At 50.0% G+C, this 71,037-nt stretch overlaps 1 protein-coding gene across 1 annotated transcript; it reads right to left on the bottom strand.

Annotated features, from left to right (window-relative positions):
* Nucleotides 1–32,686: 32,686 nt before the first annotated feature.
* Nucleotides 32,687–53,320, bottom strand: HRH2 (histamine receptor H2). The gene is made up of 2 exons (XM_040972477.1): nt 52,236–53,320; nt 32,687–34,536 (listed from the first exon to the last, which is right to left on the bottom strand). Exons 1-2 carry the CDS (start codon nt 53,318–53,320, stop codon nt 34,344–34,346), a joined length of 1,278 nt encoding a protein of 425 aa, XP_040828411.1. The 3' UTR covers nt 32,687–34,343.
* Between the last annotated feature and the right edge of the window lie 17,717 nt (nt 53,321–71,037).

Genomic DNA, 71,037 nt, shown 5'->3' with positions numbered 1-71,037 from the left:
TGGATGACCAGGACATGGAGACTGGCTGAGCAGCACCATTTCACAGAGCCGGGTAGAGTGGAGAAGGTCCCACCTCACCCGGGTCTCCCAAGAACCAAGTGGTCAGAGATGTTTTCATGTCTGACACGGCTCTTCAAGTCTGCTAATAACTCTTTTCTCTCTCTCTCTGAATCCATAATCAGTGAATGAGTTAATCTGCTACAGAGAGAAGCTTCAAACAAGCCAAGCTTTTAAACATTCATTACTCCTTCAGCTTTAAGGTTTTTGAAAAAAAAAATATTTTTTGCTTCTTTTAAAATTCATCAGCTTGGGGCAGGCTGCCTGCCTTAATAACAGCAGTAAGAAAATGTTGATAAGGTTCTGCCAATAATGGATACCCCTCCAGCAGGCTTCCAAAAAGTCTTTTTTTTAGGGGGTCATCATGCAAGCCCAGTTAGAGCCTCTCCTGTGACTGCATCAACCACCTTGCTGCCATACGGCTCCCACCTTTCCTACAGTAGTTGGGGAGGCAGGCCAGCAAAACCTCCCAAAGAAGGAGGGAAGTAGGCTACTGCCTTAATCCATTTTGTTCTGCTACAACAGAATAGCTGAGGCTGGGTCATTTAGAAGGGACAGAGATTTTATTTCCTACAGCTCTTGAGCCTGAGACATCCAAGGTCAAGGGACCAGCCTTTGGCCAAAGCCTTCCTGCTGCATCAGCCATGGCAGAAGGGCAAGTGAGGATGGACACATCCTGGAGGGACGGAGAGAGGCCCTGAGCCATTCCCCTCACATCAGGAGCTGACTCTTGTGCTAATGGCAGGAGTCGGTTCAGGAGGGCAGAGTCCCTCATGGCAGCGTTGAGGATTAAGTTCCCAACACGTGAACTTGGGGAATGCCTTGCAATGCTAGCAGTCACGTTGCTTGTGTTGCAGGTTCTGGGTAGAGCTTGGGGACTTGGACTGCTTCCTTTCCTCACCTCTGTCCTCATTTCCATTATGCATTCATTTGCATTATGTATTCTACAGAGGAGCTGTTCATCTGAGCTGGCTGCCCGTCAGAAGCCCATCACTGCAAGCGGAGTGCAGCCATGTAGGAAGCCCTGAACCCTTCTTCTGGGGGACTTTATCACCATGCAGAGAAAGAGGGGGTGCTCAGCATAGGGTGAATTCTAGACTTGCCGACACGGCGAAGTGATTGCCCAAGGCCCTTCTCTCTTCCTGGGCTTCCACTTGCCCATCATCAGCCAGAACAAAGTTGTCTGGCCACAGCTGGCTGCAAGGGGAGCATGAAGGATGCCATCCTTTACTGCGCACCACTCTCCAGAATAAAGTGTTATTCTTCAGGAAGATGCGGGAAGGAAATTCAGGCTCCCACACGGGTGTCCTGCCTACTGCAGACACCTGTATCCAGAGTGCGGTCTATGGAGTGATAGCCATTTTGAGCATCTGTCGCCGGAGTACGAGTAGCTACTTGAGCTAGAACATAAAGGATCAATGTCAATATCACTTAGGATTCTTGGGCTGCGCATAACAGAAACTCCACCTCCAAGTGGCTAAAATGATCAGAACTCTGCCTGGCCCACAAGAGGCCCTTGCGGGCAGAGCTACTTGGGGAGTTGGGGAATTTAGCAGCTCAGCATCCACCCCCTGTTGTCTTGCACTTGAGATTGGTCTCAGCCTCAAGCTGGAGGTCAGTGGCTATACTGGTTTTATTTATTTACTTAAACAATATGCATTTCTTTTATTATTATTTATTTTCTTGGAAACGCAGACATACAGAGAGGAGAAGAGACAAAGAGGAAGATCTTCCATCCGCTGACACACTCCCCAAGTGGTCGCAATGGCCAGAGCTGAGCCGATCTGAAGCCAGGAGCCTGGAGCTTCCCCTAGGTCCCCCACATGGGCACAGGGTACCAAGGCCCTGGGCCGTCCTTGACTGCTTTCCTAGGCCACAAACAGGGAGCTGGATGGGAAGGGTGCCACCGGGACACAAACCAGAGCCTACATGGGATCCTGGCACAGGCAAGGGGAGGACCCCGGCCACTAGGCTACCGTGTTGGGCCCTACATTGGTTTTAGAAGTCACATCTACACCCAGGCAAAGAATTCCCAGTGGACCTCTTAGGAACTTTGGAAGTGTCTTGAACTTTTCCCACGCCTCAGTGGGCAGCTTTTGTAACCCGCTTATTTCCTGCTCAGGCTTCTGAGAAGATGCAAGGGGGCCCAACTGAAGGGCTGGGACCAGTGTCCCTGATGGTGGCGGCCACACAGAGGAGTAAGAGGAGGATGGAGGAAGCAGGCTGGCAGGCAGCCGGCAGGGTCCCTGAAGCCTGGGAGGTGAGGGCTGTGGCACCCATTCTGCAGCAAAGGGAATGGGGCCCGCAGAAGCAAAGCCACTTATTGAAGATTACACGGCAGAGACAGATGCCGATTCAGATGTGACATGCTTGATGTTACGTTCTGCAGTCATGGGTGGAAGGGATGTGGACATGGTCTCTATCAATGTTTCCTAAATGTCAGTCTTTGGTGTACTAAAAAAAAAAAAAAAAACCCTGTATTTGAAAGGCAAGAGTTATGAAGAGAAGAGGTGAGACAGAAGCATACACAGATACACAGAGATCTTTCATCCACTGGTTTATTCCTCCAATGGCCTGAATGGTGAACAGTTGGGATTCATGATGCCATCTCCTGCCAAGCCTGTGAGCGCATGCCAGTCCCTCCAGTTGTTGGGACAAGTCCAGTCTCCATGCACTTGTTCCCTGGTGCTTATCACCTGGTACCTGCTTGCAGCTTTAGCAGTTCTCCATTTCCTCAGGCCAGGCAGAGGCAAACGCAAAAGCCCGTGGGTTGGCTTTGGAGGTGGGAGGGCTGGGGGTGCTGTCTAGTTACACGAGCGGTCTGTGGGCTCACCCAGTGGATCGGCACAGGACGAACTGCTCCCGTTCAGACGCAGGGAACGCTGGCATGTCCAGGGCCTGAGCCAGCCTGCCAATCTCCTCCCACAGGACTCAGCTAGCTCCCTTTCCTGGAAGAGGCCTCTGGGGAGCTCAGTACCTTGGATAGCACCGTCGTGCTGCAAAGCTGGAGAAGAAATGCCGCCTGGCTCTCACTCTGCCTGGACTTCTTTCTAGACTTCAAACACATTCTGAATAAACAGAATGAGTCCACACACACAGACATGAGGACACCACTGCCTATTTCAAACCCTTCCCCGGCTCCCCCGGGCCCTGCTCATTTTACATCCGACTCTGACGACCTGGCCATGTTATGCCTCTGCAGCTCTGTCTCCTGACACAGCCTGCTCAGTGTGAGCAGCTTGCCCTTCCCATACACACAGCCCAACTTCCAGATATAGATCTTTGTACCCTGTGTGGCAGCCCTGGAGGTCACAAGTGTCATAAGGCAGCTCAAATACTTTTAAATAAAAGGGGAAAATTGCAGGCTTATGTAACTAAATGCTCAGTGGCAAAGAGAGGGGTAGACATGCAGAGGCGCTGAAACAGTGCTTTGGCTGGCGTTGTGGCACGGTGAGCAAAGCTGCCGCTTGCAACAACTGACATCCCGTATAGCCCCGGTTTCAAGTCCTGGCTGCTCCACTTCTGAAATGGTTTTTTTGTTACTGCGCCTGGGTAAACAGCAGAGGACGGCTGGAGTGCTTAGGCCCCTGCAACCATCTGGGAGACCTGGAAGAAGCTCTTGGCTTCTGACTTTGGCTTGGCCCAGCCCAGCCCCAGTCACTGTGGCTATTTGGAACATCAACTAGTGAATGGAAGATTCACTCTCTGAAATTCTGCCTTTCAAATTCAATAAGTCTCTCTCTTTCTCTCTCTCTCTCTCTTAAGGGAAGAAGAAAGCTTTTAAATATATTCCCTGTTCTGCTGGATGCAGGCACCCGCTCATGCTGGCTGCCCCCAGGCATTCCCATAAGGGAAGACTCTCATTGGTTGATTCAGGTCACACATCCATCATGAAGCCAATGATTGTGTGGTTGGAGTGGGTTCGCTGGCCTGGTCTGCAGCCCCAACTTACTGGTGCATGAAGGAGCATGGGATCAACTCCACAGAAAACCCAGCGTCTGAGTGGAGACTTCCCAGGGGAAAACCAGGGTATGATGACCACACGAAGCAGGGGACAGAGGCTGGGAAGCCAGGAGAGTAGGTGCTCCCTGCTCTCAGTCCTGCCGTCTGCACTGCTCCCTTCTTCTCTATGTGACAAACTCCCACCCTACAGCCAAGTTCCAACTTTAGAGCCATCTTCATGCCTCATACCCTCCCTCGCTGCAGAGGAAGTCACCTACTCCTTTCTCTTTGTGCCCCCCACCCTATCGCACTATGTACCAGGTGTCTCTTGGGGCCAGCTGCCTCTCCAAGATGCTGATGAGGTTGGCTAATCTCCCCAAGATCACAGCCTGAGCCAGCCTAGCACCTTCCCTAACTCCAAGTGCCACCCCTGTCTTGCCTCCTGCCTCTGTGCCCGTCTGCACACATACACACACACACACACACACACACACACACACACACACACGAGTGTCACACTGCTGACTTTATTTAGTGCGTTTGCAAGGGTGAGGAGTGTCAGGCCCTGCCAAGGCAACAGCAGGCTGGGCTGGAAAATCAATCAATCAATAGCAAACTGATTTTGAAGTTGATCCTTTTGCATGACCCACTGCTGATGCTGTAAATATCCAAATGGCGCCTGGCAGAATCCAAGTTCCTCCTGATGGAGGAACTACACAGCTCACACATAACAAACGAGTGCAACGAGGCTGCTTCCCGTCTTGTCCTCATTCCGTTCTCGGGGCAGCCTTGCAGGGAAGCCCCCCCAACTTAGGGAAGCAGAGTTCAGCTGCCTGATTCCTGTCCCTTGCAAAGCCCAGCCCAATCCATACTGATCCTTCCGCTCTCTCCTGTGCCTTCCTCTGCACTCCGGGTGAGTCATTTACAACATGAGGATGATTCCAAATGTTCAACTCAAAGACCCTCTCCCCCTTTTCAGGGGTCTTGAACTCCTGGAAAGCAGGCCAACTCCAGGTCTCCAACCACGAAGATGGGCACATGGCATGGGATCAGTGCTTTTTAGATGCTGAACTTAAAAATAAGCTTCTGTACAAGGTCGTCTTCCAAACACACAGGCCCCAGGTCCTTGGGCTCTGCAGGGAGGACAGAGTGCGGGTGAGGGATGAACGTGGCAGGATGCCACAGGACACAGGGGTCTCCCTCATGGACGAGCTAAGCAGTGGCTTCCAGAGCCTTGCGGTCCACCCCCAGGGACATGCACACTGAGTGTGAGTCACTGCCCCTTGGAGCTTCTGCAGCCCTTCCCTGCAGAACCACACAGAGGGCCTCTCTCAACAGCAGTGGGAACTGCACAGGAGCTCTTTCAATGTGTTGGTGAGCTGGGCTAGAGGACAACCTTGGAAGGCAGAAGTCCTGGGCTCAAGGCTCTCTCTGCTCAGGGCCCTCCGTCCTTTCTCTGAGCTGTCCTTTCCCCCCTCCCATTCCACAGAGGAAAGCAGAGAGCCCGACAGGGGTGCACACAGTAGGTGCTCCCTGGAACATTGCTGTGTCCTACCTGGGCCGAACTGGATGTCTCTCTTGATTTCCTTGGGCATCCTACCAGGTGCGGAGTCTCTAAAGTGGAGTTGTATAGTTTTTGCAAAGGATTTGCTTTCACTTGAACCAGTGGGTAGAGGTTGTCTAATTATCTGCCAGGGATTTCATCTTGTTTATGTAAGGAGGAACTGAAGGGTTCCCAGGCAAGACCATTAGTGTTTTTTTTTCAAGAGCGGAGGCTGTGTCAGACGCAGGGACAGTGGGTGTGCTGGCCCTGCAGAAAGAGCGTGTGTTGGAGACAGAGGATGCTCTGGCTCTGGGCTCAGAGTCTGTGCTGGCACACGCAGGCTCTCTAATGAGATTGTTCTGGACTTTCATCCTGTGCTCCGAGACCCCAGAAACGGAGGAAGAAGCAGCCTGTGGAGCCTGGTCCCCGGTGGTGCTGGTCCCGATATTCCCTGCAGGTTTTCTCAATGAGAAACCTTCTGTGTTGTTGTTCTTCTAGGATGATCACATTAACCATCCCAGGGTCTGGTGGGCTGCGGGTGCTTAATGAATGCTTGTTGAATGAATTGGGTGATGAGGAATCAGCCTTGGACTTGGGGGAGTGGGGAAGGAGTTCCATGCAGATCTCCTGCGTGCTTGGCCAAGTGTCTGTTTTCCATCCCCTGCTTCATTTGCGAATATGTGTATCCTGCCCCTGACTGGGGGTGTGTGAGGGTGGAGTGCGATTCCCACAGGAAGGCACGTGACCTACAGGCTGTTCCAGCCATCATGTGGCTCTCTGCACTGCCCCTCGGCTTTGTAAATGGCTCCAGTTCCCTCCTTACCCTCTTTTGCGCTCTCAAAATTTATTTTATGATTTAGCTGAAAGGGAGTGTACCACACAGAGGAGGAGATGGAGAGAGACTCCCACGTACTCGGGTTGCCCCTCGGATGCTGGCAATAGCTGCAGCTGAGGGCTGGGGACGCTCTGTGTCGCCCTCCTGGGTGACAGGGACCCAGCCACCTGGGTCAGCACTGCCTCTCCGAGCCTGCTTTAGCAGAAAGCTGGAGTCAGACATTGGAGCCGGTTGATCCAATACAGGCACAGGTGTCCCAGCTGCTGATCTAGCAGCTAGACTAAAAGCCTGTCCTGATGAAAACAAATGCCTTTTGTTTATTTTTGTTTGTTTGTTTCATTTAAAAGACAGAGGGACAAAGAAAGAGCTTCCATCCACTGGTTCACACTCCAAATACCTTTAACAACCGTGTGGAAGCCAGGAGCCTGGAAGGCACTTAGGCCACGGAGCAGCGGCTCCCCGGTGTCCGCTCCCCCAGCCCCCAGCAACCAGCATTCTGCTCGTTTACTTTGATGACTTCGACAATCCTTCCTTATTCTCCCCTAAATAAATAATTTTCCCCTTAAGTGCTGCCTTCCAGATAAGCAAAACACTCATTTAATTTGATTGTGTTCCTGTTTGTTTAATTACTACCATTACAACGTTAATGCTTCTTGTATTTTTTTTTTTTCGGGACGCACGTGATCATCAAGCTCCCTTTGGGGTTCCGGGGTTTGCCAAGGCTTCTGCGGCTGCAGGGAACAGAAAGCTGAACCACGCCAGCTTATAGAAAAGAGGAGAGCCTCAGTCGGTTCCTGGAACTCGGTGATCCAGGGGTTGGCTCTGCCAAGAAGGGGTTGCACGCAGACAGGCTCAGGGTGGCTCAGGAGTCTGCGTGGCCCTGGCTGCAGAGTGTGACACTCTCTCTGCTCCCCTGGAGGACCTGTGCCTTCTCATGACACATACTGAGTCTTGGGACTTGGTCTAAGGGCCAGTGAGACGCTGGCCAGCTCTGCAGACCTGGAGCTAGGATAGGGACTCATTTCCACCCCAGCCTCCTCAGCGACCCGGGAAAGGCAGAAGCAGGTGCCAGAATGGCTGTGCTATCTGAGTATGGCAAGGAGACAGAGGGCTTATTGTCATTTTCATGTTGCAAAGAAATGACCTGTGTCCACAACTGGGCCAGCAACTGCTGCCTACAGCGCTGTCTGACAAGTGGGCCATGGGCATCAGGTCACCAGATTGCAAAGCCCTCTTGGGACCATCTCATCTCTGGGTCCGTCCAGGAGGCGTGTCAAGGAGCTGGCGGCATTGGTGCTTGGATGGAAATGGAAGGGAACTGTCGAGGTCTGCCTTTGCCTGGGCCTTGCCAAGGGGACACTTGATGACCTCCTGTGGATTAAGTCCAGTCTTGATTCTTCATTCCCTTGCAAACCCCCTGGTCCTGTCTGAGATGCCTCCGGATCAGATGGGGTCGGGAGTGGGAGTGGGGATGGGCATCCAGCAGGTGTTCAGTGGATGCAGAGCTGACTCAAGGCCCTTCAGCTCTCTGGGCTTGAGCATTCGCATCTGTAAAATGGGTCAGTGGGAATCCAGTATCCTTGGCAGGTGGTGTTAAGGATGCTTCTATGAACAGAGGAGAGAGGGAGTCGTCCACTGGCAGTGCGTCCCAGGTGACAGGCACGCTCCGCAGCATGCTCCCCACCCCAGTCCTTGCTGCTCCTGAGTGTCTTCCTGCTGAGACGGGGACACAGATGCTCGGAGAGGCATGCTAGCTTCTCCGGGAGCACAGCCGAGGAGCAGAGCCAGGCTTGCTGCCCATCCTCCCGAGCTTGCAGCTGCTTCCTCAGAAATGGGGAGGCTGCTTCTTAAAGAGCCCTCACCCCTCAAGGGCTGGCTCAGAGGTCCCATCTCCTGAGATACCCCACCTTGAAGCCCTCGGATTGCTGAGCCAGGGCCTGCCCTGGTCTGTTTGCTAAACTTATTTTTTTTAATTTATTTTTATTTGAAAGGCAGAGGGATAACAAAGAGGAAGAGACATGCAGAAATTTTCCATTCACTGGCTTGATCCCCAAATGGCTGCAACAGCCAGAGCTGGACTTGTCTGAAGCCAGGAACCAGGAGTTTCTTTTGGGTCTCTCATGTGGGTGCAGGGGCCCAGGCACTTGGGTCAGGTGCCACTTTCCCAGGCACATTAGCAGAGAGTTGAATGGGAAGTGCAGCAGCCTGATACACCATGATACTGGCCCCCCACTCATTTTATTTTTAAAAATCCTGGAGATTGGGCAACTGCCAAGGGTTAGAAGTTTATGGTTCTGGGGCAGAGCAGGAAGCTGCAGAGCAGTACAGTGTTGATTTCCTGAAGGCTGCGATGGTCAAGGGCACCTGCTTGGCACCTGGCAAGGGCCTTCCTGCTGTGTCAGGGTATCCCACGGGGAGACGGAGCTAGCTGCCATGAATGTCCTAATGGGTCTCCTTCCCTCATGACGTCATCTGACTCTTACTACCTGCCGAGGGCCTCACCTCTAATAAAGTTAGGGATTAAGTATTTTTTTTTAAAAGATTACTTATTTCTTGGAAAGTCAGAGTTTCAAAAACAGAAGGAGAGACAGAGAGAAATCTCCCATGCACTGCTTCACTTCCCAGGTCGGTCGGCTGCTATGGCCTGGGTCAGGCTGAAGTCAGGAGCCAGGAGCTTCCTTTAGGTCTCCTATATGGATGCAGCGGCTCAACCACTTGAGCCGTCCTCCACTGCTTTTCCAGGCCACACACAGGGAGCTGGATGCGAAGAGGAGCAGCCAGGAGTCGAACCAGCACCCAGAAAGAATGTCGGTATTATTGGTGGCGATTTAACCTGCTATATACCATGGTGCTGGACCCTTGGGTAAATTTCTAAAACATGAACTTTTGTGGGACAATCAAACCACAGCAGGCCCTTCCTCTGTTCTCCCTCAGCTCCCCTTAATTCTCCCACACCACTCTTCTCCCTGGGAATGGTGACTGTCCCGGGTGGCTCTGCCTTCGCCCTACTGGAGGATTGGGGCTGGGTGTGTCTCTGAGTCCCCATGAAGCTCCCCAACAGCACAGAGAGCTGCGTGTATCACACTCAGATCCCCCGGCCCCGGGACCCCCGCACAAGGCTCCGAGTAGCAGTGCCTTGTCAGCTGTAGGTCAGCAGGATCTTCAGCGGTGGCATCCCTTCATCCGAGGGCTGCTTCGCGTCTCTGATCTCCTCAACCATCTTTCAAGGCAGACCTTAGAAGCACCCACCTTTGTAGATGAGAAACTAAGGTGGCACAGTGGGGGGGGGGGACCCACATCACACACAGCGGGAGCTGGTGAGCAGCATAGAACATGAGTATTTGCAGGATAACGGGACTGAGGGCTCCTACCTGTGCAGCCATCCTGGCCATCCCAGTGCCCGTGGCCTGAGTGTCCCCAGGCGGCTGGCTGGGGTGGTGAACACGGGTGTCGGGGGTACGTGTGCCAGCTCGGATGGCGGCTTCTGGAAGGAGTGAAAGAACAGAGACCTCCCCTCAGCCTGGCCGGGGGAGCAGCTGGGCTCACCAAGCCTGGTGTCTGGATCGTGAGAAATCACTGCTCCTCCAGCCCCAGCCGGTATTCTCCTTGCATGCTCTTAGCAGCAGCTTGTCCCCCTTGGAGAAGCAGCTGCTGTGGTCCCAGGAGCAGCTTGGGCAGCAGCAGTGCAGGGACATTCACACACCACATGGAGGAAGGAAGGGCTGAGGGAGGCGCCGCCTGGGGTGACTCAAGTCCTGGCTCGGCTTTTCCAGGTCACGCTCACTCTGGGAAGATCACAGCAGCCGCGTTGTCTCTGGGGTCAGGATGGGAGCGATGTGTGTGGGTCAAACACCCTGAACTCAATGGGATTCAGGGCTAAGAGGTATCTGTCCCACAGATCGCGTAAGGCCTGTGTACTTCTTTGGTCTGGCCCTGCCAAGGCAACCACAAGCGGGACTTAAAATTCAATAGACAAGTTAATGTATACGTTGATCCTTCTGTGTGCTCTACAATTGGTGTTATAAATATTCAAATGGCCGCTGGCAGGATCAGGGGCCCCTCCCCACCCCTGTGAGTAAGTGCTTTGTCCCTCCTTCCATCCCTCCCTCCTCAGGCAGTTGCTGAGCACCTGCTAGGAGCCAGGGTGGGCTCATGGACTTGGACACAAAGACTGCCACTGGTTTCACATCGAAGTCGTCTCCCCCAGACTCTCTGTCCTTGTTTGGCTATCATAGTGAGTCTTGTGTCAGGGAACCCCGTCCTGGCCTTGGCTGGCTCAGAGATGCCAGTGGGAGACACCTGTGAGAACAGGAATTTTTCTTCTGGCCCCTTCTGCCAGGCTAAGCCCAGTGCCCTGGGCTAAGGGAGAGGGCACTCCTTTGTCTGGCTTGGCCGAAACGAGGGAGAGAAGTCCGGAACCTCATTTCCTATCCCCAGACCTGGATGCTCGCAGCAGGTGACCTGTTCATCTGAGGACAGGAGGAGACGCTTGGAGTAAGAGGCTGGGGCCTGAGAAAATGGGGGTGGAGCACCCCAAGAGCATGCTGGGGTTGGAGGCAGCACTGGGGAGCTCTTTTGGAGAGATTCCTTGGGAAGCTTTCCTGGGAGGAATGGAGGAAATACACTTTAAGGGGGACAGAGCTATGTATCCTGTTCTGCAATGGAATGACTCATCGGAGAGGTGATGAGTGCCCTGTTCTGGGAGGCATTCAGTTAAACGAGTTTGTTCATGCAGAGATGTGCAAGGGCTAAGGCACGGAGCTTCCTAATTCTCTGAGCCAGGCTGTTGTACCTCGGGAGGTTGACCTTGGCCTTGCAGAGCAGATCCCAGGGTGGGAAGCATCAGGCTGGCCTTGGGGGCCCTGCCAAGCAGAGGGCACAGCAACCTTTGGTCGGTAGCTTCCTCATCTCCATCTAGGGTGGTAGCTGTGTGCTCCCCTGTGGCTTAGCATCTGGTCCCCACATACTCCTTGAAGAGCACATTCCTGGAGCTGCAAGTGGTCCAGAAGGGGCAGGCAGTTCATTAACTAAGGAGTGAGAGGATGGGGAAGTCAGGGTGATGGGGAGGGGCGAAGGGAGGTGACCCCTCCGATAGGCTAACAGCCCAAGGTGGGACCAGGTGAAGCTGGGAGGGTGGGGAAGCCAGAGCCAGGGATGGCTTTCTTGAAGGGGGCAGGGGCAAGTGCTGTGCCCCACCCCCAAGTTCCCAAGCTGGGAGTTAGGGCCCCAGTGTGAAGAAGTGATGGGACCTTTAAGAGGTGGATGGGGTGGGAAGAGGCTGGGTCCCTGGGGCACTGCCTCCAGCATTAATGTGGTTCTCATGGGAACCCAGTTAGTTCTTAAAACAGTGTGTTGTAATCCAAGGCGAAAGCTGGCTCCCCCAACCCCACCCCCAAATCTTCTTGGTTCTCATCTCAGCATGCAATGTCTCCATGAATGACATTGTCTGCTGTGCTGCTTGTCATCAGAAGGTCTTCCTTATCAGAGGAGCCTTACCAGGCAGGTGCCAGCACCAGGTCCCTGAGTCCCCTGAGCCACAAGCGAAACAAATTTATTTTCCTCAAAAAAAAAAAAACCAAAACAAAACAAAACAAAAAAACACTGGCTTCCAGCATTTTGTTCTGGCCATGGAAAATGAAATACCCATGAGGAAGGTGAGAAAGAAAACAGGGGACACTGCAGGTGGTCTTGAAACCCAGTGTAGTGGCAGGTACTGGATCCATCCACGCTCATCAGAAACGAGTTGAGGCCCCATGTACTGTGGTCCACCCCATGAGATGTCTGGATGGCTGTGGGCGTGGCTGATGCCGAGTCTCAGCATCACCTTCTCACGACCCAAGTCTGCCTCTGCCATCCGGCCTCCCAGGGGCTCTGCCAAGGCGGGCCGTGAACACATCTTCCCCCACATGGCTCCAGCTGCGGCATGCTGAAGAGCAGCCCCCCGCACGCCCCCCCCCCCCGGCTCCAATGTTCTCAACCTGAACCCTGGGACCTGGGAACTCATTGCCTACATGGCAAGGGGACTTTCTGAGGGTGATTTTGTTAAGGATTTTGCGCTGGATCAGCCTCTAGCTGAGGGCTTAATGTAACCACACTGGCCTTGCTGCATCCCACTGGGGTCCTGCGGGATCAGAGCTACAGGAAGCCTTCCATGACCTGGTGACATGGTCCCGTGAGTGACATCACAGCCATTGCTGCGTGTGCGTGGTGATGCTGGTATAAGCGTTTGGCCGCACTGCCAGTTAGTGCAAGCATTCTGCACCTGCTGGTGGGCGTGACAAAGAACACTTCGTCACTGGAGGAGCCATTTGTTCTACGTTGTATAGAGTGTCGTGTTCCTCTATGATGTTTGCATGGCCTTTAACTGCCCATTGACACAATCGAGGAATCTGCCTCCTGTGCTTGGTGATACAGGACCGCCACGAGGGAGGCGTGGACCCACACAGCTCAGGTCCCAGCTGCAGCAATTGCTGCCCTGCATTTGGCTGGTCTTTGGCCACTCAGCTTGCACATACCTCCTGTCTTCCCTGCTGGGCCTTGTCCCCCTGCACGGCAGGTGTCATTGTCCTGGGTTCCCGTGCTCCTTGGGCCCTGTAGGGGCTGGCCTGATGCAGAGTCAGAGAGATGATTCCCCTTAGGGGCACGAGGCAGTAACAAGTGCTGTCCACACCCCGGCAGGCAGAACTTGCATCTTTCTGAGCCACTCAACATCTCCCCAACAGGTGAGTTCCACTCAAGTCGATCTTTAGGGCTGAAAGCCAAAGACTCCCGATGCAGGGACCAGAAATGCAAATCAACAATGTGGGAGACAGTGCTCCCCCTCCCTCCCGGCCTTCCTCGCGTGCACATTGATAGCTATTTGCTTACTTGGAAAGAAGAGAGAGAAAGAGAGATTTGTCTTCTATCTGCTGGTTCTCTCCCCAGATGGCTGCAATGGGCTGAATGTAGGAGGCAGGAACTCCATATAGGTCTCCCACGTTGGTAGCAGAGGCCCAAGGATCTGGGCAATCTTCCGTTGCCTTCCTGCATGCATTAGCAGGGAGCTGGGTTGGAGCTAGAGCACCTGGGGCTTGAACCAGTGTCGCCCAGCTGTACCACAGCACTGGCCCAGCCCCCAAGTACATATTTCCTTTCCTTTAAAAAAAAAGATTTCTTTCTTTCTATTGGAATGGGAGAATTACAGAGAGAAGGAAAGACAGAAAAGTCTTTCATCTGCTGGTTTACTCCCCAAATGACCGCAATGGCTGGAGCTGAGCCAATCTGAAGCCAGGAGCCAGGGACCTCTTCTGGGTCTCCCAGATGGGTGCAGGGTCCCAAGGTTTTTGGCCATCCTCAATTGCCCTTACAGGCCATAAGCAGAGAGCTGGATGGGAAGTGGAGCAGCTGGGACATGAACTAGTGCGCGTATGGGATCCTAGTGCTTGTAAAGCAAGGACTTAGCCATTGAGCCATTGCACAGGGCCCACAAGTACATATTTCTTGAGCCCTGACTAGGTGCTCGCTCTGTGCTAGCCACTGGGGCTGCAGGCAGGACTGTACATCACAGCCTGTGGTACTGGGAGATGGCCAAGGGACAGGCAGTGGTGCCCAGCAACCCTAGCCAGTGCGCTGCCATCCCTGCCCCTCCTGTGCAATAAACGCTCGACTGATAATCCAATCAGCACCCAGGAGGCTTCATCCCAGCTTCACTCATCTCCCTTACAAATGAAATCTGCAAACTGTTCAGCCTGTCTTTAATTGAGACAAAAATCCCAGCTTTTCATCACCTTGTTATGAGTTGGCATTTTCAATGTTTTTTTTTTTTTCCTAAAGTTAATACGGCATGGCTTGGAAGTCAAACAGTGGATGATGGGTGAGTGATGAACTAACCAGAGGCAAGCTGTGATTAGCAGTTTATCATTTTCAGAGAATCTCCTGCAGGCTTGGAAAGCAAACCCGGAGTTTTGAGAACCTTAGCTCAGAGAGGAGAGGGAACTTGTCTCAAGTCACAGAAGCCAAGATGGACCGAACAAGTCTGGGTCTGCTCTAGGATCTACTCAAGTCTCTTCCTGGGACCGAAAACCCAGGCCTCGGGATAGTGAATTTGGACAGAGATGATTCCCACACGGTTTCCGGTAGGGCAGATTCTGGCAGATGCTGGCCAAACAGACATTCCCAGTCCTGCACTGCCCCCTGGTGGACTCTCCGCGCTGCACCGGGAGAGGCAGCCTGCGGCCGCCTGTGGGGTCTGGTGGGGTCAGGGAGACCTTGCTTTTGAACAGATAATGTTGACGCCTGCCGGGGCACACAGCAGGTGTGTCCTTAAGCTGGCTTACTGGGAGGAACAGCGCCCATTGCTTTGCTGTCAGACCCACAGACAGACGCCTTATCTGTGGGGAGGTCAGACCACCTTACGCAGGGCCAGGGACATCACGGGAGTCCTAGTTCTGTGTGTTTTGAGATGGGTGCGGGTGAGAAAGATGCAGAAGGGAGGTGAGAGGGAGGAGGAGCTGGGACCAAACTGGGCCGGAAGCTAATAGGACCGGGGATAGTAATGTAAAGAAGTGAGGCTCAGCCATACATCACCTGCTTGGTCTTACTTGTGGGAGTTGAGAGCGAGAGCGAGCCGATTGTGTGGACCTTGTATCACTTGATCCTGAGTCGGACCCACGGCTTCACGGTGTCATCCCCACATCCCTCTTTCCCCTGAGATGATACTTCTCCCAAGTCTCTCCCTCGCGTATATCTTCATTTTCAAGAAAAGCAGAGTATGAGCGTGTATGTATATGTCTACATTTGAAGCGGATGTGGCAAAATGTCTAAAAATGGTTCACTTTTAAAGTGAAAAATAAAATCTACTTACTTAAAAAATTTTTTTTTCATGTCCCTGCCCCTCCCCTCCCCTCCCGCCACACACCCCACCCCAAGGCTCTGGGCACTGGCCTGCAGCCATCATTCCATCTCCTGCCCCTGTGGGACGTCACACCCAGGTCTGTAGAGGCTTCACCTGGACGGAGGAGGGGCCCAGGTGCAGGTGGAGGTGGCTGAGAACATAGAGCCCCTGGGAAGGGGTGCTGGGTATGGGAAGATGGTGGCAGATACAAGACAGCAGGAGGTGGATCCTGCCGGAACGGAGGGCTTACCCCTAGGGTCGTGGCCTAGGCCAGGCTGAATGGAAGCTGGGAGGCCTGCCTGATGGATCAACATTTCTACTGAAGGAGATGGGGTCCAGGACAATCCTCAGGTCCAGGTGAGAGGGACCTGTCTCCCTGCTGTTTGGCTCTCCATGGGGCAAGGTGTCCCTGGGGCCAGGAGGAGGTGGCCTTGCACACCGGGGACCCTATATGTCTAGGCCTGATTCCAGGGTGCGCAGGCCTTGCTCCAGCCCCAGACTCTGGAAGGTGGGCCATGCTTAGATGGTGTATAGAGCGAGCTGCGACATCTCACAGAAGGCAAAGGAGGAGATGAGCTGTCATCAGGCAGTGGAGGATAGTGGCTTCAGGGGCCTCCCTTAAGTGGAGGCCTCATTCTTGAGCTTCTCCACTATGCTGGCCAGGCATGTGCCCAGGGGCTTGATGAGGCTGTGAGTGTCCTGGGCTACTACTGGCAGGAAGAGCTGGTAATCGGCTGGTCCTACAGGCAGTGGTGTAATCTGGGGGCTGGGGTACCTGGCAGAGAGAGGAGAAGGAAGTAGGGAGGCAGGCAGGTGATCCAGCCCCCCACATGGACTGACAATGTCTTGGGCAGAGAGACGTTTGGGGAGCAGAAGATGGGTGGGGAGAGAGTTAAGACCAAGACCGAGAACCGAGAAGCCACTGCTCCTAAATCTAGGGTCTTGGTGGCAAAAAGAGGGGGTCCCATGGTTTGAGAGTCCAGGATGAGAATGGGGATGTGAAGGGAGAGACCCCTTGCAGGACGGGGGGAGCCCCAACAATTGACAAGAGGACTTGGCTGTCTCTGCTTCCCAAGACACAGGCCAGCCCTCCTGATCCCTCAGGAATGGGATTTGCAGCCCCCAGGAGGCTCCCCAAAGTCAGTCAGGAAATAAATGCTCCCCGGACCCAGTCTGGTAATTAGAGCCTTCAATTGCAATTACTTTTGCAATTAGCTGAGCTGGTAATTGGAGCAGGAGGTGGTAATTTCTGCCCTTCATGGCAATGCTGTCTGAGTTGGGCCTTAGTCATCTGGCCAGAATGCGCGGTGGCAGTGCCCTGGGTGACAGTCCATGTGGGCACAGCTCTGGGTCAGGGAGAAGCACTGGGGTTCCCCCAGGAGCGCCTGAGGTGGGACATGTTGGGGCTCAGAAAGAAGATACTCTGATAGCTTCCCTGGGAAGAGCAGGCCCTGCTTTGTAGATTTGTGGAGCTTCGTGCCGATGTTGGCAGAGGATCTCTGCGATGGTCCCTGATGAGCCCTATCCACGTTGCTTTTGAAGGAGACTCCATCAAAGGTGTCTCCTTCTCAGCTGGCAGTGTTTATGTAGAAGGCAACTTCCTTCAATTACGGGACTACCACAGGGCTCAAACCAGGGCTAAGACCCCACATGATGGCCTCTCAGATCACCACTCCAGGCCAGTCTGGTCTGAGAGCTTAGAGAGCTGCCAGCCCCTTGTTACACAAAGTGGTGCCCACTCCATTCCTAGAAACAATAGCTGGGAGCCCGTCCTTGCCATTCTGAAGGCAGCAGCACGGTTCCAAGCCAAGGAAGGCCACGTGCACTGGGGACCAGCCAGAGGGCCACACACATGTGGTTGTTAGTGTGACCCCAACTTTGAGTTGGAAGCCTCTCTTCCTTCAGCCTTGTAGGGAGCCTGGAAATTGAGCCTCCTGCTCTGGGCATTGCAAATAAGATCCTACTTTCTTGGGCCCGGCACAACAGCTCAATGGCTAAATACTTGCTTGTCATGCCTGGGGTTCCCACATGGGTGCTGGCTCATGTCCTGGTACCCTGCTTGTGGCCTGGAAGGGCAACTGAGGATGGCCCAAAGCCTTGGGACCCTGCACCTGAGTGGGAGACTTGGAAGAAGCTCCTGGCTTCTTGGTTTCAGATCAGCCCAGCTCCAGCTGTTGTATTCATCTGGGGAGTGAACCAGCAGATGGAAGACCTTTCTCTCTGTCTCTTCTCTCTTTGTAAATTTGCCTTTCCAATGAAAATAAATGAATCTTCAAAAAGAAAAATATGATCCTACTTTCTCCCTCCCACCCCAGTGTTAAGGATCAGCTTACCGGGCTCTAGGTGACTGGATCCAGTTGCAGGAATAGGAGGTTGTACCAATTCCTCCAGCCAGTTTTGGATGTGTTCTATCACAGTAGTCTAATCCTGCCCGCTGGCATCCAGGCTGGCCAAGTGTCTCACTTGTAACTGATGACAAAGGCTTCTGTGGCTTGGATCTTCCCAATCCTCACATTCCTAGGTCAATGGCGTTTGGAGCTGGGGCTCGTGGAAGGTTGTTCAGACCAGATGAAGTCCTGAAATTGGGGTCCCTGTGGTGGGATCAGTGATTTGTTAAGGGGAGGAAGAGAGCCCTGAGCCAGCAGCTGGCTCCGTGTCACGCAGGAAGTCAGATGTCCCTCACACCAGATGCCAGGGCTGTACCCCGAGACTGCTCAGCGTCCCCAAACCACAAGCCAAACCAACTTCCATCTGGTGTAAATTCCCCAGTCTGTGGTATTCGATGAGAGCAGAAAAATGGCCCGAGACCAAGGTGATGGGCCGTGTAGGAAAACAAACAAAAAAATCAACATCTTTTCCAGGCTGTTCTTTACTCTCTCTGCATCACAAAATGCTTCTGTGGTGTCCCTCTGCTCATCCGCATGCGTGCTGGCTTCTCCCCACTTCCTGAGCCAGCCAGCCTTCCCGCAGCCGTCCTTACCCTAGACGGGGGCCCTCCAAAGTCACCCCTGACACCACCTACCTGCAGACAGCCTTGGATCCTGCACAATGAGGACTCAGTCCCTCCAGACGGCCCTGTTCCCAGCGCCAGTCACAGGTGCAGGCTGCCGCCCGTGCTGGGCAATCAGAGTCTCCATGACCATCAGTGGGGCTTGGGTTAATGCGCCAGAGTGGCTTCCAGGGCTCAGGGGGCACACTTCCTCCTTTTCACTGGGTTATTACCAAAGATATCACGAAGGAGGCAGCTGATGGTTTGATCACGAGAGGCATGGCATGCGGGCTGGGGAAAGCAGTCAGGGCTTCCTAGGAACCCGTGGAGTTTGCAGAGATGTCATAGAGCAGGCGTGACTGCTGGCATACTCGGCCACTGGGGATGAACTTAAACTCCAGTCCTCCTCTCCGTCTCCCTGAAGTTGGGGGCTGGGCCCCAGCTCTGTAATCGTGCCTTGCTCTGCCCGATGACCAGCTCCCATCCTGAAGCTCCCTAGGGGCTGCCAGGCAGCCATCAGCCAGCTCGCTCTTAACTGCAAACATCTCAAGGGTTAGGACTTGTTGTCAACGAGCCACCATGTGGGAGGGCAGAGAAGGTCAACTGCCTGTCTCACAAGATTGCAGTGTGTGCATTGCCAGGGAAGGTTGTGAAAGATGGTAACTTCTGTAGTGCTGGCAGACTCTCTCACCCTGCACACATGGATGGATGCGTGACCTGCCTTGTGGAGACTCCTGCCTGGCCAGGAACTAAGGATGGCTGCTAGCCAAGAGCCGTGGAGGAACTTCAAGGCACAGGGTGCTGATGGCACCTGCTGCGCAAGCTTGGTCATCCATAGATCCTGGACCAAGATTTGATCGTAGTTCTTGGGCAACCGTGAAGAGAAAACCCAGTGAGGTCATTCTTGGATTCCTGAGTACAAAAATCTATGAGATCAGTGAGTTTTATTCTCAGCTGCCAACTTTGGGGGAGATTTGTTATGCAATAGTAGGTCACTAAGACACGAGCTACTAAGTAAATACCTTTTATCCTTTGACCTTGAGGAAATACGCTTTCTAAGTTAGCTTTGAGATTACGTTCAAATGCAGAATCTTGGCCTCCTTTGGGATTCTGAGCCAGGACCTGGTACCTTCTTTTTTTTATCTTCACAGAGTCCCGGCATCAGAAGGTGTGGCTGATGAGAACAGTCCACATTAAAAGTCACTTTTACAGACCTGCAGGGAGCCGGGCTGCGGTCGACAAGTTCTACTTTGTAGATATGGAAAATACTGCCTTGGGTAGACGCTGTGCAAAGCATTGGTTCACTTGCCAGTGCATACTTACCTCTCCATATTTTGGAGGTTGATTTGTTCCTCCACATTACCTGGTTCTCCCCCCAGGCTGCTTCCCATCACTTTTGGGAATCTGGGACAACATGTCCCTTCCAGCAGGGGGCACCCTTGCTTCCTTGTTGAAGTTAGAACCCAAGACTTGGTCCGTGCTTGATATTCAAGATTCAGCACCCACTCCATGGAAAGAAAGGTGCAGTCAACACGCACCACAGTTGAATTTACTTCATTCGTTTGGGAATGAGCAGGACGGCTCAGTTGATTCAAATAATTGCTAAAAGGCGTTCTGGAAATAGGATTGTGAAGTCATCATCCTACGGGACAATCAACTGTAACTTTAGGCATTATCTTTCTGCCCGGACCGAAATTGTTTGCGTCTTTATTGGGCCAAAAGGAAAATATTTGCTACTTATCAAATGTCCACAAGTTAAACTTATCTTGGCGGAGTGTGGGTTCTAACCAACGGCGACTCTCAGAAAACAACTTTCTTGCAGAAACTGATAATGCCAGGCAGCCCTGCTAGCTTCGACCCTGCAATGACACTCGGAGGACGTGCCATTGCCCTTCAGCCTCATTCTCAAGTTTCAGGCATAACAAGAAGAGGGGGGAAAGACAGGAGCATTTGGGCAGGGGCAAGTCTCAGCTGGGATCAGGCCAAAAGGCACAGGTGGCTCAGGCACATAAACAGCCCCCCACCATCTGTGTCCTTCCATCTTTGTTAAACATTGATTTATCGGGGTCAGAAGAAAGGTGACTTTTCTGTTAATCATTAAGCAATAATCCCCTGCATCCATGACTTGTTCATCATGGATTCAAGCAAACATCCGAGAAGATGTTGTGTTGGCATTGGACTGGGTAGCTGGTTTTTTGTTTTTGTCATTACTCTCCCAGCAGCTTGGTAAACAACTGTTGGCCCAGCACTTGCGCCGTGTTAGGTGTGATAAGTCATTCAGAGATGACATCGAGTGAAGGGCCTGGGGTTGCAGGGGTTCCATGCCAAAATGCTGTGACTTTTCAAGAAGTAACTGGAGTATCTGTGGACATGGAAGTCCACAGGGGTCTTGGAACCAGTCCCCAAAGGATGGCTGGATTCATTAACTGTCACTCATTTCCTTCTGTAGGACCAGTAGAGTCATTTTTCTGAGAGTAGCAAAGTTTCTTACTGTGAGAAGAGGGGTAGTCATTGTGCATGCCCTTCAAGGAGTTGCCAAGTCAAATGACTTCACGGACATGAAAAAGTTGCAGATCAAGAATTCGTGGGTTCTTGGTTTTCGGAATTCAAGCAGAGGAGCTTGTGAACTCCACACTGCTTGTGCATGTGGCTACAGACCCAGCACAAGCTGGCAAAAACATAAGAAGAAGGTAGACTGGTGGCTGCCAGGAGGAGTGACTGCTAATGTGTAGGACATTTCTTTTGGGGATGATGAGAATATTCTGGAATGAGGGTTATGGCTGAACAGCTCTGTGAATATAATAAATACACTGAATTGTCTTTCAAATGATTATTTATTTATTTGACAGACACGCACACACACACACACACACACACGCAGAGCTTATGGCTGGGGCTGGTGCAGGCTGAAGTCAGAAGCTGGGCAACTCCATCTGGATCTCCCTAGGGGTGGCAGGGGCCCAAATATTTGGACCATTGTCTTACTGCTTTCCCAGGTGCATTAGCAGGGAGCTGGGTCAGAAACAGAGCAGCTGGGATGTCAATCTATGTTTCCGTTTGTGAAGCTGGCCTTGCAGACAGTATCGACCAACTGCATGGAAACACTGACCCCGGACTGCGTGATTTACATGGTAACCACAACAAAACTCTGCAGATCTTGTATGTTCCATAGGTACAGTTCCAAGATGGCCATACTTCCCTCACTCCCCAGCTTCCTCCAATGTCTCTCACTTCCTTCTCGTCACCATTCTTTGCAAGCATGTACTTTTAATCCACTTTATGTTCATAATCTTAATATACTATTAACATTAATATTCAACAGGTTAAAAGTCCCACAAGAGTATATGGCTAAAATTGACAGTCATATCCCAAAGTGATCATTATACATTTTTGTTTTGTTTTGTATATTTGCTGCTGCATGTCAGAGAAACCATGACATCTGTCTTTTTGAATCAGGCTTATTTTGCTAAGCATAATGATTTCCCAGTTGCATCTGTTTTGCTGCAAAAGACAGGATCCCTGTCTTTGGAGTAGTATTCCATAGTGTGTATATATATATACCACATTTTAAAAATCTAGTTATGCATTGATGGAAATCTGGGTCGATTTTATATCTTAGCTATTGTGAACTGAGCTGCTCTGAGGAATCTCTATACTGTCTTCCATAATGAATTAACTCATTTGCATTCCCACCAACAGTCAGTCAGCGTATTTTCCCCCCTTTATCCCCACAAGCCTTTAATTTTTTTTTAAAGATTTATTTTTATTATTTTTTCATTGGAAAGGCGGATATACAGAGAGGAGAGATCTTCCGTCCGATGATTCACTCCCCAAGTGAGCGCAACGGACCGATACTATGCCGATCCGAAGCCAGGAGCCTCTTCCGGGTCTCCCAGGTGGGTGCAGGGTCCCAAAGCTTTGGGCCGTCCTCGGCTGCTTTCCCGGGCCACAGGCAGGGAGCTGGAAGGGAAGCGGGGCTGCCGGGATTAGAACCGGCGCCCATGTGAAATCCCGGGCGTGCAAGGCGAGGACCTTTAACCACTTGCGCCACCGCGCCGGGCCCAAGCCTTTAATTTTTTAAAAAATTTTTTTACTTTTTGGATGATGGCCATTTTAACTGGGATTAGGTCAAACCTCATTGTGGTTTTTATTTGCGTTTCCTCACTGGCTAGTGTCCTAAGTATTTTTCCATATGCCTCTTGGCCATTTGAAGTTTATCCTTTGAAAATTGCCCATTTATGTCCTGGGCCTATTTTTTAACTGGTTTGCTTTGTTGTTGGGTTTATTGAGATCTTTATAGATCTTTATAGATCTCTATCAGTTGCATAATTTGAAAACATCCCCTCCTATCCTGGTGGTTGCGCCTTCGCTTTGTTGAAAGTTTCCTTTGTGGTGCAGAAATTTCTTAGATTGATGCAGTCCCATTTGTTCAGTTTTGTTGTAATTGCCTGTGCTCCGGGGATTTTTTTTCCAAGAATCCTTTGCCTCATTGGTTATTCAGTGGCATGTTTTTCAACTCCATGGTACTGTAAAATTTTTAACTTCATACCTGTTGTTGACTTTGCTCCATGGCTTTTCATGTAAGGGAATGTATAGTAATGGTGTAGTATAGACTATCCTATCCAGATGTGAAGATACAATGCAGTATGTATCTCTACTTCCAAATCAAAGATGGACTCCCAATGAAACTGTTGGACATGTCTAGACAATAGGATGCTGGACTGCCTGACATTGTCTGTATCAGCCATGTCAGGGAATACTTAAATAGCAGTCTGATGTACTTATGACTGCTTATGTAAGATTATACTATTGTAATAATATGAGGAAAATCAGGTACTGGTGGGAATTTGGGGAGAGGACAGGGAAATCCCAGATCCTATGGAATTGTGCCATAAAATTCAAAATAAAAAACAAATGCGCTGATTAAAACAAGAAGAATCTTAGCCTGTGCCCACTTGCTGCATAGGTTCCCTAATGTCTACCTGTAGGGCTCTGATGGCGTAAGGTCACGGTTTAGATCCTGGACACACTTGGAGTTGGTTTCTGTCTATGGTGTGAGGTAGGAATCTTGTCTCAATCATTTGCACATGCAGATCCCATTTTTCCGGCACCATTTGTTTAAGAGACTGCTCCTTATCCAGGGATTGATTTCAGCTTATCTATTAAAGATTAGCCGGTTGTAGATGTGTACATTGATTTCGGGAGTTTATATTCTGTTCCGTTGACTTACATGTCATGCTACTGTGCCAGTAGCAGGCTGTCTCAATTACCAATGCTCTGTGGTATGTCTTGAAGCCTGGTATTATGATGCCTCCGGCTTTGTTTTTGTTGTTGAAGATCGCTTTGACTCTTTGGGGTCTCTTGTGTTTCCATGTGAATTTTAGGATACTTGTTCTAGATCTAAGAGTACCATTCCTATTTTTATTGGGGGTTGCATTGAATCTGTAAGTTGTTTTTTCACAAGTATGAACATTTTGATGTTGTTAATTCTAATAATCCATGAACAAGGTTTACTATACTATAACTTTATTGTAAGATGTTTAAATGTTTTTGTAGCTACTGTGAATGGGATTAGTCTTGCAAGTTCTTTCTCACCCATGGCATTGTTTGTGTATACAAAGGCTGTTGATTTTTTTTGTGTGTTGATTTTACACCCTGAAACTTGAATAAGTATAACGGATTTTCACAAGTTCCCCAAGAGGACTCTAGCGACTTGGTTGCCGGTGTGGAGATTGGTGCACATTTTCTTCCGTATCTCAAACATAATACGAGTCTAAATGATTTAAAACCCCTGAGACACCTGCCTGTGTCTTAGCTGTGCTTTGACATCCGTATTACATGAAACCTGAGTCCTCAAGCTGGGCAGTTCCATCCTGCTGTGCCTGGATGGACTTCAGCTACTCCTTGTTGCGACCCTGAAGGGAGCATTTCCCATGCATTTGACAGGTGCTTTTCTCCTTCATCTCTTCATCTTCACTGTGACGCACAAGGTAGATTTTATTGAGCCTGTGTGATTGAAATGGCATTGGTGGGCTCCTGATCCCACGAGATCTGGATAAAGTTGGTTTGATGCCACTGCCCTGCAGGAAGCCGCAGCCTTCCAGGAGAGTTTAATGCTGTTTTCAGGGGCTCTCATTCTCTGATCTCACACTCTCCTCCACCTCCTCACCTGCTTCTGTGTTTTCTACCATAGGTAAGGTAGAGAACTCCACCCTTATACCAGATGCCCCTCAAAAGTCGCTTGCACAGAGCAGGCCTGATCGTAACGGCTCTTCCCAGGGAAGGAGGTGGAGCGGTATTTTTATCTCTCAGAGCTCATGACTATAGAATGAACAACGACAGGAGCATTTTGGGATTGTGCGTGGTGAACATCTTTCTTTTCTCAACCCTTCACCAGGAACCACACCACACTGTGTTTCTTCTGCTACAAGTAGGCAGATTCCAAAGCACTTTCTGATTCATTCAGAAAAGTTTGAGTTTGGGGTAGAACAAAGGGCTTCAGTTAGCAATACAGGGGCCTTTCTCATGGGGCTGTCAGTAGCACCATTGGTGCTCAGAAAGCAAAGCTCCAAAGCGTGATCCACAGGCTTTGAAATCAAGAAGGTTGGGAAGTCTGGGAGAAGCCTCAGAACTCCTTCTACTGCTCTGTTTCTGTTCTGAAGTATAGAGAAGGATTTTCTCTGAGTTTGTTTGCAGAGAGCATCCACAAGGGAGCCCAAGTGCTGGCAACTTCATCAACCAGAAAAGATTTGGTCTAGGGAGAGGAGATACCTAGCTTGGTTCCTGCAAGGCAATTTTTACCACCTGAAAGAATTTTAATCTGTACAAACCAAGGACTTTGATTGAGCAAGTAGTTCCTCCCAAGCCATGCCAGTTTGCCAGTCTTTCCGTGGACTCCACAGCACAAGGAGCTACTTAAACGCCAATCATCTGGCTCTTATAGTTTGAGGACTCCATGTCCATGTACATAATTCAGTAGGGTTTTTCTCCTGTGAGTCTGCCTACCAGCCAGTTTCATTTCACATAAAGAGAAGAGTTTCCTCTTTAATATTCCCAGCATCAGCATTTCCTGCACAAGGAATTAAAACCCAGAGGGGCCCTGCCCCTCTGCTCAGTCTCTAGGTCATACTGTTGTGGGCTGGTTCGGCTCTAAAATTCCTTCTTCTATGTTCTTGCCTCTTATGCAGAGAAGCATTTTATGTACAGGCGTAGATATGACTTTCAAAATGATACGATTCATTTAAATGGTGAGGAAATCATAGACACATGTGGGCCTTGAACAAAAATAGAAGGGACTAGGAAGGGCAAAGATGAAAGAGAGTGAAAGATGACAGAGTGAGGGGGGGCGGGTATTTCAGTACCTTTCTCTTCCCTGTTAAGGGGCAGAGTGAGATTGGGCCAAAGCAACCCTCCCTGTTGCTGGGCTTGGAGAAGGAAGTGATCTCATGGTACTCTGGGGAAGGGGTCATTTTACTGACAGGTAGGTGGCTAGGATTACAGGAGGCAAGCGAGCTGGTGGCCTGATTAGACATCTGCTTTATCCCTTATCAATAGCAACGCTAGGTCTCTGGCAGAGCACGTGGGCTCTGGCTTTCATGGAGGTGGAGTGGCCAAAGTAGCCTGGGTTTTTTTTTTTTTTTAAGTGGGTAATACCATTGTTTCCACACTAATGTCATCATTTTTTTTCTTTGTGTCTGGGGGTCAGGGGAAAAACAAAGGGAGGAGCCCCACCCAGCCTCCCACCCGTCCCAGATCCTCGATATGAGGCACGCTCCGAGGGTCCTGCTCAAGCAATTTTGATAGTTCACCAGTTCTGAATTGCTGCCAATCTTGCCATTTCAATCGTGATGAAATCTATTCAGGATCCACTGGCTGACATAGTCTCTTCATGGTTGGGGTTCTGAGATCAGCAGTTCAGTTGGAGGAATCTCCAAAGAAACTTCATCTGAGGTGATCCCAGACCTGATTCTTGTGTGTGCTTGCCAGTACAGTGTCCGGCACAGTCCATCGCCCCAAGCAGCTTACGCACATGCTGGTTGTTGCAGTTGCTGGGTCAGTTCTGTTTCCAGCCCTGTCTTCCACGCAAGCCAATTGTTGTTGCAGTCCAGCCTGATCCTGCCCGCTTCATACTCGGAACCAGGACAGGGGCAGGGGTGGCTAGATAGAAAGGCACCCACCAATATGTGTGTGCGCTGGATGGTAGGATTGGTTGGGTTGAACTAGGTTTCAATGCCCATTGACACGTACGAGAGCTAATCGGGATGTGGGACAGACTGAACAAGTATGTGGTACATACTGGCATGCATGGGAAGTGGGGTAGGGGTAGGCCTGGAGGGATTTATGGGGAGTCACCCCAACTAGGTTGCGGCTCCCACTGGTTTGCATGAGGGCCGAGTATGAAGTAGCCTGGATTTGATGTTCATGTTTGGATTGAGTTTCAAGGGCACCTGTGGAAGGATTTCTCCAGCTTAGGGGAAGGGGTTGCTTGGCATTTAGGAAACTTGGAAATGACAAGGCAGTAGTGCACCCTTTTAAAGTTACATGTGTTCATCTTGTGGTTGACACCTATATGCATGTGGGCACATGGAGGGGTACCTCTGGCTTCATCAGGTTGGTGATGAGAGTTGCAAGGGTGTTGAAGCAGAAAACTTCTTACAATGACTGGCACTGAGCAGCACACTTGGTGGCTGTGGAGTGTGTCCCATCGTGCAAGCCCTGTCGCTATGTGGCTCTCAGTGCTCGGCAGATGAGGTCTCATGTGTGGTCGCACGGAGCCTGTGGGATGCTTTGAGCTGTCCTAATCTCACTGAGGAGGATGCTGATGCACCTGTTCTCCCTGGAAGGCCTTGAGGACCTGAGTGATGTGGCTAAGCATCCTGGAGCCAAGAGGATTTGGGGACTGAAAGGTTATCTATGAGTCCAAGACAGTCACACCTTGAGGCCTGGATCATGGAGGAGGGCGGAGAGGCACAAAGAGGAACCTAATGAAGGTCTAAGTGGCTCCCTGGGTCTCCCCTAAGTGCTGCATGAAAGCTCTGCTGGGGCAGAAGCTGTTCTAGTCTCCTGTGGTTCTTCTCCACACTTGCCAACTCTCTCCAGCTTGCATAGAGTTGCCCAGGGAAGCATAGTAGGGCTGGCAGGGGGCTGTGTGGTGTGGGGTGACTGCTTTGGATGGGAGGACCCAGGCCATGCTCCCACCTCCTCCTCTAGGGCCAATTCTCCTCTAGGTAGCAGGCAAGTTCTCTATCCAAGACCAGGAACTGACCACCTTCATTCAGATGAGCTTTGATTTAAAGGCCTGGTTTGGTCTGCGTGGAATTGTTTTTGTAATGGCCAATTTGGCAAGAATGATCATCTATCTATTCATCTATCATCTTTGTGTCTACTTGTCACTATCTAAATAATTTGACACTTGTGCACATGTGCAAGGAGAAACTATTAGATGATTAACATATCACTGTTTAAACAGCCAAAAAGAATAAAAGTAAAAAAAAAATGACTCAAATATCCCTGGCTAGAAAGAAAACTCAATAAACTGGGACTGAGGCACCACGGGACACCTTTCAGCAGTTCAAAACAGTGAGGGAAACCTTTATGTGCTGTCAAGGTTGAAGCTCAAAGACATACAGTGGAGTTCAGTTGCCAGGGACAGCGTAGCTTTTATATGAAAAGTCAAAGCACGGAAAATAGAACCAAATGCCTATAGCATTGGAAGTAACAGCTTCCTTGGGGGAAACGGTTTAGCTAGCGGAAGAAATGGTGGAAGAGCTGGTCAGGTGCACTCCAGTGGTTTTACCTGTTTCCATGTGTTTCTTTAGTTTTCAAGTTTTTACTTAGTTGTTTGAGAAAGAGGGGAGAGGGAGAGAGAGCCATTGTCTCTTGGCCATTAGCAGGAAGTTGGAAAGGAAGCAGAGTAGCCAGGACTTAATCCTGGCACTCCTGAATAGGATGGGGGTGTGCCTAGGCCAGGAGGTGCCACTGGGCACAGGAGAACTTGGGCAGTGCCCCGTAGGACAGGGCTGTGAACCGGGTGCACCTGTGCTCTGCTTGCGTGCTGATGTGGCAGGGTGTGAGAGACACATAGTGCTCTGTGACCTTGAGTCAGGAGGTCAGGGATGGGGCGCCTCCCAAGTGCCAAGTGATGAGCTCCTGGAAATGACATGTGAGCAGGGTGAGGGATTTTTCCTAGTCCCCCTGAAGGCTGTGAGTGACCATGGAGGGCTCCTGGCTTACAGTAATGCTCAGGGACCTTGGGAGAGCCGGTGGAACTGGGCAAGCTCCCGATACCACAACTTCATGACGAGGATGATGAACTCATGTTCAAACACTAGACCGCAGGACCCCGTGGGTCCTCCAGGAACCTGCAGGGCTGCAGTTGGATTCTCTGTCTCCTGAGCTCAGCTGACACTGGTCCTGTCTTCCCAGAGTGTTTCCCCTGGAGCTTCCTGTCTGCTGGGTGCACATCCTCCACACCCTGCACACGGCATCTCCCTGCCTTAGGGACTATCTTCCCTCTGGCTTTTGCCCCCACTTCCCATTCACTCCCCAAGTTCCCCCGTGGTACTTAGATACAAGCCCATCTTTTGGAGGGCAGGGAGAGTCTGACTCCTTTGGGTTCTCAACCTGCAGCCAGGCATCTATGGTAACAGATCCTTGCAAGATGTGATGATTAAGGCTGGCACTGCCGGCTTGAGGATTAAGCTATTGTCTACAGTGCCAACATCCAACATGTGGTCTGGCTTGAGTCATGGATACTCTGCTTTCAATTCTGGTCCCTGCTGCTACATCTGGGAGAGCAGTAGCAGATGGCCCAAGTATCCTGGCTCTTGCAATCATGTTGGAGATCTGGAAGAAACTCCTGGTTTAAGGTTGCCTCATCTTCTCTCTGTTTCTACCACTTGATCCCCGCAGTCTATTTTCTGGGGAAATCGATTGGTACTGAGTGCTCTTTCCAGGCATCCTGTGCTGTGAGAGTTTGAGCGAACTCCTAACGCACCTGCCATAACCCTGACCTACTCCTTGGCCTGATCTAGTGCTGAACTCGCTGTAGGCTTTTCTACCAAACTCTGATCTCCTTTCCCTCTCCTGAATTAGCAGGGATGACTTTTGATTCTCTTCCCATCCCCGCTGGTGGCATCCCCAACTGGCTGCTGGTATAGGATTCTGGAAATTATAGCTCCCAGACTTGGTGGCCTATCCAGTGGCCAAGCATTCATCACAGCCCAGTTACAGTCAGTCACCATGGTGTACCACACTGTGGATGCTCAACAAGTCCCTTATATAAAGTACACATCTGCCTGTGTGTTTGGAATACTTTCCATTTGAGCTGAAAGGGAGAGAGAGAGAGAGAGAGAGAGAGAGAGACACGTCGTCCATCCACTGGTTCATTCCCCGAATGCCCACAGCAGCCAAGACTGTGGCAGACTGCAGCTGGAGTCCGCACACTCTCCTGGGTCACCACACATGGGTGTTAGGGGTCCAAAGACTGAACTACCATCTGCTGCCTCTTAGGGTGTGCTCTAACAGGAAGTTGGAAAGGAAGCAGAGTAGCCAGGACTTAATCCTGGCGCTCCTGAATGGCATGGGGGTGTGCCAAGCAGGGACTGAACTGCTACGCCACATGCCCATCCCCTCTGAATACCTTACCTAGTTTTTGTTTTCTGCAGTTAACAAAGCAGGCTTCATTTAAGCCAGGAGCCTCCTACTGCAGCAGCCACCCTGCTGGACACCTTAAATCAACTCTACCATCTTGTCAATCTTACATAAATACTTGTTCTACTCTATTCTTTAGGGAATAGATACAAGAAGTAAAAAAAAAAGTACTTGTTCAGTACAGACTCAATTCTCATGTTTTTCTAAAATATCTGCAGCTGGATAAACCTTCACATAAAGGATTCATAGGCACGGGGTGGGGGTGTGGGGACGGATTTATTCAGGACATAATAGTCCAGTTAAGAATCATTTTCATGGGGCCTGGTGTGATAGCGTAGTGGTTAAAGTCCTCGCCTTGAACATGCCTGGATCCCATATGGGCGCCGGTTCTAATCCCAATGGCCCTGCTTCCCATCCAGCTCTCTGCTTGTGACCTGGGAAAGCAGTCAAAGATGGCCCAAAGCCTTGGGACCCTGCACCTGCGTGGGAGACCCAGAGGAAGCTCCTGGCTTCGGATTGGCTCAGCTCCAGCCATGTGGCCGCTCGGATGGAAGACCTTCCTCTCTGCTCTCCTCCTCCTCTCTGTATATCTGACTTTGCAATAAAAATAACTAAAACTTTTTTTAAAAAAAGAATTATTTTCAACTCACTGGGGTTGGCTACCTTTACTTTCCCTAAGTCTGCCATTATTCAAGTGGCTTTGGCCTCCCCCAAGCCCTAAAATTTATATGGAGCAGAGCATTTCCGGTATGCTGTGGTCCTATTGTCCATCTCTGCTCTACTTTTTGTGCAAATACGTCAAGGTTATCTTTACGATTTCCCCAGAGGGTCTCAAGCTCAGAATTGTAAATGGCTCACAGCCAGAATTTTGGTTTTCAGGTGGTTACTTGCCTTCTTTTGTTTTTAATTTTTTAAAAGCTTTAAAAGGTTTATTTATTGGAGAGATAGATTTACAGAAAGGAGAAGAGCCAGAGAGAAAGATCTTCCATTAGCTGATTCACTCCTGAAATGGCTACAACAGCTGGAGATAAGCTGATCTGAAGCCAGGAGCCAGGAACATCTTCTGGCATCTTCCAAGTCTTCCACATGGGTGTAGGGTCTCAAAGCTTTGGGCCATCCTCTGCTGCTTTTCCAGGCCACTATCAGGGAGCTGGATGGGAAGTGGAGCAGCCAGCACATGAACCAGTGCCCATATGGGATCCTGGGGCTTGTAACAAAGAGGAAATGAGCCAATTGGGCCATTCCTTTTCAGAAACCTTCCTTCAGAAACCTGCCTTCCTTTTCAGAAACCTCTCATTGGATTCTCTCCTTGTGCAGAGTTCGGTGCATTTTTCTCTAGGCCTGTTTTGTTTTCCCCCCTCTTTTGTCTTTGTCTTTGCACCTCACACACTTGCTGAGTATGATATTCAAGGTCTGTATCTTAAAGGTGCCTTTCTTTTTGGATGAACACAGGTGTCTATGCAGCTGACCAACTCAGAAATATGCCAGTCCCTCTGCGGGCTCAGCTAGCCGGGGGAGCAGCTTCCAGAGGGACTGCAGCCAAGAGACCAGGCATGGGCGCTGCTTGGAGTACCAGCTTTCTCGACTCACTCTGCTCTTTACTTTTCCTGCTCATTCGTTTGACAAATATTTATTAAGCTCCTACTCTCCCTTCAGACCGGCACTTCCCTCATTTCCAATGTAGGTTTTTAAGACGAAATCCAGCTTACTTTTTCAGGCAATTTTCAATTTGGCCTTTTCCCGAGTGTTTCATTACGACTCTTTCTAAATCAAGATACCACATGATGAAATTTGGGAAGTATTTCCTTGCCAGGAAGTAAAAAAATAAAACTGTGAGGCAGTGCATGTTTCCAAAGCTTTATTGGAACCTGATGGTGATGTAGAATGCGGATTTGGGGTGTCACCACAGATGTTCCTCCTCCAGGCAGCATGCGCTCCACTTCTGCAGCCTGCAGAGAGACTCCAGGAGGTCTTCGGAAAGATAGCGGGGTTCAGAGACAGACCTGCAGGTGCAGGTGGCGTGCGGGCATGTGAATTGGAGCTCTGACCGTCTGAGCCCTTGATCAGGCACACAGGGCAGGTGTGGTGTTTCCAACTACTTGACCATGACATTGATAGCCACCTGCCTCGGAATCCTTGGAAAATCTTGGAGGACGGTATTCTGAGGGCTTCCCAAAGGGATTCAATCAAAGGATTAAACATCTCTGGGGGGAAATCATCCGTACCTGCTGATTTCTTGGAAGGTCAATGTTGAAAACTATCGGCTTTCACTGCTCTCTGTTGCACTTGAGCTTTTCTGCTCATTCAGACAATATTAAAACCCCACTGCGTGTAAACCCCGTTCTAAGGCTGAACAGATCATACCCAACAGCATCAGACAGGCCCTACGAACAGGTGATTACATGACATTCAAGGAGTCACAAAAAACGACTCTCACTTCAGCAACCTTACCAGACTTCCATCAAAATGTGTGTGTGTGATAGGCAACGCAGGGACAAAGTAGACTCCCTCCAGGAGGTGACACTGTATCTAAGACCTCGTGGACCTGAGCAGCCTAGAGTTCAAGGAGGAATATTTCAAGTCCTGAAAACAGCACTGTGCATGGTTTGGGAGCTGGAAAGAGTGGAATAAATGAAACAGAAAAAGGTCATTTGGGCTGGAAGGAAGTATGGGATGGAAGATGATGGAGGGAGGAGGAGGGGTCAGCCATATGCGGCCTGAACTTCATGCGGAGCAGGATTTTCTGTGTGTGTGGTGTGGTCACAGCTCACTTTGGGTGGATAACGGGCAGGAGGAATGCAAGTGGAGAAAGTAGAGAAGAGGGCTCAGAAGTTGTTTCAGTTCTCCCTGAAGGAGACCATGAGAGTTGAGTGACAACGGGGAAGGTGGAGCCACTTGAGCAGATAGTGGGCTCCGGAGGGTTGGCCATGAGGGCAGGGGCAAAGCAAGGTGCCAGAGCTGACCTTTGGCACGGTGGGGCTTTTGTCTGAGCGAGGGAACCCTGGAAGAGGAGCGGGTACAGAGAGATGTGAACAGTATAGTGACGGATGATGCTGCAGGTGCAGGGTCTTCTAAACCTGCAGGTGGAGGCATCGCGGAGGCAAGAATGACTCGGAAACCAACAGTGGCGAACCTCTGAGCTTATCTCCACGTGCCTGCTGGCTGCAGAGAGCACACCAGAGGGATGTGAAGGCTCAGGACTGAGCCTGGGAGAGGGCCCTATCTAACTGTTGGACAGAGGGATGGTGAATTACAACCTTTTGGCCTGGGAAGTAGGCGGGAAGGGGACTTAAAGAAAGAGTACTTGGAGGGGTGGTGGCCTTGGGGAGATGCTCTCATCTCTCCCGGGGCTCTCACCTCCTTCAGCTCCTTGGGAGCTCTCCAACAGTCCTGTGTCTAGGAAAGTCGATCTTGCCTGTTTGACCAAAAGAGTGAAAAGCCCTTTGAAGGGAGCAGGCGATGCAGCCTCAGGTCACCCAGCCAGCAGAAGGCACAGGTGGGACAACCTCATCCAGCCCCAATCCTTGTGTTTTCCCAAAATTTCCAGACAAGACAGACAGGCTTTTCCTGGAAAATCTACTGCAAAGCACTTCTTGTTGTTGATAAACACCAGAGAGGGGCAGAACCTAGCACGAGGGGGATTCCCAGGCTCAGGGAGTTCTAACCTTGCTAGGCAAAAGGTAGGCTGAGTCCGAGAAACATCTGGTCTTCTCTCTGGAGAGGCAGTGCAGTGTAGAGTAGTGGTGTTGAGAGAATGGGCTTGAGGTCTGGCTAACCCCCCCATTCTCCCACTCCTTGACTCACTCATTCACTCAACTACCATCTGTGAGTGACTCCTCTGTGCTAAGAACACTCTTCTGATTGAGTGGCCTTTGACGGTCCCCTTAGGTCTCCAAGCTTGTAGTGTTGGGACGGTGATCCTGACTCCAAGTACATGGAGTTCTAAGGATGATGGGACCTCAGACAGGTGAAGGACCTGGTGCATAGTAGGTACTTGTTATAGGCTAAGTCCCCTTGCCTGCCCTTTCATTTCCTTGTCATGCCTTTGTTCTGCAGCTCCCATGAGGGAGAGAGGCCAATATCTGATAGCAACACCAACCACCTGGTCCAGAGGACACGTGTGTTCCCACATGCACATGCGTGCACACGTCCCCGTACACCCTGCTGCCTCTGTTCACGACTCCTAGGGTCAGCACCGATGTTGAGTTTGCAATCCATTGGATTCTGCACATCCAGGCCCAGAGGCATCCCGAGCATCCGTCTGGAAGGCTGGGAATGGAACTTGTGGCTCTGTGCAAGGTCGCAGGGTCCCAGCACTCTGCTGTGTGTTCCAGGATCCCCCACACTTGTGTGAGGCTGTATCCTCGGTGGCTCTGGGAGCTAGGTCCTGAGAGGTTCAGGGAGTCAGATCTTGGAGACGGGGAGCAGCATCCCCGCCTCCTCAGGCCGGGTCTTAGACAACCTCCGAGGGCGGTGTCCTCACCGCTTCATGGGGCGGTGTCCTTAGTGGCCCCTCAGATGGTGGCTCTCCCGGCTGCTCCTCTGCGGGGCCTCCCGTGTGTCTCTGAAGAAAGCTCAGCCCCCACAGGCTCTTGCAGCAGCTCAGGAGGTCGCTGGAGCACACGGGGCGAGACAGCGCTGGCTTCCTGAGGAGACAGGAACACAGGTCAGGGCTTTGGCGGCCATGAGCAAGGTCCTTCTGTGAAGCCCAGCCCCAGAGAGGGGAGGGTGGTGGTGGTGGTGGGATGCACCCCAGGGGTCCTCTCTTCGCTAACCACTGCAGCCCAGTGCCCAACAGAAATGTCTTCTCTCAACCAGAAAGAAGGAACATTGCAGAAACTTTGTTTCAAACCCCGACTCTGCCTCTAATACGCTGTGTGTCTTGGGTCAAGTGACTTAGCTTCTCTGAATCTCACATGGAGGTCTCAGAGTAGCCATCCTTATCATTTTAATAAATTATTATTGGAAAGTTATATTTACAGAGAAAAGGAAAGACTAGGGAGGGGGGAAGAGAGAAAGAGAGAGAGATATTTCATCCTCTGGTTCACTCTCCAAACAGCTTGGAGCTGAGTTGATCCAAAATCAGGAGCCCAAAAGTTTCCTTTGGGCTTCCCATGTGGATGCAAGGGCCCAGGAACTTAGGCCAGCCTCTGTTGCTTTCTCAGACCGTAAAGAGGAGGCTGGCTTGGAAGTGGAGTAGTCGGGACACAAACTGGTATCCATATGGGATGCTGGTCCCGCAGGTGGAGGATTGGCCTGCATGATGTCAGCTTCACCTTTCCCACTCTTGAAAGAATGGAAACTCCACTTAGAAGCGTGCCACACCATAGGCCAGCCCACACAAAGCGTGTGAGTTCTGAGCACATGGAGTTAGAAATTGTTCTGTACCCAAACACACTCATCTTGCAATTCCATGTTGCCATAAATGTGTTTTGAAGTCCCTTCATGGCACACACATAGGCTGGCTCATAGCAGGAGCCCCATTCGTGGTTGCCTTTTCTGAATCTTACAGAAATGACTCCTGATCACCCTCTATAATAATACAGAGTTATTTTGCCTGGCATTGAAATCAGTGGTGAGCAGGTAGGCCTCTGGGGATCAAGTTAGTGCACCCTGTCCTGCGCAGAGAGGAAGAGAGAGGGGGTGGGGGGCTTCCGCCAGAGTCCGTCAGACTGCAGCTGTGGTCTGCTGGCTGACTTCGTTAGGCTCCATGAGCAAGGACACCCCATGTCCTTCCGTGCGTGGACACGTTCCAGCACAGCCAGTGTTGGCAGCCTGGGTGCAACCCCAGCTCTCCCCACGAGTCTGGCCACCTTCCACCCTCAGACACTCCACTTTCACCGGGACATCAAGGTCACACCTGTGGCGGTTCAGGGCTGCCCCTTTCTATGTTATCAGCGTTCTTATTAACCAAGCACACAGGTGCCTGCCCTTGGAGTTAACATTCTTGAAGCAATTCTTGGCTCTTAGAAAGCAATTGCTACTGAAATGAACAAGCTCTCTGTCTGTAGGCTAGAAAATGATCACGTTTTCTCTTGAAAAAAAAAAATGCTAGGGACTCTTCTGGACATAAACGTTCATCAAAGAACAGCAGAAAACAGAGGTGAACAAAAAGAAGACAAACATCTCGGTCTCTGTATTCAGACACATCTTTGGTCACATGCAGAATTCTGGTGTTGGCAATCGTTCTGAATCCACAAACAATACATTATATTGTTCTCCGTTGTGTCCAAGTTTTGCACAAATGGAAGCGTGCGTTAGCACTTTTTTATAGTAGACTTTTTGTCATTTTTTTTTAGCATATCTTTAAGATTAAACTGGGTTGCGGGTGCACCTCTGATTGATTTTCACTGCTGTTAAATGTTTCAATGTATGAATATGTTTCAGTTTATTTATCCATCCACCTACTGATACATCTCTGGTTGTTTCAAAGTTTGACCCTCACACAAGAACACCTCTGGACCTGCCCCCCAGCGCCCACGTGTCAGGATTCCTTCAGAGGAGCCACCTGAAGTTGAAGTTCTGGGACATGACTGTAGGGGCTGTCCATGTGTTTTCCAAGGTGCTGACCCCACACCGTTCCCTAGCAGGTCCCGAGGTGCACGGCTCCACCTCCTCACCAGAGTCTGGTCTTAGAGTCTGAAGATGCTGGTGGGCACGCAGTGGGATCTTGTGCTCTTTACGCCGGAGGTTGGAGTCCTCTGTGTTCTCATGACCTATTCTCATCTTCTGTGAAAAGCCCATTCAGGTCTTCCATCCATTGCCTTCTCTTTCCTTCCCTCCTTCTCTCCTTTCTGTCTCTGTTCCTTCTTCCCTCCTACTATATCTCTTTTATTTTTAATTTGCTTGAGGGGCAGAGGGACAGGGAGAAGCAGAGAGAGAGAGAGAATGCTCCCATCTGCTGTTTCATTCCCCAGATGCCCACAATGGCAGTGGCTGCGTTAGGCTGAAGATGCAGTCAGAATGTAATCCAGGGGTTCCAGGTGGGAGGCGAGGGCCCAACTACTAAAGCCATCACCAGCTGCCTCCCAGGGCTTGCAGTGGCAGGAACCGAACTCAGGAAAGGAGCCAGCTCTAGAAGCCAGGCACTGGGATATGGAAGCAGGGGTCTTACCCTCAATGGCTGCCTCTCTCTTCCTCTCTCTTCCTCTCTCTCTCTCTCTCTTTTCTTGTCTTCTTGTCACCTTTCTGAATACCTTCAATTCCTTTCCCTCTCTCTTCCTCTCCCCATTTCTTATTGGTGCACAGAGATCTTCACATCTGTCTGAATACTAACCAGCTGACTTGCGTGGCAAGCCCCTTCCCAATCTGTGGCTTGTCTCTTCACATTTCAGGGTTTCTTTTGAAAAACAGACTTCCTTAATTTTAAGTCTCTTATCTCTTTTTTCCTCTGTGTTTGGCTTCTTAGTTCTTGTTTAAGAAATCCTTGCCTATCCCAACGTTGTAAGAGTATACTCTATTTTTTTTCCCCTAAAAGTTAAAGTTCTGTCTTTTACGTTTAGCGCATTGGTGGAACTAACTTTTGTGTTTCGTGTAGGATCCGGTGTTATTTTATTCTTTCTTCCCCAGTTTCAATATCTAAAGGCCATCCACCGATAGCCTCCACTGAGCTACAGTGTTAAGTGGATGCTGCATTCTTTTGCATTGCTCTGCTTGTCCTTGCAGCATCAACACAAGGACTTAATCACTTTGTCTTATTTTTCTCCCTGTATAAATTTGTTGGCTAGGTCTGCGCCAGTTCTAAACCGTACAAATTTTTAGAATCAGCCTGTCAATTTCCATGAAAACATGGTTTGGAATGTTAATGGGAATAGTCCCAAATGTACAGATTAATCTGGCAAGGACAAATGCTTCACAACATCCTTCCCACCCGGAATGTACAAGTTGTTTGAATTAATGAGGGCACGACAAGGTTACTGGAATAAGATAAATCCCCCAAATTCCATTTCACTGCTCAAGTCCAACTTTCTGTCCATGCATGCACAATGCTTAACCAGAAAAAGTCTATGCAAGCAATAGCAACACCCACCAGGCCCCTAGGTAGCACTCTGACACAATACTTTCATATGCCTGCTTGCCTGACTGCTGTTAGAAATGGTCCTTTACAATAATTGACTCTTGTGCCGCTCAGCCTTTTGTCACTCACTCTAACAACAGTACAGCAAACTTTACAGGGAGGAAAGGCTTCTTGAGTCCAAGAGGTTTGGCCACTGATGCAGATGGCGATGGCAGTGTGGTCAATGAAAGAATTATGTGGCCAACCAGGAAGGCTGGGTCTCCTTGGGAACTCCCTTCCAGGGGCAAGCCCCCAAAGACCTAGGGATCTTCCACTATGCTCACCCAAGCACCAGAACTGGATTTAGTTCAACGTTAACTGATGGAGTTTAGCTGTCTACATGTGTTGGGCAGCCAAATCAAATTCAAACCATAGCAACTACCTACATTGACTCTACGTCAGCCAAGGCTACTCATCTTACTGTGTTTGTAGGAACTTTTTGATATTTGTATAGATAATGATGATCAGCCATGAATAACAGTAACTTTGCTTTCCCATTCTTACTTTTCTTAATTAATTTTTCTTGGCTTGCTGTGTTAATCTCCAGTGAAATGTTGCATTAGCAGTGCGCAGGTCAGCTTTGTGCCTGTCTTAGAAGAAAAAATTCATTAGTATTTCTCCAGATCAGAGAGTTTGTTGTCTATTCCTTAAGATACTCAGAAATTTTATTTGTGTTTCAAATCATGAACAAAGGCTAAAACTTGTCCAAATTTTTCTGCTTCCATTGCTACGCTTGTTCTTTAATTTACTACCATGAGTTTTATTGATGTAATTTAGCTAACGTCAGAATTTTTCAAACAGCTTTTGCTTTTGTTTCCTTTCTTTTTATGAAAACCTTGTCTTTTTTTTCATTAACTTCTGTCTTTGTTCTGGCTCTTTCCTCTTTTAAAACTAGTGTTGGCTTGTTTTTTTGTTTGTTTTTTTTTTTTTTATAAAGACTTAATTCTTTATTTGGAAGTCAGAGTTACAGGAAGAGAGGGGGGAAACAGAGAGATCTTCCAACATTGGTTCATTACCCAGATGGCTACAAAGGCCCGGCTGTGCCAGGCCACAGTCAGGAGCCGGGAGTTTCTTCTTGGCCCCCACGGGTGTTGCAGGTGTCTAAACATCCGGGTCGTTTGCCGGTGCCTTTCCCAAATCATCAGCGGGAAGCTGAATCGGAAGCGGAGCAGCTGGGACATAAACTGGTGCCCGTCTGGGATGCCATCATCGCAGCCTGTGGCGTTATCCACTAGGCCACGATGCTGACTCCTTCATTGCCCTCTTTAAGTTCCTAAGCTGAAGGTGTTTAGATCATTAAATTTTAGATTTACATCACAACATGAAAGAATTTAGGGGTAAATATTTTCCTTTGAATAGTTTTAGCAGCAGTGTATAATTGTGATGTATCATAGTTTCATTACATTTTTTTTACTTTAAAATATTTCCTAATATGCATAATTATGTTTTCTTCATCCCAAGAGCTCCTACGTGAGGGTTTTTGATTGTAATTATTTAATTTAACTTTGCTGTGGTGGTAAGATTGTTCTCTTACATATATCGACTCTGGCTTCCTTGTTTCTCACTTAACCAAGTCTCACAATACCCCAGGGATGTTTAAATGGAGTGTGTGTTGACAGCTGCAGTATAAAAGCAGTGTCCGATTTGTTCATTTAAGTTAAGCTTTCAATTTGCTTTTTTTCCCCCTAAATAATATCTGTCCTTATTGATTTTTTAAAATACGTATTTTTCATTTTTATTGGAAAGACAGATTTATAGAGAGAAGGAGATACAGAGAGAAAGATCTTCTGACCGCTGGCTGACTCCCAAGGTGGCTATAGTGGCTGGAGCTGAGCTGATCCAAAGCCAGAAGCCAGGAGCTTCTTCCGGGTCTCCTAAGCGGGTTCAGGGTCCCAAGGCTTTGGGACATTCTCAGTTGCTTTCACAGAAGCAAGGAGCTGGAAGGGAAGTGGAACAGCCGGGACGTGAACTGGTACCCATATGGGATCCTGGTGTATGCAAGGCGAGGATTTAGCCACTAGGCTATCTCACTGTTCCCGTCCTTACTGATTTTTAAAATACACTTGATATTTACATATTTCTTAGTAAAATAATTACTGGTTAATTTCTTTTCTTGGTTGTGCCGATTTCACATTTTTTAGGTTAGGTGCATATACAAGCTTAGAATACAAGCTTTATATCTTTTATACAAATGTTGTGACCATCTTTACTTTCAATAACACATTTTGCTAAAATTTACTTTGATATTACTATAATTACTCATATTTCTTTTGATTAGTATTTGATTAGCATGAGTATACTTTTTAAAAATTGGGGAAAAGTAGAGTAAAAACAAATACATTTTGATGAAAAAATTTTGAAATCCATGAATAAAGATGCCCTCAAAAAAGTTATGATAACATGGCTTATGAAAAAAAGAGCTGCATGAATTTCAAAACTTTTTTTCCACTAAAGTAAAACTATCTTAGAATTCTGCTATGAACCTTATATTTATATATTTTTCCTCATGTACTTTCAACATTTTTATTTTCGTATATTTTAAACCTTTCTCTGGTAAAACAAATAAACAAACAAAAAACAAACCAAACCAAAACAAAAAGCCAAGAACAAAAACCCCACTTATTTAGATTTGATTCAATTCTGGCATTTTTCATTTTTCTAATTGGCTGTCTTATTTCATTGCATTCACTGTAATTACTGATATATTTTCTTTCTTTCTTCCGTCTGTTTTCATCGCAGATTTAAAAATTTCCTTCTCTTTTTTTCTTGCTTTGTAGCTTTAAAGTCTCTTTCTTTCTCCCCATCATAGTTTTAAAAAAGTAATTATTAGAGGGCCCAGCATGATGGCTCAGTGGCTAAATCCCCCTGTTCCAGCACTGGGATCCCACATAGGCACCCCTGCTTACATGTCCCGGCTGCTCCACTTCCCATCCAGCTCCCTGCTTGTGGCCTGGGAGAGCAGTGGAGGACGACCCAGGTCCTTGGGACCTTGCACCTGCGTAGGAGACCCGGAGAAAGTTCCTGGCTCCTGGCTTTGGATCAGCTCAGTTCCAGCCATTGTGGCCACCTGGGGTGTGGGCCAGCAGACAGAAGCTTTTGCTCTCTCTCTCTTTCACTCTGTAAATGTGCCTTTCCAATAAAAATAAATACATATATTTTCAAAAATGTAAATGTTGGAGGCACTACCACATACACGTTTAACCGTATGCAGTCTCCCGGCGTGGTTACTTAGTGTCCTACCCATGGCACAGGTTGGCTAGGATGAGTAGCCGAGCCAAGCTTCTTACATGGTGTAACCAAGTGCTCTACATGTAGAGAAGCTAGCAAGTTGATTTTCAAGGCCCCCAAGGCCTTGTTTGGCTGGAGTTGTAATGCTTGACGCTCGAAGATGCCAATGGAGCTCTAGGGAAAAACACAACACAGAGCCAGAGAAGAGACAGCGCTGGTCGTTTGCACCTGCCCGTCAAGCCCTCTTCTAGTAACAGCATTATGATTCTTCCTTGGGGATGCAGCCTTCGCCCCTTCAAGCATGTCAGTGAAGCTCTGGCTCCAGGTTTGGGTTTAGGACAGCTACTTCCAGAGATACACACATGACCCAATCTAGCCAACGAATCTGAGGCTTGAAACTACTTATTGCGATGGTAGGAGACTTCTCCATTGCGTGTGCAAAGACAGTAATATAGAAGCTTGGATCTGCTGGGGCTAGACTCTGACAGAATGCAATCCACACAGGCAACAATGAATTTGGAAGCTGGAGTAAGACAGATTCCTAATGATGTCTGAGTGTTTGGATCTAGCCAGACTTGAAACTCGTCTCAGGGTTTCAGTTCTGCCAATCACCTGTTCTCACCAACTCGCCCCTCTTTTAAGTCGATTTCTTCTATTTCATAGTGTCCAGCTGAGTAATACTCCCAAAGACAGATATTTTTAGGTCTGGAGATTGTATCTTCACTCTCACAATGCTATAATATATTCAACGGCCACAGATCCTCTAAAGACATCAGGTCACGCCAGGGCCCTTTCCAACACCTGTCCCCAGACCTCCCGCCACTGTTGAAATACATACGTTCAGGCACAAGCTGTCCCTGCCACCCTCACATTGCTTGTATTTCTGCCTAGGTACGCTTAGTCTCATGGCTTCACGCTCCTGTCTTTGCTTCTTTGCTGATCACTTTTGATTCTGTTTAATGGTTATTCAGATATCACCCCCTCTGAATAGCTAGTCTGGGTGTATCCCAAGGTCACAGATTCCCTCCTGGTTCCTGCAAATCCTCTGTCAAGGCACTTGATTCACTGGGTTGTGTGTCAGGGAACTTGTCTGTGTCCTGGACTAGGAAGGCTGCCCAGAGGCAGGTGGTGAATTGCCTCTCTTCTACCCCAATTGCCCAAGTTTACAATAGGTGTTCCTGGGTGTGAACCGGGCAATCAAAGTCCCAATAAATATCTCAGGGGTGGGAAACCTTTTTACTTCATTTTTTTTTTTTTTTGTCAAGGACTGTTTAGATCTCTATAAACATTGTTTATGGGCCCTATGAAACTGTGAGCTTAAATGCAGGGCCATATCTAACAATTCTGCAGAACTTGAACAGCCCACAGGTGGATACTCCACAAGCCTGATTCTATATATTCATTTTTTCTGCCTTCTGTTTTCTCAAATTCACCAGTGGTCAGAGCACCAGACTTCCTGGTTTCCCTGACATCTGGGCCCATGTTCCTTTCACATCCATCTATAAGCCCCCGTGGCCAGCCAACTCTGAAGAGACTGGGAGGGACATTGGCCATTTCAGCCCCACCTGAAGAGTAATGGAAAATGTGTATGAGGTGTGTGGGGGGAAGTTGTGCATAGATGTTAAACTTTTACATTTTCACATCCCCAAATAAAGTTATTTCTTAATTTCATTTTCCATGGACATTTTGAGACACTCTTGTCTATCTGATGTTTTTCACATTCTTATCTCTCACAGATGAGGGAGTGTAAGGACCTGAGGAACTTGGCCCGAAATTCACAGCAGAGGAGTGACAACAGGAAAGTGGCCAAGTTCAAGTGGGAACTGCGGAATCTAAGGCAGATGGGCAAATGGAAGCTTGGAGAGACCTGTGACCTGCCCATGGTCATTGAGCCGTGAGCGGCAGAGCTCGGGGTCAGCTCAGGCCAGCTCCTTGCATCACCATGCTGGCCAGCTGGGTTGGGACTTGGTCAGCTTTGTCTGGGTGACCTGGGCCTAGGACAGGTGACAGGGTCTTCCATCTCTCGTGGTTCTCCTTCAGGTCAGAGCCTTCCCCTCTGCCATCCTTGAAGGCCAGTGGCCCCTGCTCCCTGGGTCCCTGCTCTGTGCAAGTTAACATCCTCACAGCACTGCCAGGGTCCTGCTGCTGAAACAGCTTTGAGAAAATGAAGACTTTGGCTGTGGCTGGCAGCAGAGGGGGGTCTCACAGCCATTTCAGAGTAGAACAGAAATTGTAACAGTCTTTCCCTTGGGTCAACCACTTTGTTTCCAGAAATTGAATTTCTGGGGAAGTAATCTAAAAGGAACAAAATGGTCTCTAAATGAACATGTCCATCATGGTCTTCCTTTTCTGCTCTATTCTCTCCTCTCCTCTCCTCTCCTCTCCTCTCCTCTCCTCTCCTCTCCTCTCCTCTGTTCGTTCTTTCTTTTCTTTCTTTTCTTTCTTTCTTTCTTTCTTTCTTTCTTTCTTTCTTTCTTTCTTTCTTTCTTTCTTTCTTTCTTTCTTTCTTCTCTCTGTCTCTTTTTAAAAGGAGATTTACTTATTACTATTGGAAAAGCAGGTTTAGAGAGAGAATGAGAGACGCAGAGAAAGCTCTTGTATCCTCTGGTTCACTCCCCAAGTGGCTGCAATGGCCGGCACTGAGCCAATCCAAAGCTAGGTGCCAGGAACTTCCTCCGGGCTTCCCATACAGATCAAGGTCCCAAGGCTTTGGGCCATGCTCTACTGCTTTCCCAGGCCACAAGCAGGGAGCTGGATGGGAAGTGGAGCTTCCAGGACATGAACCAGCGGTGCCCATGCGGATGTTGTGGTGTAAGAGGTTAGGCTGCTGCCTGCAACAGCAGCATCCCGTATGAGCACTGGTTGGAGTCTTAGATGCTCCGCTTCCTATCCAGCTCCCTGCCAACGTGCAAGATGGCACAAGTCCTTGGGCTCCAACCACCCATGTGGACAATCTGGACAGAGTTCCTGACTTTGATCTGACCCACCTCTGGCCGTCATTGCCATTTGGGGAGTGAATGGGCTGGCGGAGGTTCTCTGTAACAATGCCTTCCAAATAAATAAACAAATAAATCATCCAAAAAGAGCCCGGGGAGGGGGTGTAGTTCCCAATTTCCTACTACCTAGGGAGGAGGTGGCACCAGGGTAGAGTAGCGGGAAGCTGGACTGGAGTGGGCTCTGCCTGCATCCCTGCTGTGGGGATTAAACCCTGATTTGGAGTGCAGCGGCACCATCAGAGGCATGTAGGGTCTGAAAGGGCCTTGCCTCCCTTCTCCCACCTGGAAACCCCACATGGAGCTGCCTGGAAGGCAGGGATGTCTCCAGCGGAGGTGAGGTGGCCAGGTGGAGGTCTCAGGTTACCCAGGATGGATAGCCCTTAGACACTGTGGACCTGGTGCCAGACCACTGCACTTAATGAGCCATGCACAGGTTTTTCATCTCCTGGTACCTATGAGAGTTGTACCTGCACTGTAGTTTGTGCCACAGCATTTTGCCCGAGGTCAATCAATGTGCATACCTTAATTAAATCCCACCTTGCAGGAGGCTGAGGCAATGACACAGAGAGCTAAGCTTCCACCTGCGGTGCAAGCATTCCATATGGTCACAAAATTGAGTACTGGCTGTTCTGCCTCTGATCCAGCTCCCTTCTGATGTCCCAGGAAAGCAGCAGAAGATGGCACAAATTCTTGGGCCCCTGTACCTAAGTGGGAGACCCAGAAGAAGCTCCTGGCTTCTGATTTTGGATCAGCTAAACTGTGGCCATTGTGAGCGGTTGAGGCGTGAACTAGTGGATGGAAGATCTCTCTCTCTCTCTTTCTCTCTCTCTATGACTCTGCTTTCCAAACACAAATTTTAAAAATTCCTACTTGCTAAAAGCTACTCACTTGTAATTTGAGTCATTGGAAAAATGTCAGCTGTGGGCTTGCTCAGTGTGGGTGGCCACACACCCTCTGTTTGGAAAAATACAATGTCTGTGCCCAGCTGTTGATGTGTAATGCAACAATATACAGCGGTATCCCCTGCGGTAGAGGAGAGGCCTAAAATCTGCTAGGGCCTATAGCAAGCTGCAATGCAGAGCCAAGCCAGGGAGTGCCTGTGGCAAACCCCGTGGCTAGTTCCCACCTGGCCTGGGAGAGCCCAGGAGGAGGCCAGCGGTGTTTTATGGGCCTAGACATTTGGTGCCTGGACGTATTCTCAGCTTGCAGAGCAGACCTGGCCAGCTTCCTGGAGTGGGGCAGGGATGGAGGAGCTGTGATGCACAATAGCTTTTAGCATCATTGGCCAGTTTGGGGCAGTTGGGATAATCTCTCTATCTGCAGTTAGAAAGAGAGCAACACTTGTACCCTAATCCAGCCTTGGGGAAGGTGGGGACCCTGCAATACCTAGCAGGTGCTACACACACCCCCTGCTGACCCCTGCCATGGCCACAGGTGAATGGTGGGAGTCTGATGAATGCTAGTGTTGTTCCAAAACAAACAACCCTGAAACAGACTGTTTCGGGGTGGCACCAGTTGCCAGTATCCTGAGCTGTGTTTTACAAATGAGGACATTGGGACTCAGAAAGGGACATGGCCTCCTCAAGGTCATGTACCCTGCCCTCAGAAGAAGCCTGAGGAAAGCCCATATCTCCTGTCACTCCAGCCCAGGCAAGGAGGGTTCTCTTGCTGGCCCGGGATCTTGCACCTGATCCCAAATTATGACAGGGATACACTCTCCCCGACACTGAGGATTTCACTGGGATGAGAAGTTTTTTTTTTTTCTCATGGTGGCCCTTGCCAGAAGATTTCAAGTTGATGCAGGTGGTGAGTTGGCATGATGTCTTTGCCATGTTAGTCATTTATGTTTGTGTTATGAGGCTCAGGGCCAAGCCCCCTCTTAAGTCATTCTTAGCACAGCTTGGGCACCAGGGCACAGAGCCCACCCTGGACTCCACAGCTGCTGCCTTCTAAATGGAGTAACAGTAACCCAAACTGCTTCTTCCGGGTACTGACTCAGTGCTGGGCATTTGCGTACATCAGTGCTATGCATGATCACACTGTCCCCACTTCACAGATGAGCAAGGGGAGGCTCAGAAAGGACACGCCATAAGGTCACAGAGCCAGGGGCTGCAATTAGCACCCACTGCTAGTTAGCACCCCTACACCACGTTGGCAAAAGACAGTCTGTTGGACTCATTGCTGCAATAATAAAGTTGTAGGGGAGTCCTAGTGGAAGAACATCTGGGGACCGGTGACAATGATATGGAACTCCATCTACAGTGCTCTTCAAGAAAACTGTATCACAACAGGCATCCTCATTAGTTGATGCACTGTCCACAGTACTGAATGGATCATACAGGCAAAAACAAAAATCTCACACCAACCCCTGCCTTACAACAGCCACAGTGTCTCCGCTGTGCAGCCCCTGATGGATGGCACAGATTTTTCTCTGTGCAAGGTGACAAGGGAAAGGGGCCAGCAGGCATGAACCTCGGCGCTCCCTCTGCCAAGCCGTGTGCCCAGCAGATGAGTCCCTGGAAGGGAGGGCTTGATGTTTGTGTGTTCACCTAGCGCAGTGCCCCATTCCCTTAGACCACAAAGATGCAAGCCCTAGGAGTCTTGGAGGTCTGTTGCTTTTCACCTGCCCTGCCTTAGGGCCTTCAGACCTGCATTAGAAGGACCTGGGAGTTTCCTGGTGGAGAAAGGGCACAGGTTGGGGGTTGCAGGTGCAAGCCAGGGCTTCCGAGGTGCAGTCCCCAGACCCATAAATGAGAAATGCTCTACCTTTCGAGCGACTGGGGGGCCACGATTTATTCTCCTCGACTTTCGAGGCCGTGAAGGGCTTCCCTTCTCTCTTCCTGTTCTCCTTCCCCTGCCTTCCTCTGGGGTGGGAAGGGACTCACTCCCCAAACACTCTGAGGAGACAGAAGAGGAGAAAGATTAACTCCCTGGACGGAGCCTGCCACGTGACCCACCCCACAACTGTGCAGAGCGCAGGGGACTCTGAACCCACCTGGGCCACAGGTGGGGTCGGGCCACCTGGGCAGTGCACATCTGAGGTCCTCCTCTCGAGGTTATGCCAGCCACGAGTGGCTGAGAGTGAGAGAAGCGAGGCCTCAGAGGGAAGGCAGGGAAGGTGAGGCGGGACTGAAGGCAGGAGACAAAACCACTAGAAAGAACAGAAGTGAGGAAAGAAAGCAGAAACAGAAGATGGCAAAGGTGGTGCTTTGAAAACATTATGCTGCGTGCAGGAAGCCGGGTACAACAGAGCACGGGCCCTGTGGAATGCCCAGGGTAGACTCACTACACAATCAGGAAGTAAGCCAGTGATGGGACAGGCAGGGATTGGGCAGGTGGCAGCTACAGGGTATAGGGAATGTGGTTTCTCTGTGGGGGGTGAAAATATTCTGCAATGGATTGGTGTGATGGTTGCACAATTCTGTGTATACCAGGAGCTTGACTATACAGAACACACATACACGCTGACCCATACTAGGGGACTTCAAAATGTTCTTGGAAAAAATAGATGTAAAACAGCCATTTATTTTAGGGCCAAACACAGTTGCACTGTGGATTAAGTCTCTGCTTGGGATACCTGCATCCCATACAGAATGCCTGCTTCAAGTTCTAGCTTTCCTGCTTCTGATCCAGCTCCCTGCGGATGCTCCTGGGAATCTAGTGGACAGAAACCTCCTCTGCATAGATTGCATAGACTTTTTCCCCCCACCTAAATAAATTGATCTTTTAATTCTGTCTTCCATGATGTGTTTGAAGTCCCCTCGTGTACTTTAAGTGAGCGCAGTACATAGTATGTGATGTTGTGTCTCAATCAAACTTATAGGAGAGACAGAGAATTGGATGGTGGAGAATAAGCCAGCACATATGCCAGGTCCCCACTTCATGCCAGGAGTCATACATGAGCCTGTGTTCTTGTCTTGGCTCTGCCAAATGAGCTTGGAAGCATTGCTGCGTTGCAGGCGATGGGACAGAGTGGCCAGTAAAGCACAGGGGTTGTGATTCCTGCAGGACTGCCTAATCCATCCACCCACTATGGGTAGTGAGGAGGGACAGCCCGGGTGGCCTCAGAGGTGGGGGGAAGGCCAGGACCCCAGTGCTCAGGGTTCCCCCCATCCTTTGGGGTTGGGGAATTCTCATCAGAACAGTTGAGAGGCCAAGCGGTGTAAGCCAGCACCTTTGGGCTTTTGTAGGGTTAAGCTGGCTTAGGCCTGCGGGGGAGACTTCTCTTCTAGTCATGTACTTCTTTTACTCCAACAGATGTCCCCGCCTCAATTTCCCAGACAGAACTGGGGGCAGAAGTCAGGGAAAGCTTCCTCCTCTCTGTCGTGTCCCCAAGCCAGGACATGCTGTGGGGCCATAGCAGGTGTGGGCAGCTCTGGATGCCGACTGCTTTTCTGTACTATTGGCCTACACAGAGTGGTTGCACCCTCCTGGGCTGGGGGACACGGTGGGCTGTTCTCACCCTCAGTGCTGTGAGCCACAGGTGGCACCGAGTGTTGGTGGGAGAGCCGCCCCGAAAAGGCTCAAGGCTGGAAGGGAACCGCGAGTCTTGGGCTCTTACTAGGTACCTGGAATTCTGTTCCTAGAATCTGGGTTTCCTGATCTCTTGTAGTCAGATTGTATCCTTGGGACTTTCAGGGACTTGGTACAAGCATGAACTCGCTCATTCATGCAGCAATACTTCTGAGCCTGCTCTATGCCAGACACAGGGCCCAGACCCAAGAGTGCACCCCACAGACAAGAAGCAGGTGTGTCAGAAGGGAAGTGAGGAGTGTGGAACAGGGGGAGGCCACTGGAGGTGGACCTGTCGAGGCCATGTCCTTGTCACTCAAGAACATCACTATATATGCCACAAGTGACCTTGGAGGGGTGATCAAACTAAGGGACCTGAGATGGAGAGATTATCCCAGACTGTCCAGGGACCTAAGGAGGACACACGTGTCCTGTTCAGAGGGCCAGAGGGCATTCAGCTCCAGAAGAGGAGGTAGGAGTGAGTGAGGAGGGGCCTGGGAGTGTGGGTGCAGGACACACATACACACAGACATACACAGAGACACAAACACACACACACAAAGACACACAAACACACACAGAAACACAGAAATGCAGACACACAGGTATACACACAGACACACACTTGCAGACATACACATATACACATGTGCAAACACATACTCAGACAGGCACACTCTGTCTGTACAGACACACACACACACACACACACATGCACACACAGCACTTGCCAGTGTGGGCTAAATCAGTTCCCTTTAGAATCTTGGCTCAGGCAGATACCCCAAGCTGGGCTGCGATAAGGGCTTGGGGTCAGCAGCAGCCACTCTTGTCCCGAGACAGAGAGCAGGAAGGACATGCTATCAGCCAGCAAGGAGCCAGCCTTATCAAGGGACACATGTGTCTCTGACCCCTGTGGCAGCCTCTGGAACATGGTTGGGGCTGGGAAGGGTGTTGAGGGCTGGGAATTAACCTCTGGCTGTTCTTGACCTGCTGGCCTGCTCCCAACACTGCTGTGAGGTCCTTTGGCTGGTTCTCCACGGACCAGGGGAGGGGCGGAGGCGGCAAACCCTGGCTGGGGATGCACAGGGGCTGCATGTTCCCAATCTGCCTCTGTGGTGGCTGTATGTGACCCAAGGGGGCACCGCCCCCAGGGGGTTCGGGAAGCCAAGACGGATGTCAGACGTGTGGTGTCCCTGGCACCAGGGGACAGTCCATCTTTGGTGACTCTGGTTCTTTTGGGAACTTTAGCTGTGTCACTTAGGGTTTCCTGAGCCTCAGCTGCGACTATGAAGCATGGATTAAGTAATCCCTTAGACACAGTGCTATGTTAAGATTGAAATGAGGTCCTAAGCTCAAGAGCCCAGTCCTACCATGGACGCACGGGTCATTCCCTTTGTGCTAAAAAAAAAAAAAAGCTTAGCCCAGAGGTCTGCCCTATGAGCTGCCCCTTCTGGAGTGGGATGCACCAGTTCCCTTCGGATGCCAGGCATGCTGGATGTCCATCCTCGGCACTGGCTGCCTTGGACCATTGCCAATTTGCTCTTTCACAGGATACCGAGCAGTCATAGTGCCAAGCACAGGCATCTATGTCGAAGGCTGGGCATGGACTCCGTGTCCCTGGACACTCGGTGCACCTGATTTGAGGGCTGGGGGCAGGAGGTCTCACACTATGAGTGGTGACCAGAAATGATGCCGAAGCCTCATCACATGCTCCATAAATGTGGGCTACGTTGCTAAGTGCTGGTTGAGTGAGTTTTCTTAAAGATTAGTGTTAAAAGGCTGCTTGTTGATTTTGGTCAAACAGGGGAGCACAGAATGAAGTGATATGCAGGACTAAATTGCAGAGGATCATGGCTTTCTATCTGTAGTCTTGGAGTTTCTTTCCCTCTTGCTTTGTGAACCCCACTGGCTTTGCACTGAGGGATGTGGTCAGATGGGCATATTCTCTTTCTGAACAGGATGTGGAAGGCTCTAGATGTGCCTGGAGAAGGGACACCTCTGAGGTGGCTTGCAGGACGATTTTGAAGTGGGGCGTATGGCAGTTGGGAGGACACTGCCGTTAATGTTTTCCTTAGTATGGACATGCAATGCTTGAGAGGGGACTTCTATTCTGTTGGTGGATCATAGCATCTCCTTAAGGCCTGTAGCACCTGCTCACATTGCTCAGCTCCTGTGAGCTTCAGGCCACTTGGAGAGGTAAGTAGGAAGGGCTGGCTGCATGAAGATGCCCCACTCTGAACTCCCAGAGGGGGCAGAGACTTGCCTAGAGCTTGATGTCAAGGTCGTCCCATTGACTTTGCATAACTCCTCACCACAGACACCACCCCAGATGTTGTTTCTGCATCCCTGGCATTCAGCATGGGTCCTGGCACAGAAGTGGGTATCTGAGGAATGGTTGCAAATGAGCAAAAGAAACAAAGGAATGAGTGTGTGGATGGACGGACGGACAGATGGATGGATGGATGGATGGATGGATAGATGGATGGATGGATGGTTCAATTCCACAAATCGGCATTCTGAAGGAAAAGAGGGGCAGTCGCATTGTCTACGGGAAGAGAAGGGAAGGCAGCATTTATTGAGCAACTGCTGGTTGCCAGGCGTTCTTTGAGCATTTTGGCATTCATTGCCCTTGCCAACTAGAGCCCAGCCCAGTAGCTGCCTCTGCATCTGGCGGGCATTTCCAGGGACTCTCAGGTCTCGAGTGTGCTTTCTGTCATCACCCTGCACTGGCTCTGTTGCCTGTGACGTCATCCAGACCTCATTCTGACTCTGTCGGCTGGGACATCTCTTGGAAGTGGAGTCCTCCTTGCATCTCTTTCATGATCATCATCATCGAATAATCTCCTAATTTGCCTTTCCTTCTCTTTGCCCCTCTCCTGGAAGCACACAACACAGTCCCCTAACTGATATCCCTATTTGCAGACTGCCAACCACCCTGCTCGCCGATGCTGGCCCACGTCTTAGGGGCCACCAGAGCTTTCTTGTCAAAGCACAGGTATGCCACAGCTGCCCCTGCTTTTGCAACAGGCCTGTCCCTGCTAGCCAAGCATTGGGACCCACCTTTTCTACCCCATCATCCTCTTTCCCCTCTAACTGGAGCACTCCCACAAGTGGGAGCGGATGCCTAAGAGCAGGTGTTCAACAAATGCTGCCTCGAGCTCTGGTTTCACATTTAACCCCACCACAGCCCAAGTGGGTGACAGCACCAGTTCACGGCACTTTGAGTGCCATCCAGGACCCCCACGTGGCAGCCTTGTGCCTAGGACTCTTGGAGGGATAATGTAGCAACAATGTAGAACAAAGGATTTATCAGTTCTGGGAGTGAGAAATGCCAGCATTGTGGCCCTGGGATTTCATTGCTCCAAACAGAGGAAGACTGAGATCTGCCTTGGGGATGGCAGACATTGGGTGCATTAAATGAGACAGTGTTTGCCATGTGCTCACTAGAGTTCCCGGCACAAAAGCCAGCAGCTGCCTTCACCATGGTCAGCCTTAGTGTGACGGTTCCCCCCTCCCAGGGACCCCATCCTCTACATAGTCACAAGAACTATACCTGTCTGTGACTCCCTGGGGTGCTGTGGCTTCTGTCCCACTCCACACCTGGAGTTTCAGGGGCGTCTCTTCCTGCTGCCTGGGCTCGCGACTCTGGCTCCTGGATAGCGTGTTGTTCAACCTCAGGCAAGTCTCCTGGGAGTTGCGTCCTGCCATCCTGCAGCAGAAGAGCTGCTGGTAGGCGGTGCGGAAGTCTCTGTTGAGGGCAGCGTACAGGATGGGGTTCAAGGCTGAGTTGGCATAGCCCAGCCACAGCACAACGGCCTCCACCACCTCGTTGATGGCCTCATCCCCTTTCAGCCCACGGTAGACAAAGGCAGTGAAGTAGGGGAACCAGCAGATAATGAAGGCCCCCATCACGGCGGCCAGCGTCACCGTGGCTTTGTGCTCCCTGATGGTGGCTGCTTGCCAGGTGCTGATGTGGTTGATCCTCCTGGCCTGTTCCCGGGCGATCTTGAAGATGCGGTAGTAGGTGACACACATGATCAGCAGGGGCAGGTAGAAGGTGACCAACCCGTCCACCAAGCCGTAGACCTCATTGACCTGGAATTTGCACTTGGGCGTGGTGTGATTGCCCTGGATGGTCCCGCTCCTGTTATTCCAGCCCAAGTGGATAGACAGGAAGGACAGGGTGATGGAGATGACCCAAATTAAGATCAGCGAGATGGTAACCCGGACGGGGGTGACCAGCACAGGATAGCGCAGCGGGTCCATGACGGCGCAGTAACGGTCGATGCTGATCATGAATAGGTTCAGGATGGAGGCCGTGCAGAGCATCACGTCCAGGCTGATGTAGATATTGCAGAAGACCTTGCCGAAGCTCCACTTGCAGGACAGCTGGTGTATGGCCGAGAAGGGGAGCACCAGGAGGCCAAGGAGCAGGTCGGTGATGGCTAGAGACACGATGAAGCAGTTGGTCAGGCTGCGGAGCCGACGGTTGAGGCCCACGGCCAGGCAGACCACCACGTTGCCAGCGGCAGTGATGAGAATGAGGACCGAGAGGACCAGACTGAGGGTGACCTTGAATGCGGTTGATTCCAGGCAAGAGGAGGAGGCTGTGTTACTGGCTGTGCCATTGGGCTCCATCCTGGGACCCTCCAGTTCCTTCCTTCAGCTTCCCAGAGCATCAACCGTACCAAGCACTGGGCTTCTGGGTCCTGGCAGAGCCCAAACAGGTGTACAAATTTTGATGGGCCTTTGATCCCTGACTCAGTATCTCCTCTAAATTGTTAGACGTGGATCTCAACAGAGATGAGGGGAAGGCAAATTTTTGGAAGCCGAGTGTTTAGCTCAAACTGCAGTCCTGAGATGGTCCCCTGTTGAGTCAGCTTCTTCCTGCATGTGGGATAGGTTTCTACCCTCCAGGTTTTGCATAGAGACAGAGGCACCAGGGCACGCGTCTGGAGGTGGCTTTGGTTTTATGCAGGAAGGGTCAGGTGAACTTGTGGCCATGTCCTCCTTCATCGCTAGCATCTGGATTTTGTGTTCTCTCTTGGGTCGGGGGAGTGTCCAGAGAGCAGGAGCTAAAAAGCCAAAGGTTGAGTATTGAGCACTTTGAGACCAGACCGAGAGCATGACCCCATTCACAGCGGGTCCTTCTAATTTTTCACTTCTCACCCAGAAACTGACGAGTAGAGGCTGCTCTGGTACCAATCCTTAGGAGAGAGCGAAGCCATTAGGATACACAACAGGGGATGGGAAGAGAAGCGGGTGCCCGAGGCAGGAAGCATGTTAATCTACTGGACAAAGAATCATCTAGTACATATGATCTATCTACTCCAGGAGAACTGGGGTTACCGCTGTGTGCTCATGGCTGGCCCCACGGGTTGGCATCAGTTGAACAAACAATACAATTAAGAAGTGAATAAGCACCTGCAACAAATTTACTCCCACAAAGTACTGAGAGCAGCTTGGGTCTCGCTGTTGTTTCAACCGCCTTCGTTTTAGTCTAAAGTAGGGGGCTGGCACATGTTGGCAGACAAGGGCCAGGTGGTGGGCATAGTCTGCTGTGCAGCCAGCATGGCCTTTGCTGCCAAGAGCCGCCAAGAGATGGCACGTTAGATGAATGCGTGTAGCAGCATCCCGATCACACCATAACGGAGTCTTCATGTGCTGCAAAACTCTTCTTTCGGTTTTCTCCAGTGATTTAAAAATATTAAGTTCAGGAGTGGTGGGGCTGGCCTCCTGGCACTATAAATTGAAGTTTTTATTTGTGACTTTGTCCGAGTCCTGGCTGCTCCACTTCCAATCCAGATACCTGCTAATGCAACTGGGAGGTCAGCAGCAGGCGGAATAAGTGCTGAAGCCGCTACCACCCACGTGGGAGACCTAGATGGAGGGTCTGGAACCTGGGTTTGTCCTGCCCAGCTCCTGCCATTGCATCATCTGGGGAGTGAATCGCAGGTGGAAGATCTCAATATTTCTGTGACTCTTTCTGTAAGGCAATCAATTTTTAAAAAATGAGGAGGGGACAGTTAGCCTATACTAATAACGTGTGTCCTGCATCGGGATTCTTGGGTTCAACTCCCAGCTCTGGCTCTGACTTCAGCTTCCTTTCAATGCAGATCCTAGAAGGCAGTGGGGCTTGCTCCAGGGACCGGGACTGCTGCCCCTCATGGCGAGGTCTCAATTCAGTTCCAGGCTTCAGGCTTCAGGAACCACCTGGCCTGGTCCCAGCCCTGTGTGGGCATGGGCAAATAAAATCAGAGACTGGAAGCACGTTCCTGTGCAGGCACTTTCTCTTTCCCCAACACTTTTAAAAAACATTTTAAAAGTAGAAACACTAATAGACATTCCTAGAGGCTAGGAGGGAAGGAAGGAACACGAGTTTGGATAATGGGACCCAACCAACAGCTAGGTTGGAAGAATTGGCTGTAATGTTATAGATAGCACAGTAGGGTATAACCATAAGTCTTCACCATTTAATTGCAAATTTCAAAATAATTAGAGGGAGAAGAGTTTGAAGGTCTCCAACACCTGGACATCATACTTGAGAAACTGGAACTTCTCATGACCACGATTCGATCATTACACACGTATATGTGTATCAAATTATAACAGACTCCATAAATAAGCAAAAATATTATCTGTTGACTAAAACATGTTAAAATCAGGCTTTCTGTCTCTTCTTTTCTATAAATCTGCCTTTACCACAAAATAAATAATTCTTTAAGAAAAATTTAAAAAAAAAGAAAAAGGGGCTGACACAATGGCTCAGTTGGCTAATCCTTCACCTGCAAGCATCTGCATGCCGTATGGGGAGCCAGTTCATGTCCCAGTCGTTCCACTTCCCATCAGCTCCCTGCTTGTTCCCTGGGTGAGCAGTAGAGGATGGCCCAATGCCTTGGGACCCTGCACCCATCCTGGCTCCTGGCTTTGGATCAGCTCAGTTCCGGCTGTTGTGGCCATTTGGGGAGTGAATCAGCAGACAGAAGATCGTTCTGTTTCTCCTTCTCTCTGTAAATCTACCTTGAAAATAAGAATAAATCTCTCTTTTTAAAAAGATTTATCTTATTTTTATTGGAAAGTCAGATATATAGAGAGGAGGAGAGACTGACATGAAGATCTTCCGTCTGATGATTCACTCCCCAAGTGACCGCAAAGGCTGGTGCTGCGCTGATACAAGGCCAGGAGCCAGGAACTTCCTCCAGGTCTCCCATGTGGGTGCAGGGTCCCAAGGCTTTGGGTCATCCTTGACCACTTTCCCAGGCCACGAGCAGGGAGCTGGATGGAAAGCGGGTTGCCGGGATTAGAACCAGCGCCCATATGGGATCCCGGCGTATTCAAGGAGAGGACTTTAGCTGCTAGGCCATCGCGCCGGGCCCAAGAATAAATCTTTAACTTCCATTTAACTTTGAAGACCAGCTGCCTTCTTACAAAACCTGTCAGTGAATTCAGGTATCAGCTATAAATAAAATCCAGAAGCCTATTTTTTCCCCCTTAATTATCAGCATACAGCACATTCTATGTTCCTCCTTTCAGACAGAATGGTGAATGTAATAGTATTTTCCAAAGTCAGATCATAAGGTGATGGCAGTCATGGTCGTTCCCAGTTACAGGTCTGAGAAAGGAGCATAGAATTTCACTAAGTTCTGCAAATACACTTTATAGAAGAAAGCCTGCTCTTGGCTCCTGAGTGGCAGAAAAACAGGCAGAGGGCCAGCCTGCTGTGTGCCACCTGTCATCTCCACGGCCCATCAGCTCCAGACCTGCTTACAGCACATCCCTCAATCCCACTGGGCGTATTGAGCACCTCCTGTAGTTAGCGAGTACAGAACCCAGCAGTCCTTCTAAGTGTCCTGGGACAGCCTATGGAGGAGGGGCCGGGCAGCGTTTACTCTGCCATCCTCACACCACCCACTCATGGGCATGTGAGTGGCTCGTCCTCCCTACCCGCCTCCTCCCCCAAACACGACTTTGCTAAAAGTCATGCCCAGTGATTACATCAGGACTGACAGTAACTACAAGACATCCAGGCTTCCCTCTCACAGTGACGACATTCTGCGATTTCCCCAGCTGAGTCGGCGCCCAGCTTGGTTCGTCTAGCCTAGTCAGCGCACAGCCAGCAAGCAGCTCTGGGTTCCGAAAAGTGCAGAAATACAGCCCACAGCAAACCCTGGGAGCCAGACAGTCTCCCTGGGGGCTGTGAATGAATCGGCGCCCAGGCTCTCGCCTGGGGCAGTTGTTGTGCAAAGCTGGGCAGGGGAGGTGGCACTCGCTTGGAAGGATGTCCAACGGGCCGTGCTGGAGCAAGGATCAGGGCTCCCCATCGCCTTCTGCAGTCCCAGCTGGCTCTGCCGCCAAGCCCGCGAGCTGAGCCTCTGCGTATTATTTTTAGAAGATCTTTTCATTACATAAATAGCCCAAGCAGCATGAATCTCTCTACCACACTTAATTAACTTTGGAGGGGGTAGCAACAAGGGTGATTTTTTTAAGAAAAAAAAATGATCCTTATTTCTGATCAGGATTTTCTGAGTTTCTTCAATAGCTGGGTATGGGCCTTTTGGCATAGGACTGACATTGTAGTTTATGTTTAAGGAGTTTTTCCTTCTCTCTTTTCTGTTCTCTTCATGAAATATTTCCTTTTTTCCTAAAATAGATTGTAAAAAGGAGAGAGAGTTTACTACCCAAATGGTAGAAGCAAGGAATCAGGGGCTCCACCTAGGTCCAGCTCCTGCCTAGAAAAGCAGCAACAGATGGCCCACATGTTTAGGCCTTGCCATCCGCATGGAAGAACTTCTTGTCTCCTGGCTTTAGCCTGGCCCAGCCTGCTGTTGTAGCCTTCTGTTGGGCAAACCAGTGGATGCAAAGTCTCTCTTGTTCTCTCTTTGGCTCTCTCTCCCTCTCTCTTTCTATAAATGCTGCCTTTCATTATAAGTAAATCTTTTAAAAAGAAAGAGTTAATCTACAATGGGCTGATTGCTGTCCTAGGTGCTGGGGTATAGTAGTGAGTACATTTGATTCCTTTCTTCAAAGAATTTCCACTGAAGAACCACTTTTGTTGCATTTCCACTTAAAGCTCAGGGCTTGGAAGCATCCAGCAAGCTCTGCTGATGACAAATACTTTCACATTTTGTCACTTTAGAGGCAGGAGCAATGTCTCCTGTACTTTGTATTGAACTTGACTCTGCTGGACCTGCCACTCTGTGGTGTTAATAAGCCTCTGTATTTGTCCTCCAGCCAGATGATGGTCCATGTAGGCTGGCGACTGGACCTTTCTCACCTCTCTCCATCCATCCACCCACCCACCAACCCATCCACCCACCTAACCATCCATCCATCCATCCATCCATCCATCCATCCATCCATCCATCCATTCACCCATCCATCCACCCATCCATCCATCCATCCATCCATCCATCCATCCATCCATCCATCCATCCATCCATCTATCCATCCATCCATCCATCCATCCATCCATCCATCTATCCATTTACCCATGTATCCATCCATCTCCCCATCCACCTATCCATCTACCCACCTATCTATCTACTCATCCATACATCCATCCTCCCATTACCCACCCATCTACCCATCTATCATTTATCCATCCATCCATCCTCTCATCCATCCATCCATCCATCCATCCACCCTTCTGTCCATCTCTCCATCTGCTTGTCTGTAGGTCTGTCTATTCATCCAGTAAAGATTTTGTTTTCTGTGTAAACCCAGAGATTTTCAAGGCGCATGGTGTGCGTACATGTGGGTTCCCACTTTGGAGACCCAAGGTCTACTTAGGCTGGGATTCTTTGAGCTGGGAGAGATGTCTGAATGTGCCAGTGGCGGTGACCCTATTTTCCCTGACATTTCATAAAGAATGCGTTCAAGCACTCTCAGAATGTTTGAAAAAAAAATAAACACTATCTTGTTCACCTGTTCACACAGATTAAATATCTGCTTTACCGCCCCCCGTCTGTCTCTGTCTGTCTCTGTCTCTCTTTGTCTCTCTCTCTCTCTCTGTTTGTCTGTGAGTGAAAAGGATATGAAATTCATTCCTGCAGGCTTTAGCCACTTCCTCTCCTTGCCTGGCAAGCTGACCACAGATGTTTCAGTTACACATTTCATTGCTTCCTGTTGAATCTGCCTCGCAGCCTGAGAAGAGGCCCTTTTTGGAGAACTTGATGTCCCATTAGTTCCCTTCTGCCCATTCAGCCCACGGAGACTTTGCGCCTTTTCCTGCAGTCATCACCAAACTACCACAGCCATGGGAAGAGTAGCTGGCTAACCCCAAATCCCCTCTCAATACAGCTCCCTGGGGAGCCGCCAAGGTCCCAGCGCACCCTGCAGACCTGGGCCAAAGCCGTGGCTGTGCTGGGCTTCAATTCCTTCGGTTGTGGCTCTGAGCCTTTGCAAGTAGTGCTTCGGTGGCCAGGAAGACCCTCCTTTCCCTGTCTGGTGAGCTCGTAGTTTTCCAATCACTGAGCTCCTCTGGCCCCTTCTTGCGGAAGTCTTCCCAGGAGAGTTCTCACCTCTCTCACTTCCATTTCCCACCTGCACCCGCCCACCTTTGCTTCCTGAGGTGGGCAAGAAATGGGGATCTTTATCGTCTATGAGTAGAGTTCTGAGTTTTCTGGGCTTTAAGAAAACTTCTCGGGGGTCCCTGCTGATGCGCTATGAGGAGTCCCCACAGGAGCTGCATTGTGGGGAGACCTGGAATACAGCTTCCTGCTTCTGTCTTTCCATCCAGCAGCCGTGGAAACAAGGACTCAGAGGGTGGGAGTGTGGGGGAAAATCCAGGCCTATTTGTGTTACAGCTGCCCTCTTGCTCTCCCATCCCAGGACTGCCACTGCTGGGCACTGGGCTGGTCCTCCAGAGGGTGAGGACTCCTTGGGCAGCAGCCAGCCTGTGGACAGCTAGGGTGCATCCCTTCCAAGGGCATCAATCCAGGTGCAGTGCTTTCCTTTCTCTTTTCAGTGAGGAGTCAGTGGGAGGTCCCCCTTTAGTGGTTCAAGTCCTGAGCCCCAGGCATAGGCGTGTGGCGGACCTGAACAGCTTGACAGCAGCCAGCTGGAGGGACTCACTGCTTGGCCTCCCCACCCAGCCGGGGCGGCACGGCTGACTGTCCAGGCAGTCTTTTGCAGCAGGTGGAGAAAGTGGCTTCCCTGAGTGACCTCCCTGTGGCTAGCCATGCAGTAGCAGCCGAAACTGGTGGGAGATTTGATTCCTATCCTGCAGGAGCAGACTCGGTAGGAACAAAAGGCAACCCCAGGCTGAAAGCCAGGCCCCTGACACTGAACAGACCTGGTTGTAATTCCCTTTTCTCCCTTAAATAAGTGTTGAGACTTTGGGGGCCCTCCTTCCACCTCCCTGAGCCTTGGCTTTCTCACTTGTCACATGGGGATGATGGATGGTGTATTTTCCTTCCCTTGGCAGCTAGGAGGATGCAGAGACAAAGAGAGATGAACGACCCTTAGGGCCCGGGACATGGTAGGTTCTCAAAGAACATTTCTTCGCATTATTATGAAAAGCGACATGATCAGGAAGTGGCATTCTGGCGGATGACTTTGCATTGGGATCTGGGGGTGCTGCTGCGGGCAGGACAGACACAGCTGGGAGCTTTGATTACAAGGCGAGCTACTGCAGTGCTGTGGGTTTTCTGGCAGCTCGGCTGAGAGTCTGGTGAAGCGAACAAAGGAAGCCATAAGAGTGTGCAAGGGTGGGGGGTGCTTAATCTGGGATCTGCTGAAGGCATCCCCCGGAGGTGGTGTGTCACCTGCATACCGATGGGAAAGTGGCAGTGAACAATGTGAAAATGAGAGGACAGGAGGCAAACAGATTCCTGAGAGAGAACCGCGTAGCGAAAGCTTGGAGGAGGGAGGCGTGGGTTCTAAAAATGTTAAGAGCTGGGGGAAGACTGTGGCAGGTGCAGGGGGCGTCTGAGTGGAGTGTGATGTGACTGAGAGGCAGGCAGGGAGCTGCATGGACCTTGGGGCCCCTAGCGCACATCAGGAGGTGGGGGTGTGAGGATTAGGCAAAGGCTGGGACTCCCCGGTGACACTGCTGTCCGCCCCCATACATCCCTGTGGATGTCACTGGATCCCTGGGAGGCAGCTCCTGATTTCCATGCACCATCACTTTTCAGGACATTCCCCGCCTCCCTACAGGCAGCCACTTCAATGCCCCAATTCCCTAATGCTGAGAGCACAAGAAAACCATCCCAGGCTCAAGCCCCAAGGAGCTGCATGATAAAGGGGCCCAGCACGCCGGGGGTGATTCAGGGGCTGCGACTTTCATTCATTAAGGAGGGCATAGATATCTTTCCTACATCTTGCATATGCTCCACTGTGGGGGTGCCAAGGCAGCTTAGGCTCCACAGTCAGAGCCGAATTACCCTGGCCTCTCCAGGGAGCCCTTCCTTTCCACCTCAGGTGCCCGGACTGCTTCATTGTAGGCAAGTTGACAACCAGAGATACACACAGGCCAGTTGAGACACAAGCAAGGAATGCACATTAAAATCTGGGGATGGGTATCCAGAGGCCATGCCCTGTGGGTGTCTGTAGAAGGCGATGTTATTTTGTTCTGGAACATGATGGACTCAGCAGCTGTATTTCTAGGAATCTGTCTTGTGAGTCCCCACAGCATGGCTCATGCTAGCAGAGGCTGGAGGGAGAGCAGAAATGCGCTGGACAGAACGGGATGTCCAGTCTGGGCTGATGCGGGTTGGCCTCAGAAAGAGAACCCACGCACACGTGGGCCTTATGCGCCACAGGTCTGCAGGGATAGAAGATTGCTTTGGACAGGGCATCCTTAGTTGCCTCCAGGGAGCGCTTGCATGGCCTGGTCAAAGCTGGAAAGGTATCAGTCTTTGTCCCCTCAGTAGGTACAATCTGCTTCATGTCTGACAGGGTGCACTGGGTAGGAGAAAGGCGGTGGACTAAGGGGGAAATGGCTAACCAGCAGAACAAAACCACATGGGAGGGATGGGCTCTCAATTGGCAATGACTCTTGACTAGCTCATCTCAGAAGCTCCTTGGTTGTTCTCAGCTCCCTCCCCTTACAGCTTTTGCCATGGGACAACTCTGGTCTCTTTGCATCTTCCTAAGTGTTCCCTGGTGTTGGGATAAAGATGGCGGTGCCTGCCTTGCCCAGCGTGATCCTGATCTCAGTCAACTGCCCCGGTCCATTCTCAGGAGGTAAAATGCAGCTAGGAAATGGAATACTAGTGGATTCAGGCTTAGTTCAGAAGGCCACCGGGAGCCAGTGAAGGTCCAGTCAACAGAGAGCTGGTAACAGGTGAAGGGAGCCGTGCCTGAGCTGGTAACAGGCGGAGGATCCCTTGCCTCCGTGCCAGATCACAGGGGAGATACTGCTACTTTGTATCAGTGCACTTCCTGTGCTGACTTCACTCTTCAAATTCAGAAATCTAGGAAATGGAAGCTCTGAAAAGTTACAGAACTTGCCCAAAGCCTCAGAACGAGGCTGCCTGCCTCCAAGAGTCTCTTCTTACTGTGAAAATAAGAAGCAGTTCTATTGTCCATGCCGGTGCGGCAGGCAGGGCATGTTGTCATCTTCTTCGTGGTGGCTCAACTCCAACTTCTTCCCAGTGGGCTGGGCGCTGGCTCAGAAGCTGCACCACTGGGGAAGAATTAAGTCTATGCTGCTTCTTCGAGAGAAAGGTGTCAGCTCCCCAAATGGCAAGAACAGAACTGCGCCAGGCTGAAGCCAGGAAGCAGGTGCTTCTTCTCAGTCTCCCACGTCCATGCAGGTGGCAACAGCCCAAGCTCATGGGCCACCCTCTGTTGCTTTTCCACGCACATGAGCAGGCAGCTAATGTGGAGGAGCTGGGGCTCAAACCAGCACTCATATAAAGTTGCCAGTATTGCAGGTGGAGGTTTTAACACCTATGCCACAACAGTGGCCCCATAAAGCATAGATTTTAAAGTGGCATCTTGGGGGGTGGCATTGTGGTACACTAAGTTGAGTCGTCCATCACACCAGTATCCCACATGAGCACTGGTTCCAAACTTGGCATACTCCATTTCCAATCCCATTCCAGCCAACGCACCTGGAAAAGCAGGGGAAGATAGCTCAGGTGCCTGGGCTCCTGCCACCCATGTGGGAGACCTGACTCAGAGCTCCTGATTCCTGGCTTTGTCTTGTGACAGGCCATTGAGGCCATCTGGGGGGTGTGAATGAGCAGATGAAAGATCTCTGTTCTTTCTTTCTTAAATTTAAAAATTTACTTATTTATTAGAAAGGTAGAGTTCTAGTAAATTTTTAAAGACAAACAAAAAGTGGTACTTTGTGCCATCACAGTTTTGTGCAGCTGCCACTTCTATTTCATAGGATTTTTATTTATCTCTGAAGGGCACCTGTTACCATGAAGCAGGTGGTCCCTGATCCTCCCCGATCCCGGGCCCTGACTGCCACCATCTGCTTCTTTCTCTACCAATGAGTGTGTCTGCACATCCGCCCTGTGACAGGAGCCAAGGGGGAACTCCCAGCATGCTTTGCTCCTCACCAATCTCCATCATCTGCACGCTCGGGCCAAGCACGGAGGCAGCCCTGCGATTATTCCCTGCTTCCTTCACCCCCAACAGCCAACTCACCCACCAGGGCTGGGCATTCTGCCTCTGAAGTGCACACACACACACCCACAGGTGCTTCAGAAAGTTAGTGGAAAACAGAATGGAAAGATATGCTTATGTTTTTATGTTCAGTGGATGTAATAGCTATCCAGGTGATATATATATATAAACATCATATACATAAACACATATCTATACACATATATGTATATAATGTTAATACATAGTTACATGTTACATATTATATTTATAATTATGCATTTATTATATATAATTATTCAGGCGACACGTATATGTTTATGTGTATATATATATATATAATGTTCAGATTAATGTTAACTATCTCCTCAAGTATTTATCATTTTTTTTTAAGATTTATTTATTTGAAAGGCAGAGTGCCAGAGAGAGAAAAAGAGACACAGAGAGAGGTCATTCTTCCATCCATAGGTTCACTCCCTAAATGATTACAATGGCAGGGGCTAGGTCAGTCAACAGCCAGGAGCTGGGAACGTCATCCAAGCTTCCCACTCAGGTGCCAGGGGCCCGAGCACACGTGCCAATCTACTGCTGTCATCCCAGGTACGTGGGTAGGGAGCTGGATGGAAAGTGGAGTAGTCAGGACTCCAATCAGGGCTCTGATAGTGACTGCCTGCAGCTGAAGCAGAGGCCGAACCGGTGTGCCCCGACTGATTATGGTAAACACACACACACACACAAAAAACACGGGTGTAAAAATGTCTGCAATCCATGCATGGTGTTTTTTGGGAGTGTGGATTTTCCATAAACTTTTTGAAGATGTCATAGAGAGATGACAGATGGATAAGGATTGATTGGTAGATAAGGACTCGTCTCTTGAGGTATCTGCTTCCCTTGGCAGGTGCTGCTATCCTAGCCCATGGGTCAGGGGTTTATTCATCAACAACCTTGACAGTCTCCCACCCCATCCGGAAAACCAGCACAGTTCACCATCACAAGCCTCCTCCATTTGGTCTTCTTTCTATGGCCTGTCTTTTCCTGCCTTATTTCTTGTTTTTTATTTGTTCATTGCTTGTCTCTGCTCATCGGAATGTGAGCTCCATGAGGACCTAGGAGACACTCTCGTGTTCTCTGACAGGCACTTAACTGGGGAATACATGAACGCTCACTGGATTGGCTGAACCTGTACTGGAAGCAGCCTTTATGGCAACAGAACAGTAGGGATCTGGCACAGTGGAACTGCCAGAAGACAACCTACGTCCTTGACATACACTAGCCAATCTACTTTGAAAGAGTGCTATCTTGAGGACTCCAGCATTTCTATTTTAGAGATGTGAATCTTGAATCTACAGTGGGGATTTTTTTGTGCCTCAGCCAATCGGGAGTGGTTGGCGTTCAGCGCAGGGCTCACTCAGATGGACTAATGAAGGGTCGGCTCAGCTTCGACCATTGTGGACATTTGGGGAGTGAACCAGCAGATGGAAGCGCTCTGTCTCTCCATCTGTCTGTAAATCTGCCTTTCCAATAAAAATAAACAAACAAATCTTTAAAAACAAACAAAGAAAAAAGAAAACCACAGGTTTTCTGGAGTGCAGGGATCCCTTCTACAACAGCTTTGAGAGGCGGCCCTCCAAGCTCTCCCTGCCGCCCTGTGCCAGGGACGAACGCCTGTGCTCATCAGCCATGCAGCCACCATCACAGATCTCTACATACTGTCCCTCTGGGAGGCCAGGCCCCACTGCCAAAGCATGCACATGTGGAAATGCACAAGGGTTCTGCACACACTGTGTATCCATTCACAGCAGTGACAGCATCAGTTGTTGCTGGCAGCCGGCACTGCCAGTTGGGCATTTAGCACTGGAAGTTTTGCAGTTTGCTTTTTAGCATTTTAGATCTGATACTTGTGTGTGTGTGTGTGTGTGTGTGTGTGTGTGTGTGTGTGTGTGTGTGAGATCTCTGACAAACCCCGAGGTCTGCTGAGCAGGTCCAAGTCCCTTTACCCAAGCAATTCCCCAAAGCTCCATGCCCTCGCAGTCTCCTCCACGTGGACTCGTCAATATCACCACCATCGCCACTTGCATCAGTACCATGCGAGTCGCCATCACTGACACCTCCCCTTTCACCATCCGCAGCAGTGCTGGATGAACTGGACACCCAGCTGGCCAAACCAATGCCACCTCTTCCTCCCTCCCTCTCTGTCTCCTCATCTCTCTGCCCTTGGAACTTCTGCTCTGCCAGCAAGGTACAACTTGTTCTTTCTCAGGGGCAAGTCCACAGCTGGCTTAGGCACCTTAAAGATAACAGCAGTGGGGCAGGTGTTTGCCACAGTAGTTAAGCTGCTGATTGAGACTTGGCATGCCCTATCAGAGTGCCTGGTTCCAGTTCCTCCCAGCTCCACTGCTGCATCCCAGCTTCCTGCTGATGCACGCCCTGCCATAGGACTCTGTGTCCCTGGTGCCGATACCAGAGACTCAGATTTGAGTTCTGGGCTCCTGGCTTCAGTCTGGCCCAGCCCTAGTTGCTGCAGGCATTTGGGAGGAGGGAATCAGTGGGTGGGAAGTCTCCCTCGTTCTAGGTCACTTTCTCAGCCTTTCAATTCAATAAGGAATTTAAAAAAAAAGCAGCAAACAGCTGACCTGGCCAGCAACATGCAGACCTGCTGGTTATCCACAGGATCCTTTCTGTCCTCCCCCGTAGCCCATCGTCTGCACCTGAGTCCTGTGGATTAGCTCCGGGGAGCCATTGGGACAGTTTCACTTGTACCCACTTTACCGATCAGTGACAAAGAGGCCGAAGGCCTGGACTGAGGTCACATGGCTGGTCATGGCCAGGAATATCGGAATCCTCTGGGTTTTCAATTCCTGACCCTATTTTACTCTGTCTGTCTCCTCCTGGATATTCCAAACCTCACGCATGAGCATTAGCAAATTTACAGAATGCCAATGCTATGTGCTTTTTCTTACTTAATATTTTTCTTTCAAATGGTGGATCCTATTGCAAAAGGGATTGTTTGATCATCACAGCCAGTCACCAGAATGCAGGGTAACCTAACTTCAAATGGGTCAATGGAAACGCCGCACCGCATGTAGTTCATCAGGGTAGTCAAGTCTGCGTAGCAACTGTTGCTATATAGGTCCCTGGCTAATCCTCTGTCCTGGTGATAGAGGGAAGCTGCCATGAGTTGGGCAGGTAGCCTCATACCTGCTGATGCCTCAAGCAAGAAGGTGTGGAGGAGAACTGTAGGGGGCATGTTGTCACAGCCCAGATGGATGCCTGCTGATGTCTGCATCACTGACCACCTGAATCCATCTTGGGAACCCCCAGTGCTGCTGGCCCCCAACTGAATGGAGTGGTACTTTGCTCCCCGCAGGTCAACCTGAGTCTGTGTGCTGCAAGGGAGACTGAGTTTTTGTACCTTGACGGATGTCACAGTCAAAGGTTGTGTTGGAAGCATCTTGGCTTCACAGGACACTGCCCACTCCTCCCCACAACCATCCTTGGGCTTCCTCTAAGAAACATCAGTCTTTGCCTCCCACCTCTCCCGCGACAGAACAGAAGCCACCTGATGTCGCCAGATGGGGAGAGGCAGTGTACGCTCCAGGCACAGCTAGGTCTTGGTATGCAGCTGCCTGAGTGCAGGGGCGCAGGGCCAGATGGGCTGTGTTTGGGTTAGCAGCAACGGAAGCGGGGCAAGGGGGGGGTGGGAGGTGGCGGGCTGTTTCCCTGAGCTGGAATCCAGCCCTGGGAAAGGGGTGTAGCCCTGTTCTCTCAGCAGAGTATGGGACAGGACCAGCAAGTTCAGGCCAGGGGATCAGGGGAGCTTTCTCCTGACTCCCCTACTTGCAAAGCCCTCTGTTTGGCTCTGTTGAAAACATCAAAGCCAGATAGCAGCCCACAAAGCTGGTGGCCTTCTTAGGAAGGGTTTTCAAGTTCTCTATCTCCTGCTCACAGGTTTCTGGTCATACTAGCTCTTCAGCTCCGTAAGGCATCACTCCAATCTCAACCAGACCTCATGCCAGTGGTCAGCCCTGGTTAAAAGTCCTCATCACTCTGCATATCCTGCATGGCACTTACTATTCTTGTCCTTAACACCATCTGAGCCACTCAGTTTTCCCCACTCCCTGCCCCCAGCAAGTGCAAGTTCCTATAGGGACAGGGTTCCTATGTTTGCTCAGCACCACCCTCAGATGAGGCATCAGCAAGTATTGCTATAAACCCGGGTCCATACGAGGCTTGGCCAGGCACATTCTGGATTAGCCCAAATGGTTGTCTGTCACAAGGGGTTTTGACTGTTCTCATGTGGCCGATCTTTCACCATTAGTGGAGGTGTGGATTAAGCGGCAATCTGAATGGTGCAGAGACTCTCAAATCCAGGCCCCAGTGGGGTCACAGGCCATGGGATTCTGTTTCAAGCCAATGAATGCATTTGCAACCTGAATATTGCAATGTTCTCAGGCACACTGCTTGTCCAAAGGGAAAGTGTGTGTGAGAGAGAGAGAGAGAGAAAGAGAGAGAGAAAGAGAGAGAGAGAGTGGGAGGGGGTGGGTTCTCCGAATCATCTAGCAGCATGATGGAGGACTGGAAATAACCCAGTGGTCACTGGTCATTGAGCATGCTGTGATCCAATCCAGTTCTCTGGTCCAAGGCCAAGATGCCTCTTCTAGAATATCTGCTTAGATAGGAAGAAGACACTCCACATGGAAAATGCAAGTAGTAGCCCTAGGCTGAATTCAGCCCATTGAAGAGCACTGCTGGATTCAAAGAACGCTTATAACTTTTTAGAAAAAAAATGTGCCAGCATCAAATAATTGGAAAATTTTATGCAAACTCCAAGTTTCCAGTTACAGATGGTCCTAGACTCAGAACGATTCAACCTAATTTTTTGAATTTACAATGCAAAAGAAGTACACAAGCATTCTGTTTTTTTGGTCTCAGTTCTACATTTCATAAATCTCAGAGTGATTCAACACTTCAGGCTAACACAAAAAGTTTGGCTGAGATGATTTGGGTCAACCAGCCTGGGGTAAGTGTTCTGACAAGGCAAGTGTCCTGTAAAAGGCAAGCCAAACTAAACCATGACAAATGTTTGTTCAACTTAAGACGTTAAGTCTTCAACTTAACGGGCGGTCATTGGGATTAACTCCGTCATAAATCAAGGACCATCTGCTCTTGTAAAAGAATTCTGGCCCACATTCTCATCTACCCTCTTTAGGCGGAGACTCAGTGCTAGTAATCCCTTTGGGCAGGCATGGGCCAACTAGATCATAAAGAGTGGGTAGTCCTGCTATTTATCTGGCTTCTGAAGAGCTGGAGTTTGTCACCTTGAGGGAGAAACCTATGTGGCTAATGACACTCAGGTCCTTAGAAAAGCAATGTCGGGTCTGGTGTTGTACAACAGCCTGAGCTGCCACTTGCAACACTGGTATTCCACATTGGACGGTGGGTTTGAGTCCTGGCTACTTTGCTTTCTCTCCAGCTTCTTGTCAACACACCTGGGAAAAGCAGCCGGAGATGGTCCAACTCCCTGGCTCCCTGCCACCTCTAAGGATAGACCAAGATGGAGATCCTGGCTTCTGGCTTTGGCCTTGCCTTACCTTGGCTGTCATAACTATTTGAGCAATGAATCTGTTGGGGAAAGATCTCTGTCTTTCCCTTTCTCCCTTTCTTTTAAATAAAGAAAGAGAGAAGAAAAGCAACGTCAAGTTAAACAAATATCTGGTCTTCAAGGTTCTGTTCTGTCTGTGAACAGAAAAGGGGAAATTCTTTTAGTGTCACCGTAATACTTTACTTCTGGAAGCTGTAAAAGGGTCCTTTAGGAGATGTCACATCCAAACATGATGTGAATCTTGTTGGGATCCTGATTTGTGCACAGGGTGATGCTGTAAAGACATCTCAAGAGCTCCTGGAGTACAGATCGGCTGCCACCAGATGATGCCAGTGCATTCGTGCTCGTTGGTATTTCTGTATACTGAAGTCAAGAAAAGGGCCCCATACACTTATCTGTTAGAAATGAGCACTAGAATCATTCCTAGATGCCACAGGCTCGCTTCAAAGGCTGCTGGTAGACAAGTAAAATTACCCGGGGTGGTGGGAAATGGAGGAAAGGTCATTGGTAAGAAGTTGGACACTGGAAGCTGGCAAAGGGAAATGCAAAGGTTCGTGGTTTGTTGTACACATTTCCAGGCTGATGTGGATCCTTTGAACATCCATCATAAATCAGGTTAACCAAGCAGGGACTCCCCCGCCTCAGTGGAGTCTGCATGAACTCTCCTGCACCAGCTTTGTCTCACTTCACTCTACAGTTCAGCCCCAGAATGCCCCTTGTCCACAATCCCTCGCCTGCTCTCGAGGGATCCCATCTCCCCTGCTTCTCCCAACCCCCTTCTGGGTCTGAACAACTCTGTCCACGTCCTGGTTGCCTCCTCCCTAAGCTGCTTCAAATGCCTTTCTCCTTTGCACTGCTTTGGCAAGCAAATAATTCCAACCTTGTCAGCTCTCAAAACAACACCTTGCAATTCTCTTCACTGGCCAGTCTTTCCTCCCAGCTAGTTCTTCATCCAAGCCTTTGTTTCAGACCTCTGACACATAAAAAAAAACCTTCTGAGCAGCTGAACTGGGACTTATCCTGGCCAGGAGTCTCTGCTTCTGATCCCAATGCTCTCTCATAAAGTGGGTAGGACAGTCCTGACACCACAAGGTTGTGGAAAGATACAGGGGTTAAGAGCAAGGCACTTTTGGAGCCAACCACATTCTGTCCCTGCACCTGCTGTTCTCCTGTGGCTGAGCAGTGACTTTGTGATTCTCCACAATGGACCCCTCAACAGCAAGAATGGAAATAGCCAAGTCCCCTGTCAGTTGATCCAATTGCTATGAGGAACTGAAGGGCAAATGCGCGTCAATTTCCAGCAGCACTTACTGTTGAGTTGATACTCAGTGAGTGTGAACAGTGCCCATTCACGGTGCATAAGCACTCGAGGCAACACGTGGCCAGGACTGTGCACCTGCCTCCTCTGCCTGAACTGTGGTTCATCCTTCCAGGACCTTGGCCATGTCCTGTCTCTCAGCTGTGCTCTAAGGAGTCAGGAGCTTTCTCTGATCTCCCACTTGAGTGACAGACACACAATTGCTTGGGCCATTTTCTGCTGTTTTCCCAGGTTTTTAGCAGGGAGCTGGATCAGAAGTGGAGCAGCCTTTGAGAGTCAAACGTGGATGTGGGCCAGGCTGGTCAGGCGGATAGCATCACCCATTGGCATACATGTGGGTTTGGGTCCTGGGGCTGGTCAAGCTGACCTGTGCTGTAGCACACATGGGTGTGTAAAAAGAGCCAGACAAGGTGTGGGATGGACCTCTGGACTCAAATCCCAAGAGAAATAACAAAATATATGGTCTGACCTTGGAGTATATGTGTTGGGACTGGGCCTCCATTGCTGATGCCTGTGCAGTGTACAGCATGCCTAGATACACTATGACACATGACAGCCAGCTCATCTAGGCCAGCAGAGGATGCCAAGTGCCTCTTCAGAGGATGAAAGGCAGAACAGGTTGGAGAATTCTCTTGACCGAGCTTTGCAGCATGTCCCTGGTTCAGTGGATGCACCAAGGTGGACTTGGTCAGCCAATGGACCTTGGAAGGATTTCCTCAACCCTGGTGCAAAGAAACTGATGATGATTCAGAACTATGAAAACCACCCAAGCAACACCCTCAGAACACTTCCCCACATTGAGGTCTCCAAGGCGTCATCAAAGGACTGTCCCCACCCTCGGGTGCTGATGTTGTTTGACAGCAAGGAGTGACCCTC

The sequence above is a fragment of the Ochotona curzoniae genome, unplaced genomic scaffold (assembly GCF_017591425.1).
Source record: "Ochotona curzoniae isolate NIBS_2020 unplaced genomic scaffold, NIBS_Ocur_1.0 contig_1, whole genome shotgun sequence".
Classification (NCBI taxonomy): Eukaryota; Metazoa; Chordata; class Mammalia; order Lagomorpha; family Ochotonidae; genus Ochotona; species Ochotona curzoniae.
Note: the sequence above shows the minus strand (reverse complement) of the source record. Positions and strands in the feature narration are given on the sequence as shown.

Excerpts from the sequence above, each read along its gene's own strand:
- HRH2 (XM_040972477.1), bottom strand. The coding sequence starts at position 53,320 with ATGGAGCCCAATGGCACAGCCAGTAACACAGCCTCCTCCTCTTGCCTG. Across the intron at positions 34,537-52,235 it reads CCCCAGGGAGTCACAGACAG|GAAGCCAGCGCTGTCTCGCC; the intron begins GTATAGTTCTTG and ends CTGTCTCCTCAG.